The 71045-nt window shown below is 45.0% G+C and overlaps 2 protein-coding genes across 5 annotated transcripts; both read right to left on the bottom strand.

Moving 5' to 3' along the window:
* Nucleotides 1-17171: 17171 nt before the first annotated feature.
* LOC131193665 (zinc finger protein 721-like) lies at nucleotides 17172-58205 on the bottom strand. Its single transcript, XM_058174115.1, has 13 exons — nucleotides 58191-58205; nucleotides 57791-57925; nucleotides 56961-57524; nucleotides 56558-56687; nucleotides 54577-54650; nucleotides 47425-47551; nucleotides 44570-46479; nucleotides 40204-40262; nucleotides 22485-22950; nucleotides 22180-22294; nucleotides 21955-22037; nucleotides 20843-20969; nucleotides 17172-18404 (listed from the first exon to the last, which is right to left on the bottom strand). The coding sequence occupies exons 3-13, from the start codon at nucleotides 57357-57359 to the stop codon at nucleotides 17737-17739; spliced, it is 4158 nt and encodes a 1385-aa protein (XP_058030098.1). The 5' UTR covers nucleotides 57360-57524; nucleotides 57791-57925; nucleotides 58191-58205; the 3' UTR covers nucleotides 17172-17736.
* Nucleotides 58206-59587: 1382 nt separating this feature from the next.
* On the bottom strand, nucleotides 59588-68816 carry LOC131192730 (zinc finger protein 883-like). Of its 4 annotated transcripts, XM_058172179.1 has the most exons (6): nucleotides 68524-68816; nucleotides 68117-68225; nucleotides 67461-67544; nucleotides 66690-66772; nucleotides 65825-65951; nucleotides 59589-65214 (listed from the first exon to the last, which is right to left on the bottom strand). In XM_058172179.1, the coding sequence occupies exons 4-6, from the start codon at nucleotides 66762-66764 to the stop codon at nucleotides 63524-63526; spliced, it is 1893 nt and encodes a 630-aa protein (XP_058028162.1). In that variant the 5' UTR covers nucleotides 66765-66772; nucleotides 67461-67544; nucleotides 68117-68225; nucleotides 68524-68816; the 3' UTR covers nucleotides 59589-63523. The 4 variants fall into 4 exon arrangements, with proteins under 4 accessions (XP_058028165.1, XP_058028162.1, XP_058028163.1 ...); XM_058172180.1 differs by lacking the exon at nucleotides 68117-68225 and having other exon boundaries at nucleotides 68489-68816; XM_058172178.1 differs by lacking the exon at nucleotides 68117-68225.
* Between the last annotated feature and the right edge of the window lie 2229 nt (nucleotides 68817-71045).

Genomic DNA, 71045 nt, shown 5'->3' with positions numbered 1-71045 from the left:
TCATTAAAACAATTCCTGTCGTGGAAATTGGACGCTTCGTTTGTTCGCCATAAAGGCAAATGCCTCTCCTAGCCAGGAGCTTATCAGGTTATAGAAGGAGAACTTCCCACAAGCTTTAAAAGCTTATTAGGGCATCTCTACCTCAAACCTAATTGCTCAACTTTCCTCCTTTACCCGAAGGAAAGAATCCAGCTGTCGGACTCAGATTTACGATGTCCTGACAGCTTACAGACTAGGGAGTTAGCAGCTAAATCATAGCTGCTTCTTCTTTAAAATGGACTATAAGACTATAAGAAGAATGGACATTAAATGTTATGGCAATTAAAGAAATATATAAGTGATAAAAATTTGAGTTCGAGAAGATGGACTGTAATTTGAGAAATGGACTTATGAAATTTGAAGGAATATATAAGTGGGAAAAGAAAAAAATTGAATCTGAGAAGATGGATTAATTTTAAAAAATGGACTGTAAGAAGAAGCAATATGTGAAGTTGGTATTGTTTCTTTCCCCCTTTTTTTTTATTATTCTTTCCTATCTTTTTTATTTTTATTGTGAGGGGATCTATAGTTTTAAATTTTTTTTAAGGTGGGAGGTTATGTATATTTTGTATACTTTAGCTTGTGATTGTTGGTTATAATACCCGGTATTTGCTCTGGGAAGTCGGGGGGGGAGGAGGGGGGGAAGGGGGGGGGGAAATGAATCAACAAGTGATACATGGACTGATTATTAATGTACAGTAATTTTTGAAGACATGAAATTAAAAAATTTAAAATGATATTGGGGATGCTCGACTGCCATTTCAGGAAGAAAAGGAGAGAGGAGTAGAAGGAGGGAAGAAAGTAGGTAGGAAAGTGTAGAGAAGGAGAAGGGGAATAAGAGGTTAGATAGGGTGGAAGAAGGGAGGAGTGGAGAAGGAGGAGAGGAAGTAGTAAAGTGAAGGGGATGAAGGATGGGAAAGTAGTAGAGGGTAGAGAGGGAAGTTGTGTAGAAAGGAAGTGGCAGTCGGGCAGGCCTGAATTAGTAATAAATAAAAATGAATGATTAATGATGGATAATAGTTTGTACATAAATATGATGTTGAAAAATGGAAATAAAAAAAATTATTTATAAAAAAAAAGAATAGGTCTGGCAAGTGTTTTGTATGCTCTAGTTAGTAGTGTAGAGTTTTTGGAAAAGAAGCTGCGTAAAATTAGGTTTACTACTTTTAGTGCTTTTTTTGCTATGTAGTTGCAGTGGGCTTTGGCATTTAGGTCATTTTTCTAGCTCTCCCCGACCCCCTCTCCTTATCCCACTCCCTTCCTCAAGGAAAACTAGACCAATTCTTGAATACAGCTCGACTGTCTGGAACCCATACCACATTTCTGACATCAATACAATTCGAACGTGTCCAGAAATATTTTACAAGAAGAGTTCTCCACTCCTCTGAAGACAACAAAATACCTTATGCCACCAGACTTGAAATCCTGGGTTTAGAAAATTTAGAACTCCGCCGCCTTCGACATGACCTGAGTTGAACTCATAGAATCATCTGTTACAATGTCCTTCCTGTCGATGACTACTTCAGCTTCAATTGCAACAATACACAAGCACACAATAGATTTAAGCTTAATGTGAACCGCTCCAATCTTGATTGCAGAAAATATGACTTCAGTAACAGAGTTGTTAATGCTTGGAACACACTACCTGACTCCGTGGTCTCTTCCCAAAATCCCCAAAACTTTAACCAAAAACTATCTACCATTGACCTCACCCCATTCCTAAGAGGTCTGTAAGGGGCGTGCATAAGAGCACCAGCGTGCCTACCATTCCTGTCCTATTGATTTTATTTATTTATTTATTTATTAATCGTATTTATATACCGCCCTATCTCCCGAAGGACTCAGGGCAGTTCACAGGCAGATAAAAACACATAAATACAGATTAAAATAACAATTAAAAAACTTATTCTAAAAGGCCGAATGTTTAAAACAATATAAAAAAATAAAACCCATTTAAAACCAATAAATTTAAAATCTAATCCAGTCCTGCGCAGATGAATAAGTGTGTTTTAAGCTCACGACGGAAGGTTCGGAGGTCCGGAAGTTGACGAAGTCCTGGGGGTAGTTCGTTCCAGAGGGTGGGAGCCCCCACAGAGAAGGCCAGAATGATTCCTTTCATTATATCCAATTAATATAGTTATTACATACTCATAGTTCCGGGACCGGGATGCCTTATGCACGGTCACTCACGCCCTCGTGACGTCTCGCCTGGATTACTGCAATGCTCTCTACATGGGGCTCCCCTTGAGGGGCATCCGGAGGCTTCAGTTAGTCCAGAATGCGGCTGCGCGGGTGATAGAGGGAGCCCCTCGTGGCTCCCGTGTGACACCTATCCTGCGCAGACTGCACTGGCTACCTGTGGCCTTCCGGGTGCGCTTCAAGGTGCTGGTGACAATCTTTAAAGCGCTCCATGGCATAGGGCCGGGCTATTTACGGGACCGCCTACTGCTACCAAATACCTCTCACTGACCCGTGCGCTCTCACAGGGAGGGACTCCTCAGGGTGCCGTCAGCTAGGCAGTGCCGTCTGGCGACACCCAAGGGAAGGGCCTTCTCTGTGGGGGCTCCCACCCTCTGGAACGAACTCCCTCCAGGACTTCGTCAACTTCCGGACCTCCTAACCTTTCGTCGCGAGCTTAAAACACACCTATTCATCTGCGCGGGACTGGATTAGATTTTTAAAAATTGGTTTTAAGGGGGTTTTATTATTTATATTGTTTTAAAAATTAGGCTATAGAATAAGTTTTTTAATTGTTGTTTTTAATCTGTATTTATATGCGTTTTAACTGCCTGTGAACCACCCTGAGTCCTTAGGGAGATAGGGCGGTATATAAATATAAATAAATAAAAATAAATAAAATAAATAGTTATATATATGCTTATTTATTGTATAATTATTTCATGCTTATGCTTATATATATACTGTGTGACTAAATAAATAAATAAATAAATAAATAAATAAATAAATAAATAAATAAATAAATAATAAATATAGTAAGAAGACCTGGAATACATACCTGGAATACTACAACCGGGTCATCACATTACAAAAAAGATGTTGAGACTTTGGAAAAAGCGCAAAGAAAAGCAGCTAAGTTGATTAAAGGCCTGGAGTCATAAAACCTATGACGAACGGTTGCAGGATTTGGGTTTAGCTAGTCTAGTGAAAAGTGAAAAGTTGCAATGGATGGCTGTGAAGGTTGGACCATAAGAAAGGCTGAGCGCCAAAGAATTGAGGCCTTTGAACTCTGGTGCTGGAGAAGACTCCTGCGAGTCCCTTGGACTGCAAGGTGATCCAGCCAGTCAGTCCTAGAGGAGATCAACCCTGACTGCTCTTTAGAAGGCCGGATCCTGAAGATGAAACTCAAATACTTTGGCCACCTAATGAGAAAGAAGAACTCACTGGAGAAGAGCCTCATGCTGGGAAAGATTGAGGGCAAAAGAAGAAGGGGACGACAGAGAACAAGGTGGATGGATGGAGTCACTGAAGCAGTCAGCGTGAGCTTCAATGGACTCCAGAGGATGGTAGAGGACAGGAAGGCCTGGAGGAACGTTGTCCATGGGGTCGCGATGGGTCGGACACGACTTCGCAACTAACAACAACAACAAAGTGAAAAGGAGGAGTAGGGGTGACATGATAGCAGTATTTCAGTATTTAGGCTAGGCTAGGCTAGGCTAGAATAAATTTAGAAAGTAGAGTAGAATAGAATAGAGTAGAATAGAATAGTTGGAAGGGACGTTGGAGGTCTTCTAGTCCAACCCCCTGCCCAGGCAGGAAACCCTACACCATTTCAGACAAATGATTATCCAACATCTTCTTTAAAACTTCCAGCATTGGAGCATTCACAACTTCTGGAGGCAAGTTGTTCCACTGGTTAATCTCTTCTTTAAAACTTTACGCCGTGTTTTTAAAAGACAAGGCAACCGTTGCTGAACCGCTGCATAAATTGCTTGGAAAAACACTGTTTGGTCGTGGGGAAGTCAGAGAATAGGGCATTTGAGGCAGTAAAAGTTTGCTATCAAGCGATAGCCTGTTAATACAATACAACAACAGACTGCCGTTAGTATTGGTTTGTGATCGTCCCCTATGGAGTAGGAGCTGTACTTAGCCACAGACTCCCAAAGCGGCACTGAAGCCCCTATAGCGTTCTATTCACGAACGATGTCCCGGCTGAGAGGAATTACAGCCAGCTAGATAGGAGGCTCTACAATAGTGTCAGGGTGAAAAATTTCACGAATCGTTTTGGGAGACTTTGAAATTATCACTGACCACAGACCACTATTGGGCTTACTGGCTGGCGACCGCACGCCAGTGGCACTATCACCCGGCTGACCAGATGGACTATTTTTTGGCCGCCTACTCTTACAAACTAGCATCGACCTGGAAAGAGCTGGGGCATGCGGACGCACTGAGCAGATGCCCATTGCCGGAAATCGAGGACCCTACTCCGGGCACCCCGTTCTACTAATTGACTCTTGGGACTCTGGGCCAGTCACATCGCAGGAAGTGGCTCGGGCCTCCTACCGGGACGTTGTTTTAAGAACTGTAATCGGTTGGGTTCAAGGGATGGCCCCTGCGGGCGACCGTTTTAGAGAATTTGTAAAGAAAAGAAATTGTCTGTGCAAGGGGTGCCTGCTCTGGGGGATAGGGTGGTAGTTCCAGAGAAGCTGAGAAAAAGTCCTGGAACTCCTGCATGAGGGTCACCCAGGAATTGTAAGGATGAAGGGCTAGCCAGGAGCTATGTCTGGTGGCCCCTAATGGACAGGAAATCAGTGACAGGGTTGGCCGATGCCAGGTATGTCAGGAATCCAGACCACTACCACCTACGGCCCCAGTGTTGGAGTGGGAGAAACCCCAAGGCCCTTGGTCCCGCATTCACATTGATTTTGCCGGCCCTTTCCACGGCCAAACATTTCTAATTGTGGTGGATGCATTCTCCAAATGGCTGGAGATCATCCTAATGAAATCCACAACCGCGGGAGCCGTAATTTCAGCACTAAAACACCTATTCGCCACGACGGGCTACCGGACACCCTCGTGTCCGATAACGCCCACAGTTCACCGCAGCATTATTTGAAGGGTACCTGGCTGAAGAGGGCATCCGACATGCCCTCTCAGCGCCGTTCCACCCTGCGTCGAACGGCCTTGCTGAACGTTTTGTTCGGAGTGCAAAAGAAGCGCTATCACGAAGCAGCCCCGGAGACTGGCAGGCACAAATCGACGCATTCCTAACCGTCCAACACAGGACCCCCTGTGTGGCCACCGGCCGCAGCCCAGCCGAGCTATTAATGGGGCGGAAGCTAAGGTGCCCGCTAGACCGGCTACACCGAACTACGTGCAGGACGGGTTCAAAACAAAACCAGATAGACTCCGGGAATTAAACATAGGAGACTCAGTGTGGGCACATAATTACAGCGGCCCAAACTGGAAGAGGGGATAGTCATAGACAAAGCGGGCCCCAAATCTTATCTAGTGGAAATAGGCGATGGCAGAGTTTGGAGGCGCCACATAGATCAATTAAGAAACAGATTGAGCGATAAGGCAGAATTAGGCGAGACAGCCCTGACTATGATTTAATTAACCCCACAGCTGACTGGAGCCGAGAACAAACAGAAAGCATAGAACCAAACAGAGACTTATCTGAGCCAGGCGAGGTCCAGCGACACCCTCAGGTCCCTCTAGAGGACAGCAGGTCCGAGCCGGCGAATAATCCAGGGCGGATGGCGGGAGGAGGAGCTCAGAGGAACGAAAAGTCCCTCCGGCAAGCTCGACTCAACTCCAGAAAGTGAACTGCGCAGGTCCGGGAGAGTCAGGAGACGCCCCACGTACCTGCAGGACTACGTAGAGAAGTAATATGCAAATATTGGCAAAGTGCCTTCTGGGAGGGAAGGAGTGTAATGTATTACTGTAAGTTTTGGCGGGAGTTTTAGGCGGGAAATATCTCGTTCCTGATTGGTTGCAGCCTCAGGCTGAAGTGTATATAAGGAGAGGTTTTTCTCCAGAGTTTTGCTGGGTCACACTATATTAAAGAGCTGTTGTCACTAACCTGGTCTCCTGCCTCGTCAATACCCGAACTTAACACTTACTTTTACCAATTCTTATTTTTCCTCCACATACTTAAGTCACTACGGGCATTTTCTATCTCACTCAGTTGTCGATGTGGGCAGGCAATTTCAATTCAGCTAAATTGAAGCTTCTCATTGCACAATTAGTTGCACAGTTGTTGGGGTGTTTTTTTAACAACTCTGCCAGAAATCACTTCATGGTTTTCAAGATGTTTATTGCTCGATTTTTGCTCTTTATTTTTCCCAGACATCTTAAGGCGGATTTGTTTTTAGCTCCTGGAATCCTCTCCATCCTTCTTTGGAAAGCATAATAATAATAATAATATGCTTTGTCTTTTATCTGTTGGTCTTTTGTCATTTTTTTTCGACTGTTAATATACTCCTCCCTTATTTTCTCGTGAAAATGAGGACCCAGATTGTTGGGGGCAATAAAAGTTGACTTTGTATATAATATACAAACGGAGGAAGACTATTGCTTAACACAATGTAAGCCGCCCTGACTCTTCGGAGAAGGGCGGGATATAAATGCAAAAAAATAATAATATCGGATTCTAATTCCAATTCCCCCGTATTTAGCCTCTATTTCTGCAGCTGCTGGCAAGTTATTCAACACATGCAGGGTCTCCTTCGGAAGGCCGGGGTGTTGTTGTTGTCCGTTCTGTTTTTTTTGCGTGGGGGGGCTAGCAGCTATTTTCTGCAATCCCTGCCAGCCCATCCAGGGCCCTTTGGCGCCCCCCTCAGCCACCTGTTGGAAGTGCTGACAGTAGAGGGAAGGGGATGTGGGGGAGACGGTTATCCGGGCTGCCAAAAAACCTAGGCGAGCTCTAGAAAGGTGGCAAACGATGGCAAACTATTTGTGCTTTGCTCTCCCTCTGGATATTTGCCACCCGGAGACAGAGTGAGGGGAAGAGCTGCAGAAATAGATAGGCCGCCATCATCCCTGATGCTTGATGCAGGTGGGGAAAAAACAGGGCAAAGGACATCGTGGTTTATTAAAAGTCAAGCTCGGTTGCCAGGGAACCAACAGCCACACAGATGTGGTTTTCAGGATCTTCCCCAGTTAGTTGAGATTTGCTACCAACCTGCCTTCCATTGAGGACCTGTATACTGCACGAATCAAGAAGAGGGCCGTGAAAATATTTACAGACCCCTCGCATCCTGGACATAAACCGTTTCAACTCCTATCCTCAAAACGACGCTATAGAGCACTGCACACCAGAACAACTAGACACAAGAACAGTTTTTCCCCGAAGGCCATCACTCTGCTAAACAAATAATTCCCTCAACACTGTCAAACCATTTACTAAGTCTGCACTACCATTAAACTTCTCATCGTTCCCATCACCCATCTCCTTCCACTTATGACTGTATGACTGTAACTTTGTTGCTTGTATCCTTACGATTTATCTTGATATTGTTTCCTGATTATTTTTCCCTTATGAATATTAGATGTTGTACCTTATGATTCTTGACGAATGTATCTTTTCTTTTATGTACACTGAGAGAATATGCACCAAGACAATTTCCTTGTAGGTCCAATTACACTTGGCCAATAAAAAATTCAATTCAATTCTATTCTACTCTATTCTATTCTGGCTTTCCTGGTGGTCTCCCATCCAAAGGACTTTTTCCCAGTTCTGGTGGGCTCTGAAGTACAAAAAGCCAAGGGTTGGTGTTGAGGGAAGCAATCTTAACAATTTAGAACAGTTTTTCTCATTAATCTCATTGACCTTGATTTGCGAGGATTTCCAGTTCCTGGAATTCCGTGACCAGCATGCTGCAGTGCAGGGGTGTCAAACTCAATTTCATTGAGGGTCGCATCAGGGTTGTGATTGACAACAGGGGGCCAGAGTGGGCGTGGCCAGCTCGACATCACTTATGTCGGGGGCGCCTGTGGCGGCCCGAGTGCTCTGCCAGAGAAAACAGGCTCCCAAGCTCCGTTTTCAGCTGCGACCGCCTCCTGCAACCCTCTGCAAGTGAAAACAGAGCACCATGTTCGCTGGCAGAGGCACCATAGGCCAGTCCTTCACTATTTCCAGGGCAGCCCCACGAGCCAGATCTAAGCACCCAGTGTTGTGCCTCGCCTGCCCGTCCCCCTCTGCAGCTGGGCCCCTCCCATCTCCTGCTATCTCAGCCAGAGGCTGATAGTGAAGAAGAATGGCCTGGCATGCCTCCAGCCCCCAGCCCTGGCACCATGCCCGGACAGACTGAGCAAATAAACCTCCCTCCTATAGCATGTGCGCCTGAAGCCAGCCACGAGCTGGGATTGCCAGCAGCTGAGCAAGAAGATAAAAGGTGGGCTGATCCTCGCTTCCGGAGAATGGAGAGGCGACGTCAGCAAAAGGAAGGGAGGGGCAGGCCTGGATAAGTGCTGAGTCATGGAGCCACACCCCATGGCCTATATAAAGGATCTACTTTTTGGCATTCCTTGAGTCAAGCAAAGTCTCATCTGGTTGCTGAAGTCACACTTTGGATTCCTGCCTGCCCTGAGAACTCTGACAGGAATTTGGCAAAGCTGCAGAGGTTTCGTGGCCACGCTTGATACAGACTTCCCAGACCCGGCCGTCAGAGGAGGAGTGGGACATGACACACAGCAGGCCGGATCCAGCCCCCAGGCCTTGAGTTTGACACCCCTGCCGTAGTGCCTGCCTGCAGGACTACCTCCCTTTGGCACACACACCCCCCAAAATGACCCATGCCATCCTGCGATTCCAACAGCAGCCAGGATTACAGGCATTGCTACCGCTAAGGTATGCGGTCACGTGACATCATGCTTTACTCCCGCATTGCTTAGCGATGGAGATCCCAGTCCCCGTGGCCATCATAACTCAAGAATGACCTCTATTTCTTTTGGGAACCAATTTATTCCCTTCCGCATTTAGGAGGAGACGTCTCGTTAATTCTAACAGATAAATGGGGAAGCTACTGATTGTCTCAAAGATGCCTTTCCCTCCCCCAAAGACAAATTTTCAGGGGGGGGGGGAAAAATGGGCCTCTGGTGGCTCAGGCTGGTAAGACAGTCTGTTATTAGCAGCAGCTGCTCGCAATTACTGCAGGTTCAAGTCCCACCAGGCCCAAGGTTGATTCAGCCTTCCATCCTTTATAAAGGTAGGTAAAATGAGGACCCAGATTGTTGGGGGCAATAAGTTGACTTTGTATATAATATACAAATGGATGAAGACTATTGCTTGACATAGTGTAAGCCGCCCTGAGTCTTCGGAGAAGGGCGGGATATAAATGCAAATTAAAAAAAAAGATCAGAAAAAGCTATTTTTGGATTTGTTTAGCCTTTTTGACTAACTTTCAACCTTTAGTTAGTTATTTCCCTCTTCAACGTATTCTCTTTTTTGGATTGCTACCAAACGTTTCCTAGAATGGCTTCCTTCTTGCTTTGCTTGACTTTATTCCACGATTTTGGTTTTTATACATTCCCCCAAATCTTCACTGTTTTCCTTTGTATCCTTGATGGCCGTAGAAACCTAGTACAGGTAAGCCTCAACTTACAACCATAATGGAGGCCAAAATTTATCTTGCTAAATGAGACAGTTGTTAAGAGAGCTTTGATCACATGACCACGGGGATCCTGCAACAGTTATAAATGTGAAAAATGTGAAAACAGTCATAATTCACTTTTTTCAGTGCAACTATAACTTTGAATGAACTGTTGAAACTTGAGGAATATCTTTAATCTTTCTCTCCCGTTCTACTCCAAGAGTATCTCTGCAACTTCCAGGGTTTTAGTCTCTTGAACAGTCATAGTTGCAAGATCCCTCCAACAAGATATGAGATGTTACATGGCTTAGAAGTCATTTCTGGATGGGGAGAAACAGACTCAAGCTCAATCCCTCCAAGACGGAGTGGCTGTGGATGCCGGCACCCCGGTTCAGCCAGCTGCAGCCGCAGCTGGCTGTGGGGGGCGAGTTATTGGCCCCAACGGAGAGGGTGCGCAACTTGGGTGTCCTCTTGGATGAGCGGCTGTCGTTTGATGATCATTTGGCGGCCGTCTCCAAGAGGGCCTTCCACCACGCTTAGTGCGTTGCACCCTTCCTTGACGGGGATGCCTTATGCACGGTCACTCATGCCCTCGTAACTTCCCGCCTGGATTATTGCAATGCTCTCTACATGGGGCTGCCCTTGAAGTACACCCGGAGGCTGCAGTTAGTCCAGAATGCAGCTGCGCGGGTAATAGTGGGAGCAACTCATTGCTCCCATGTAACACCACTCCTGCGCAGTCTGCACTGGCTTCCTGTGGTCTTCCGGGTGCGCTTTAAGATCTTGGTCACCACCTTTAAAGCGCTCCATGGCTTAGGACCCGGGTACTTACGGGACCGCCTGCTGTTACCGTTTGCCTCCCACCGACCCGTATGCTCTCACAGAGAGGGCCTTCTCAGGGTGCTGTCTGCCAAACAATGTCGGCTGGCGGCCCCCAGGGGTAGGGCCTTCTCTGTGGGAGCTCCCACGCTCTGGAATGACCTTCCCCCTGGTTTACGTCAAGTACCTGATCTTCGGACCTTTCGCCGTGAGCTGAAAACGCACTTATTTATTCAAGCGGGACTGGCCTAAAATTTTATTGGGTTAAAATTTTATTGGGTTATTTATATTTTAATATTTTAATTTGTTTTAAATCTGGCCACTTTATAATATGTTTGTTTTAATTTCTTTTAATGTTGATATTGTGACTTTTTACTTGGCTGTACACCGCCCTGAGTCCTTCGGGAGAAGGGCGGTATAAAAATTGAATAAAATAAATAAATAAATAAATAAATTTCTTTTTGCCGTCACTCATGCCACCTGTCTCTATGGTCTGGAGGTCCAAAGAGCCATGACTGATCTGTGTAAAAAGCATTCAGAGCTATGGCACAAATCAAGGGTGTAGAGGTAGTCCTTGACTTATGACCATAATTGAGTCTGGCAATTACGGCCATAAACCACAAAAGCTCCTACAACACAACCAGATCCATTTTATAACATTTTTGCAGCAGTCGTTACGTGAACACAATGGCTGTAAGAGTCAACCAGTGTTTGCAATTGGCTGGGGATTTTTTTGCCCAAAACCAGAAGTAACCAGTTTAAATGCCAGCCCGTTGCCAAGTGCAAAGTAAAACGTAGTCATCTGACTCGAGGGGCTGAAGTTAAAACTTCAAGTGTCACAGATCCCATTTAGAGGGCTTGTTATAACTTTGAACAGTCACTAAGCAATTAGTCATAAGTCAAGGACTCCCTATATATTTATAAATTATTATAAATTATTCTAGAAGCACTAAACCTGAATGGCATCCTTGGCTGAAGTCTCAACCTCTGGGCCTCTGGTGGCTCATACTGGTAAGACAGTCTGTTATTAACAGCAGCTGCTTGCAATTACTGCAGGTTCTAGTCCCACCAAGCCCAAGGTTGACTCAGCCTTCCATCCTTTATAAGGTAGGTAAAATGAGGACCCAGATTGTTGGGGGCAATAAGTTGACTTTGTATATAATATATAAATGGATGAAGACTATTGCTTGACATAGTGTAAGCCGCCCTGAGTCTTCGGAGAAGGGCGGGATATAAATGCAAATAAAATAAAATAAAATAAACCCAGATAATGCACTAAAAATTAAAAGAAATTTTAAAAAAACTGCTCCCTTGAGTGGTTTTCTATGCCTTCAGTGATATTTTCAACTTTCTATATTGTTATATCTGAGTAAAGGACCTGAGTCCCAGGTCACATGGCCCACAAAATGCCCATCACCCCCAAATTTCCTCCAAATGTTGCCACCAGATTTTAATTTGGTGCGTCCAGAGAGGAAAATAGGTAAGTACGTGACTTGGGAGTAATCATATTAGCAATTTTAAAATTAATTTAACTAGATCTTAATTGAATTTAGCAAAAGAAATAATGTCACATTTATCCCAAAGGTACTTTTTCAAGAGGCAACTGGACTTTCTGGTTTTTCTTTTGAAGATGTTTCACTTCTCCTCCAAGAAGCTTCTTCAGCTCTGAATGGAAGGATTTATACTCCTTGCAGACAGCTGGTCATTTAGTCGTGAAGAACTCTCTGACAAATTGAAAGACAAAAAGGACAAGTATAAAAAGTGGAAAGAGGGGCACATAACTAAGGCAGAATATCAGCAAATAGCCCGAGCCTGCAAAGATGAAGCGAGGAAAGCTAAGGTTCACAATGAACAAAGGCTGGCGACAAAAGTCTGCAGCTGCGCGGGTGATAGAGGGAGCCCCTCGTGGCTCCCATGTTACACCACTCCTGCGCAGACTGCACTGGCTACCTGTGGCCTTTTGGGTGTGCTTCAAGGTCTTGGTTACCATCTTTAAAGTGCTCCATGGCATAGGGCCGGGTTATTTACGGGACCGCTTACTGCCACTGATCGCCTCCCACTGACCCGTACGCTCTCACAGAGAGGGACTCCTTAGGGTGCCGTCCGCCAGGCAGTGCCGACTGGCAACACCCAGAGGAAGGGCTTTCTCTGTGGGGGCTCCCACCCTCTGGAATGAGCTTCCCCCAGGGCTTCGTCAACTTCCTGACCTCCGAACCTTCTGCCGCAAGCTTAAGACACATCTATTTATTTGCGCAGGGCTAGCCTAGGGTTTTAGTTTTTAAATTTAGTTTTTAATGAGGTTTTATATTATTTTATTCTAGTGATATTTTTAATTCGGCCTAATTAATAAGTTTTTTAATTGTTGTTTTTACCTGTATTATTTGCATGTTTTTATCTGGCTGTGAACCACCCTGAGTCCTTCGGGAGATAGGGCGGTATAAAAATTCAAATAAATAAATAAATAAATAAATAAAAGTAAAAAATAACAAACAAAGCTTCTTCCAACATGCCAGTTACCTCCGGGATTACGCCAACTCCCCAACCTCTGAACCTTCAAGCGGGAACTGAAGACCTTATTATTTAATCGTGCGAGACTAGCCTGAGTGCATTTTAATGATAATTTTAAATTTTAAGGGTTTTTACGTCGGTCTATGACCGTTTTAGTTAAATTAGGCCTATTTAATATTTTGTTTTAAATTTGTTATTTATATTATGCATTATTAGTATTTTAAAAAGGCTGTAAACCGCCCTGAGTCCTTCGGGAGAAAGGCGGTATAGAAATTAAATTATAAATAAATAAATAAATAAATAAATAAACATCTTAAAAACAAGAAAAAAGTCAAGGAAACAATTGGTCCATTGCTGGGAGAAAGTGGCAAGAAGGTGACAAGCAATATTTATTTATTTATTTATTATTTTAACTTCTATACCGCCCTTCTCCTGAAGGACTCAGGGCGGTTTGCAGCAAGGTAAAAAGCAAGAATACAAAAATAGGGAGAAAGCACAACTACTTAACTCTTTTTTTTTTTTTTTTTGCATCTTTCTTTACACAAAGACAGATCTCAACCAGCAAATGCTCTGTCTTACACATTGGAAAAAAGAATCTAAACACTAAATACGACGGACATTATCTTACAGATGACCCCCACCCTGTCAAAGACCTTGGAGTCTTCATATCCAATGATCTAAGTGCCAAAGCCCACTGCAACTACATCGCAAAAAAGGCATTAAGAGTTCTAAACCTAATCTTAGGTAGCTTCTTCTCCAGAAACACTATACTACTAACCAGAGCTTACAAAACATTTGCTAGACCAATTCTTGAATACAGCTCGACTGTCTGGAACCCATACCACATTTCAGACATCAATACAATTGAACGTGTCCAGAAATATTTTACAAGAAGAGTTCTCCACTCCTCTGAATACAACAAAATACCTTATGCCATCAGATTTGAAATCTTGGGTTTAGAAAATTTAGAACTCCGCCGCCTTTGACATGACCTGAGTTTAACTCACAGGATCATCTATTACAATGTCCTTCCTGTCAAAGACTACTTCAGCTTCAATTGCAACAATACACGAGCACACAATAGATTTAAGTTTAATGTGAACCGCTCCAATCTTGATTGCAGAAAATATGAGTTCAGTAACAGAGTTGTTAATGCTTGGAATACACTACCTGACTCTGTGGTCTCTTCTCAAAGTCCCCAAAGCTTCAACCAAAAACTGTCTACCATTGACCTCACCCCTTTCCTAAGAGGTCTATAAGGGGCATGCATAAGAGTACAAACGTGCCTACCGTTCCTGTCCTACTGTTGCTTCATGCTTATGCTTATGTATGCTGTTGTGAAAAATAAAATAAAATAAAAATAAATAAAATAAAAATAACAAACAAAGCTTCTTCCAACATGCCAGTTACCTCCGGGATTACGCCAACTTTCCGACCTCTGAACCTTTAAGCGGGAACTGAAGATCTTCTTATTTAATCGTGCGAGACTAGCCTGAGTGCATTTTAATGATAATTTTAAATTTTAAGGGTTTTTACGTCGATCTATGACCGTTTTAGTTAAATTAGGCCTATTTAATATTTTGTTTTAAATTTGTTTTAAATTTGTTATTTATATTATGTATTATTTGTATTTTAAAAAGGCTGTAAACCGCCCTGAGTCCTTCGGGAGAAGGGCGGTATAGAAATTAAACTATAAATAAATAAATAAATAAATAAATAAATAAATAAACAAACATCTTAAAAACAAGAAAAAAGTCAAGGAAACAATTGGTCCATTGCTGGGAGAAAGTAGCAAGAAGATGACAAGCAATATTTATTTATTTATTTATTATTTTAACTTCTATACCGCCCTTCTCCTGAAGGACTCAGGGCGGTTTACAGCAAGGTAAAAAGCAAGAATACAAAAATAGGGAGAAAGCACAACTACTTAACTCTTTTTTTTTTTTTGCATCTTTCTTTACACAAAGACAGATCTCAACCAGCAAATGCTCTGTCTTACACATTGGAAAAAAGAATCTAAACACTAAATACGACGGACATTATCTTACAGATGACTCCCACCCTGTCAAAGACCTTGGAGTCTTCATATCAAATGATCTAAGTGCCAAAGCCCACTGCAACTACATCGCAAAAAAGGCATTAAGAGTTCTAAACCTAATCTTACATAGCTTCTTCTCCAGAAACACTATACTACTAACCAGAGCTTACAAAACATTTGCTAGACCAATTCTTGAATACAGCTCGCCTGTCTGGAACCCATACCACATTTCAGACATCAATACAATTGAACGTGTCCAGAAATATTTTACAAGAAGAGTTCTCCACTCCTCTAAATACAACAAAATATCTTATGCCACCAGACTTGAAATCTTGGGTTTAGAAAATTTAGAACTCCGCCGCCTTTGACATGACCTGAGTTTAACTCACAGAATCATCTATTACAATGTCCTTCCTGTCAAAGACTACTTCAGCTTCAATTGCAACAATACATGAACACACAATAGATTTAAGCTTAATGTGAACCGCTCCAATCTTGATTGCAGAAAATATGAGTTCAGTAACAGAGTTGTTAATGCTTGGAATACACTACCTGACTCTGTGGTCTCTTCTCAAAGTCCCCAAAGCTTCAACCAAAAACTGTCTACCATTGACCTCACCCCTTTCCTAAGAGGTCTATAAGGGGCGTGCATAAGAGCAGAAACGTGCCTACCGTTCCTGTCCTACTGTTGCTTCATGCTTATGCTTATGTATGCTGTTGTGACAAATAAAATAAAATAAAATAAAAAATAAAAATAAACAAAGGGAAAAAACAGTTCAACCTATCAAAAACAGCACCAAAAAAAAACAAAACCAGATTAGGAACACAAGTTAAAATAGGAAGGAAAATGGTAAGTGAACCCCTGTCTACCCTAGACGAGTTGAAATCACCAGGACCAGATGGATTACACCCCAGGGTTCTGAAGGAACTGGCAGACCAGATCTCAGAACCACTGAACTATATCTTTCAAAGATCCTGGAGCACAGGGGAACTGCCAGAGGACTGGAAAAGAGCTGATGTAGTTCCCATCTCCAAAAAAGGGAAAAAAAACAGATCCAGGAAACTACAGACCTATCAGCCTGACCTCAATTTTCCAGATTCTGGAAAAGATAATCAAGCAACGAATCATTGAACACCTAGAAGCAAACAAAGTAATAACCAAAAACCAACATGGGTTTGTCAAAAACTAATCAAAGAGAGAAGCAACTTAGAACTAAGGAGAAATTTTCTGACAGTTAGAACAATTAATCAGTGGAACAACTTGCCTCCAGAAGTTGTGGATGGTCGAAACACTGGAAGTTTTTAAGAAGATGCTGGACAACCATTTGTCTGAAGTGATGTAGGGTTTCCTGCCTGGGCAGGGGGTTGGACTAGAAGACCTCCAAGGTCCTTTCCGACTCTGTTATTCTATTCTATTCTATCTTTTTAGAAAGCCATTGAGGTCACTTGGAAGTTTATCTGTGTCATCTGAGTGGTGCAAATGGGTGTGGAGCCTTCTTGGAACTGTTGAAAAGACTGTGCTATAGACTGGAGATAGATGATGTTGTGCCCCTCCCCCTCTGTTGAGAGCGCTGTTCAATTTTCAATTTTTCATCTATCTCCTGTCTACAACACAGTACTTTCAACAGTACTAAGAAGGCTCTATGTCCATTTACACCACCCAGATGATCCTGAGGAGACAGGTGACTTCGACGACTCCCTAAAAGAATGCAAATGACTAGCTGTCTGCAAGGAGTATAAATCCTTCCATTCCCCATCAAGTCGGAGCTGAAGAAGCTTCTTCGATGAGAAGTGAAATGTCTTCAAAGAAAAACCAGAAAGTCCAGCTGCCTCTTGAAAAACCACCTTGGAAACAATCATAACCTGGATGACTGAGACTCTCCATAGACCAGGGGTGTCAAACTCATTGTCGTGTCCCACTCCTCCGCTGACGGCCGGGTCAGGGAAATCCGAATCAGGCGTGCCTTTGCAGCTCTGCCAAAGTCCTAGCAAAGTTCTCAAGGCAGGCAGGAGACCAGAAAGTGATTTCAGCAAGATAAGGTAGACTTTGCCTGACTCAGAGAATGCCAGAAAGCAGATCCTTTATATAGGCCATGGGGTGTGGCTCCATGACTCAGCACTTATCCCGCCCTGCCCCTCCCTTCCTTCTGTTGCCGCCGCTTATCTAATCTCCTGAAGCGAGGGTCACTCCAGTCTGCAGCTGTTGGTAATTGACCTTCCTCAGGCTCACATGCTGTGGGGGAGGGGGAGGGGTCTAGTTGTCCGTTTGCCTGGGCATGGAGCCAGGGCGCTTCTTCTTCCTCAGCCTGTCTGGGCATGGAGCCAGGGCTGGGGCCGGGAGGCATGCTAGGACATTCCTCAGCGTTCGGAAGCAGATAAGAAGGCCCCGGCTGCGGGGAAAGCGGACGAGGCACAACACTCATGATGATACATTGTCGTCACATGACGTATTGCAACTTTTTCCTCCTTTGCTAAAAGGGGGGGGGGGCGCACTGCGTGATGTTAAACAGACAGCGAGTTTAACACCCCTGCCACAGACAGAATGTCAAATTTAATTTATTTCACTTGATCCCGCTTATTTTTTATTTTTTTTTTGTTATTCGGCTTTACCACACCCCAATTATCGCTCTCCACCAGAAAAAAGTTACTGGGGTTATTTTTGAGGTTGGTAGGTGTTTCGCAAAAAGACGGATTTAGTTTTCCCAACTCCATGCATTCAAGCCATTTCTTCTCCTTTGTGGACCCTTTTACGGGAAAGAACGGGAACTTTTTTTTTCACCACTTGATGCATATATACGGCGTCTCTCCTTTATGCCTCTTTTTATGAAGCGTAAAGGAACTGCTCTGACTGAAGCACTTTCCACACTCCGTGCATTTGTACGGTTTCTCCCCCGTGTGGATCCTCTTGTGCGACGTCAGAGCTCCATTTTCACTGAAGCACTTCCCGCACTCCGTGCATTTGTAGGGTTTTTCTCCTGTGTGGATCCTTTTGTGAGACGTCAGGTGCGTACTGGTATTGAAGCTCTTCCCGCACTCCACGCATTTGTAGGGTTTCTCCCCTGTGTGGATCCTCCTATGTGCCGCGAAGCTGCTGCTCTGACTGAAGCTCTTCCCGCATTCGATGCACTCATATGGTTTTTCTCCCGTGTGGATCCTTTTGTGTGCGATGAGATGACTGCTCTCACTGAATCGCTTGCCGCACTCCGTGCACTCATAAGGTTTCTCTCCGGTGTGGATCCTTTTATGTGCCGAGAAGCTACTGCTCCGACTGAAGCGCTTCCCGCAGTCCAGGCATGTATATGGCTTCTCCCCCGTGTGGATTCTTTTGTGGGAAGTCAGATTGCTGCTCTTGCTGAAGATCTTCCCGCAGTCCAAGCATTTATATGGCTTGCCGCCTGTGGTTGTTCGTTTCCGTGGAGTATGGGGAAAAGTCCTCGGAGTTCCTTTGGGAAAAAAGAACAAGTGCACCAGTGAAATAAAGCAGCGAGAAAAAGACTTTTGCCAATGAGAAAAGAACAAAACTTAAAGGCAAAGGAAGAACATATCAAAATCAATACAGGCATGCTTTGTTTTCTTGCACTTGGCAGATATTGCGGGTTTTTTAACAAATTGAAGGCTTGTCGCAACCCTGCATCGAGCAAGTCATTTTTCTATCAGCATTTGTTCTCTTTGTGTCTCTGGGTCACATTTCTGGTACTTTGTGCAATATTTCAAACTTTTTCATTATTATTCATCAGATTCACCTTTTTAGAAATAAAAGATTTTTAATTAAGGCATGTATTGAGCAGTGCGGTGGCCTAGAGGTGGAGCTCTCACCTCACAATCAGGAGGCTATGAGTTCGATCCTAGGTAGAGGCTGATATTTCTCTCTCTGGGCACAATGATAATATATATCTGCTCCAAAACTCCGCATTAGCGACAGGAAGGACATCCGGCCAATAAACACTCAGCTCCATTCAGTTGCCCTGACTCCACCCCACAAGGGATTATTAAACGACAGGGGGGAAAAATTAAGGCATGTACTGTACATCTTTTGTTTAGACCAGGGGTCCTCAAACTTTTTAAACGGGGCCAATTCATGGTCCCTCAGACTGTTGGGTGGCCGGATCAGCTGAGTGGCCGTGGCTAGGTGGTCATGTGACTAGGTGGGTGTGGCCAATTTAACAGCCCATTGAACAATGCACACAAATTAAACTTTCATTTGTTTTGCTCCTAGCGGCTTTTTATCTGCTTTTGTTTGCATGTTGCTCTTTTGGTTGCCTTTTCTTTTTACTAGGTCGTTTTTTTCAGTTGTTTAGGAGTCTAGTGGTCCACTTCAGGAAACTCAGTTTTGCAGCAATTCTTCTCAGCCCCAAGGAGCTCTCTCTGTCTCTGTCTCTCGCTCTCTTTCTCTCTCCTTCTTTACTTCTCTCCCTCCCTCTTTCTGTCTCTCTCTCCCTCTCTTTCTCTCTCCCTCTTTCTGTCTCTCTCTCCCTCGCTCCCTCTTTCTTTCTCCCTCTCCCTCTCTTTCTCTATTTCTTTCTCCCTCTCTCTCTCTTTCTATCTCTTTCCTCCTCTCTCTCTCTCTCTCTCTCTCTCTCTCTGTCTCTCTCTCTATCTTGTGGAAGCGGGGGAAGTCGCTCCCATTCCCTGCTATGCTATGCAAAACGCTTTCCTCCCTAAATCTAAAAGCACGCCGTGTGTTGTGTCTTGCCCGCCCTCAGAGCAGCCGGGGCCTTCTTATCTGCTCCCGAACACGGAGGAATGTATGCCTCCCGGCCCCAGTCCTAGCTCCATGCCCAGGCAAACGGAGCAGCTAGACCCCTCCCCCTCCTCCACAGCATGTGAGCCTGAGGAGGGTTTATTACCAACAGCTGATTGGAGTGATCCTCGCATCAGAAGATTGGATAGGCGGAAGCAACAGAAGGAAGGGAGGGGCAGGCCTTAATGAGTGCTGAGTCATGGAGCCACACCCCATGGCCTATATAAAGGATCTGCTTTCTGGCAGTCTCTGAGTCAGGCAAAAGTCGAACTTATCTTGCTGAAGTCACTTACTGGTCTCCTGCCTGCTCTGAGGACTTTGCTAGAACATTGGGCAGAGCTGCAGAGGCAAGCCTGATTCGGATTTCCCTGACCCGGCCGTCAGCGGAGGAGTGGGACACGACACCGTGCAGCTGGCGCTGCCGCCTGAAAATGCTTTCCTCCCTGGTTCTCCGAAGCATATTGGAAGGAAACCGGCTGCCGCCTGAAACGCGGCTCTGTGACTTGCATTGGGCCAATGGGTGGCGGTGCTGGAAAGGAGGGACGTTTCGCTTTAGGGGCTCCCAGGCATGGAGAGGGCTTAGGCGGTGGCGGCGGCTCCTCACTTTGCCGTGGGACTTTGCCTTGTTTGCCGAAGCCACCGGGCAGATTCCTCTGTCCCCAGACCATCCCAAAGAACTTCGTTCCACAGGCTGTGCCCCGACCCTCCCCGCACAGCATGCGAGGGGTCTCTTCGGGGAAACCAAGTAGTCCCTGCGGATCGCAGGAGCGCCCCGATAAGTCTTCCGGAAAAGAACTTCTCAGTAATCGACACCTCTTTCCCAGCTGAGTCTCTGAGGCACCTCTCACTTGCAGCAGGAGGAGGAGGAGGGCCACATAAAGCAGCACCACCTTAAATGCTGGTAGGCAGAGATAGAATTCTTTTTTTCTTGTTTTCCTCCCCCAAAATTAAGGTGCGTCTTATACTCCGAAAAATATGGTAGGTGAAAACCACAGGAACTTTTAGAGTCGGCTTTCACCAGTCCGTGCAATATGATATACCCAATAAAACTGTTCTTTGAGGAATCTACCTGCCTCCGAGTTCTGTTTGCTATGGGTTTATTACTTGGAACCCTGACACATAGTGCACAACGGCTCTTACCCAGCGAGGCCACATTCCTGGAGTTTTCCAGCATGACTTCTCCATGAAGAGCCTTTTGGTGAGGATCCAGATGAGCCCACTCCTCCTCAGAGAAATCCACAGCTACCTCCTCGAAGGACACAAGACCCTGAAACAGGAAACCTATACTCCCAATTAACAGGAAAAGGTCTTTTTTGTTCACAAACCCTAAAACATGGGCCTTTGAAGTGAATTAAGCAAGGCAACATTTTTGCAATAATAATTAACAGCAGACTTATTATCAACTTGATTGTTTCCCGCAGGAATTGCAGGACTACATGGTGAAAGTAACCTGTGTGTTGTGACTCCAGCCCCCGAACCTGGCCCCATGCCCGAAAGTGACTCCAAAAGTGAGGGAGAAGGGCCGGTAAAGCTTACCTCGGGAGCACCAATTCCTTTGGCTCGGCTCCAGGAGCCGGAACCAGACCAGTCGGAGGCCGTCATCCCCTGATTCCTCCCTTCCCCAGGCTACGCCTTCAGACCCAGCTGATAATAATAATCAAACTTGGCTTGACCCCTGCTTCAGAAGATTAGAGAGGCAGCATCATCAAAAGGATCCTGCCCCACCCCACAGGATATATAAGGAGCTTTGGGACTGCTCTCACTCCACGGGAAGCAAAGTTTAGCTGATCCGTTTCAAAAAGAGCTGAAAGTCTTGCTACTTGAGTCATTTGTTTGAACTTTGGCAGGCAGCTGCGATTTCTCTGCCAGGACTGATAAGAGCCATGAATCCACTGGCTGAAGGCCAGCTCATGGTCTGAAGTGGGGAAGGAGACAGAACACTCAGTGTACTTCTAGATCCACTGGGAGATGCGTTCTGGACACTCAAATAGTCACTGGCTCCAGTTCCTCCTGGTGTTTGCAGGCAGGGGGTGGGGAGGTCCTTCCTGTCTGACATTTCAGCCCTCTGGCCTGTGGCGCCAGTCCCCAAGGTTAACACAACACCTTCATGAGAGTTTTAGAGAGCCCGTCCCAGGGTCTCTCTGGCTGCTATCAATAAGCGCACGAAACACAACCCACTTTCAGCTTCTCCCTGGTCTCCTGCTCTTAGTCAGAGCCACTGACAGGCTGGAAGAGAAGAATTAAGCTGCTACCTGAGCTGGAGATCCAGCTGCTCTCTCAGCGCCAGCAGAATAAGGAGATGCCCCTACAAAGACCAGCGACATCATTTTGTTCCCTACGAGGGAGAAAAAAAATGGCAGAAGCAAAACTAGTTAAAATGTGAGGAGATACCGCACCCAAGAGGATCCACCAAAGAAGTGAGAAACTATGGACTCCCTGGGAAACTTTATGTGGCTTGGAAGGAACCTGTCCCTTACCACGAGGGGTGTCCCAACTTTGGTCTTTCTGGAAGGTGACCGTGGGAAGGAGCTCCTGAGGGGGATCGGACAGGCCTTTCCTTCTCATGGGATGTTCAGTGATCATCTCCAGAATCTGTAACTCCAGGCAGAAAAAAAGGAGAGGAATGAAGGGAACGGCACACGCAGAAAGAGCGTTTTCCTCTCTGCCCACAATTTGCAGCCTTTAAGCCCAGGAAACTGTAGTTAAGAAATATTTAAGAAATTCAAACATTGTTTATCTTACCTAATATTCCCGTAGAAGACTTAGAATAAGTGTCTCTCACCTGCTGCTCTCCCTGCTCCTTCTGCTCCTCCGCCTGGCTCAGGAGGAAGCCTTCTGCCAGGGCCACCGCCTGGGAACTGGTCTCTGCTCCACACTCCCGCACCCAGCCCTCCATCTCTAAAGGCAGGAGAGCCAGGAACTGCTCCAGAAGTACCAGATCCAACATCTGGGCCTTGGTGTGTCTTTCTGGCTTCAGCCACCGATGGCAAAGGTGATGGAGATGGCTGCAAAGTTCTCGCGGCCCTTTGGCTTCCTGGTAGTGGACATTCCTGAAGTGCCAGCGCTGGATCTCTGAAGTGATGGCTTCCTCCTTCAGGGTCTTCTGCCCAGTTCGTGCCCAGGTCCCCCGATGGCTCCTTTTTCCAGTTTTCTCAGCTGCTCGGTGTTTTGACTCCATTTTTTGTTTTGTTTTGTTCTTCAACACAAGTCCAAATGGGGGCCAAGAGATCTCGTGGATCCATAAAATTCTTTTCAATCATAAAAGAGGATTCATGAGGAGGTCCTGGATAACCAAACTTTTGAGCCCTCTCTCTTTCTGAGAGTCCTTCTGATCGCCAGGCCAGATGACTCCACCTTAAATATCCAAGGAGGAAGAGAAAAAACACAGGCCAAGATATGAGTCAAGGTGGTGCAGTGGTTAGAGTATCCTATTAGCATCACTAAGTGTTGTATCTTATGATTCATGATGAATGTATTTATGATGACTGCGATCATGATTTATCACTTATATCTTTTATGTACACTGAGAGCTTATGCACCGGAGACAAATTCCTTGTGTCTCCAATTACACTTTGGCAAATAAAGAATTCTATTCTATAAAAGTCTGTAGAGATTCTCAGTCATCCAGGTCATGGGGATCCCAAAGGTTTTATTTTTTCCTGGAGACAACTGGACTTTCTGGTTTTTGCTTTTGAAGACGTTTCGCTTCTCATCCAAGAAGCTTCTTCAGCTCTGACAGGATTTTTGTTGTTGTTAGTTGCGAAGTCGTGTCCGACCCATCGCGACCCCATGGACAACGTTCCTCCAGGCCTTCCTGTCCTCTACCATCCTCTGGAGTCCATTTAAACTCATGCCTACTGCTTCAGTGACTCCATCCAGCCACCTCGTTCTCTGTCGTCCCCTTCTTCTTTTGCCCTCAATCTTTCCCAGCATTAGGCTCTTCTCCAGTGAGTCCTTCTTTCTCATTAGGTGGCCAAAGTATTTCAGTTTCATCTTCAGGATCTGGCCTTCTAAAGACAGGATAGTGGGGAATAAATAAATAAATCCTTCCATTCCCCACTATCCTGTCAGAACCGAAGAAGCTTCTTGGATGAGAAGCGAAACATCTTCAAAAGCAAAAACAAGAAAGTCCAGTTGCCTCCTGGAAAAGCACCTTTGCGACATATATTTTCACATTTCTCCAATAATACCCGTTTTGCACCATCTTCCCACCATCTCTGCCTTTCTCTTCCTTTTTTCTTGGATACTGATCGCTATAGCAAGCTGTAACATTATTTTTTCCCTCCTGGACGTTCCTGGTTCTTTTCCCTGGTTTTCTTTTCTTTTTTTTACTTTTTAAATAGAAATCTGCCTACAGTCATTTGCAGACAAGAGGCAGCCACATAAAATCACATTTCATAAATAGATGTCCACACCCTTTGATAGTTATGTTTCACACCAATCTTGGAAATCCTCCTGTTGCAATACTTTTCCATTCAACATTTTCATTTTCACGCTTTCTCCTCTATCCATTTCCCCTCAAGATTCCCTCTTGTTGCTTCCATCAAAATAACATTCCCTTCCATTTGTCTCTGGTTCTTCCATTTTCAACGTTCCCATACAACCCCTCGTCACCAGCTGTTTCTAATCCAAGTTGAACAATTCAAACTACAACTCAACCTACAACTCAACCACATGCCTCCCACCGACCCGTACGCTCTCACAGAGAGGGACTTCACAGGGTGCCGTCCACCAAGCAATGTCGGCTGGCGGCCCCCAGGGGAAGGTCCTTCTCTGTGGGGGCTCCCACACTCTGGAACGAGCTTCCCCCGGGTTTACACCAAATACCTGACCTTCGGACATTCCGTCGCAAACTGAAGACACATCTTTTCATTCGCGCGGGGCTGGCTTGAATTGAATTTTATTAATTTTAAATTTTTATTAATTAATTTTAAATGGGGTTTTTAGTGTATTGTATATTTTAACTGTTAGGTTCGGGAAGTAACGAGGCTGGCTGTTGGGGGTAGCGGTCTGGACTCTTGGCAAGCTTGGCATTTCCCTACCCTCTCAGCAATCTCTGCGTCCATGAGTGGCCACCATACATAGCTCCTAGCTAACCCCTTCATCCTCACGATGCCTGGGTGACCCTCGTGGAGGAGGTCCAATACCTTGCCCCTTAATTTAACAGGAATTATTACACGATCACCCCATAACAGGCACCCCCCTTGAGCCGAGAGCTCATCACGTTTCTTAACAAATTCTTTGAACCGTTCGCCCGGCGCATGACACCCTCTCTGTACCCAACCGGTACAGTCCTTAACACAATGTCGGTATGATGCCGAGCCACTTCCTTTGATGTGACTGGGCCAGAGTCCAACAGTCAATAAGGAGGATGGTGTCCCAGTGGGATCTTGGTCGCCCAGTGGGCATCGGCTCAAGCGTCTGCATGCCCCACTTCTTTCGGTCGATGCTGCAGCTTGTATGAGTAAGCTAAAAATATAGTCCATCGAGTCAAACGTGGCAAGTGCCACAGGTGTTGGCGATCGCCAGCCAGTAGTCCCAATAACGGTCTGTGGTCAGTCACAATTTCAAAATTCCCCAAAGACATACTCATGGAATTTTTGACCCCTGATACAATGGCCAATGCTTCTTTGTCTAATTGGCTGTAGTTCCTCTCTGGGGAGGACATCGTTCTAGAGTAGAACGCTATAGGGGCTTCTGTGCCGTTTGAAGTCTATGGCTGAGCAGCCCACCCCATAAGGTGACGATCGCAACCAGCACTAGGGGTAGTGAGTCGTGATATTGGATGAGCAGGCTATCACTTGAGAGCAGGTTCTTGACTGCTTCAAAGCCCTATTTTCTGACTTTCCCAAGACCAAACAGTATTTTTCCCTAAGAGCCTATGCAGCGGTTCCAACGGTTGCTTTGTTCTTTAAAAGACCGCGTAAAATTAACCAATCCCAGGAGGGCTTTGTGTTCCTCCACGAGGCCGCAGCCTCCGCAATTGTACTAATTTTTTCGTAATGCCCTCCCGGAAAATCATCAATCCTCTGGCATCAGCCATCTGAAGCCTACTCCTTCTGGTACAATTTGCTTGACAAAAGTAATATTTCTTTCTCATTTCACGCACCTGTCTGGGAATCTGCCTCAGAATGGCTATCTCCCTGCCCCTATAAGTCAGTGCCCCACTCCTATGTTTTCTAAGAATTTCATCTCTCGCCTCTCTTCTCACAAATTTGACATGAACCTCTCTAGGAACTGCATGCTATGCGTATATTTTGAATTAACTCTATAAGCTCGATCCACATCCCAATTCATAAAGTCAACACCTCTCCCAAGAAATTCTCCCAACAGTTTAGTCACAACATCTCTCAAGTCTTCTTGGTCCACTTCTTCCAGATTTTGAAACCTAAGGAAATAAGACATTTTATCCATCTGTAGTCCAAGCACAGCATTGCCTGTCGCTCTCTCTCTTTTCTGCACTGCCCGCATCTCTCCCTCCAGACCTTCCACTTTCTGCTTGTTTTCTGCTGAGACTTGTTGAGTGTCCTTTAAATCCTTTTGATAGTCACAATTTCTGCTCTTATTTCATCCAGTTTCTTGTCCATATTAGATAACTTTTCCAAAATTCTCCATTTCTCCAGCAGTTGGTCTCTGACCTTTGCCATTTAAAAATTTTTAAAATCCTCAGGCAAGCACAGTATCCTTGTAATTTCCTCCGATCCACCAGGGGCACTCACAGGAGCAACGAGTCCAGAGTACAGTTAGTCAACCAGGAAGTCAAGGGAAGTGATGTCATCAAGATTCTCATAGTGAAGGCGGAAGCTGGACGCCACCATTGTTCTCAGAGGAGGGGGGCCTCAAACCTCCCTCCTAAATTTCTCCATCACCTCTCTCCAGAGCTCCACAAAACCGTAATCTTGTTATTTTAAGTTCTCCTCTCTCAGTGATTCTGTTCTTCCAGTCGCAGGGAGAGAAACCCCCGCACCCGGAGCACTCCACCACATTTGCCGATATCTCCTTCCCTTCTCCTCAATCTTCTCCGCTCCTGTTCGCCACCAGGCTGCTGCAATTATAAATCCAAAGCCCCGTGTCACACAGCGCCCAGGCGACGACCAAAATAATGGTCATGCCTGAGGCCTCCGAACCCTCCGAGCCTAGGACGCGCCAGCATCGGGTCCCCCAGTCCTGTATCCCAATAACGGTCTGTGGTCAGTCACGATTTCAAAATTCCGCCCAAAGACATACTCATGGAATTTTTGACCCCTGATACAATGGCTGCTTCTTTGTCTAATTGGCTGTAGTTCCTCTCTGGGGAGGACATCGTTCTAGAGTAGAACGCTATAGGGGCTTCTGTGCCGTTTGAAGTCTATGGCTGAGTACAGCCCCACCCCATAAGGGGCGCCATAAACCAGCACTAGGGGTAGTGAGTCGTGATATTGGATGAGCAGGCTATCACTTGAGAGCAGGTTCTTTACTGCTTCAAAAGCCCTATTTTCTGACTTTCCCAAGACCAAACAGTATTTTTCCCTAAGAGCCTATGCAGCGGTTCCATAGCAGTTGCTTTGTTCTTTAAAAGACCGCGTAAAATTAACCAATCCCAGGAATGCCTGCAGCTCTGCTTTGTTTTTGGGCGCTGGAGCCTTCCTAATTGCCTTAACCTTGCTCTCAGTAGGGTGAATTCCTTTCTTGTCTATCCGGTAGCCCAAGAAATCGACCGATTCGACCCCTATCTGACATTTATTTGTCTTGACTTTTAATCCGGCTGTCCGGAAAATGCTCAAGACCTTTCTTAACCGCTCCCCCAATTCCTCCATGTTTTCCCCTGAAATTAGGACATCATCAGTAGGGAACTACCCTGGGAGCCCTTGCAGTAGTCGTTCCATCAGGTTTTGGAACAGCCCTGGTGCCACACTAACCCCAAATTGCAATCGGTGCACTTGAATGCCCCCTGTGCGTCACAATCGTTTGGGCTTGTGTCTACTGGCAGTTGTTGGTAGGCTTGGGCCAAGTCTAACTTTGCAAAGACTTGCCCTTGCCCCAAGGAGTGCAATAAATGTTGCACCACGGGCAGTAGCGCTTTTCTGTAAGGCTTTGTTAAGCGTCGCCTTGTAGTCAGCGCAAATTCTAATTGACCCGTCCGATTTGATGGGGTGACGATTGGCGTCTCCCACTTTGCGTGATCGACTGGCACCAAAACCCCTGATTTATGAGCTTGTCCAGCTCCTTATCAATTTTGGTTTTAGGGCAAAAGGACTCTCCTCGCCTTAAGCCTAATGGGGGCTACCTGGGGTCTAAGTTGAAGGAAATAGGGGTCCCCTTGTACTTGCCCAGGCAGTCCTTGAAGACATCTTGAACTCGTTAAAGAGAATGTCTTTCAAATTGCAGTCACTTCTGTAGATGCCAGTCACTCCCATGCCCAGGGCACGAAACCAGTCTAGTCCCAACAGACTGGGCAGAGTTCCTTCGACGATCGTGATGGGCAGGGTCTTTTGTGAGGCCGTGCCGACTCGGACGGAGGTGGTCCCTCGAACAGGGATGCGATTCCCTGGTAGTCGTGCACTCGTAGCCGCTGTGCTTGCAGGTGGCGCTCGCGACGGACGGCAGCGACCGCCAGTGTCCCAGGACATGATGGTGATCGCTGATCCGTGTCTACTTCAAGCCTGCACCGTACTCCCTCGATCTTGGGCTTTGTAAAAATCTTCTTTTCCACTTTGGTTGAGGCGCGCCTATAATGACAGTCGTTTGGTTAGACTTCGCCTTTCTTGTTTGAACCAATCGCGGGCCGCCTTCCGGTTCCGCTGCTTTGATTGGCCGATTTGAATTTTCGGCGGAAGGTTGGGCCGCCTGCAAACCTGAGCTAAGTGTCCTTTCTTCCCACACCGCCGCATGTTGCGTCTTTAAACCTGCAGCGTTGGCGCTGATGCTGCCCTCCGCAGCTTCCGCACTCGCCACGGTCCTCAGTGTCGCGCTCGGTCCGCAGACCTCTTCCTCATCCTCGCCTCACCTTCGGATTCGGACTGAATCTCCTCCTGGTGTACTGGCGTTGGCTTTGGCGCCGCCTTGGATTGAAGAGGCTTTGCAGAGTCTCTGCTGCTTTAGTAGACATTTCGTGTGCTCTGGCCTCGCCCAGAGCGGTGGCTAGTGTCAGGTTGCTCCTGGCTAGCAGTCGCCGCCGAGGCGGATGTCCTTGACCCTCGGATGAGTTGCTCGAGTAGCACTGCCTAAGTCTCGGTATCCGCAGTCCTTGGACGCCTTCTTAAAGCGCCATGTAGTCACCGATGGACTCGCCTCCATCTGTCTACGTTCTCCGAATTCAAACCGCTGCACGATTTGGACGCGCGTCGGTGCGAAATGGTTCTTCAGCAAAGTCTGCAGAGTCGGCCACGATACCGATTGTATCGGCGTTGGCTCTGCCAGGGCTTCCGCAATCTCGATGACCTCGGCCCGCAATGGCTTAGGAAGTAAGCCCGTTTGCGGTTATCAGGATCCTGTAGTTCGTTGGCTTTAGAAAGCTTTCAAACGGGTCATATATGTTCCCCATTTCTCCTTGCCCGGGTTGTACGGTGCGGGTGGCGTGTTTGCCATTTCCGCGTTTCTGCCCTGAGTTTGCTGGGTTCGGAACTAGCGTGCTTCAGCTCGGTTCTGGTTCTCCTTAGCCTCGAGATCCCACCCTCGTCGCCAATGTTAGGTTCGGGAAGTAACGAGGCTGGAGACCAGGGTAGTGACAACAGCTCTTTAATATATGGTGAACCCAGCAACAGGCTGGGGGAAAAACCTCTCCTTTTATACAGTTCTGCTGGAGGCTTCGTCCAATCAGCAATGTGCTGATTTCCCGCTCAAATATTTAAAGGCACAACTGTTAATACATAACACTAACTTCTCAGGCTAATTTTTAAAATAAGTTTTTTAATTGCATTTTAAATTGTACATTGTATTATCTGTTTTATTTTTGCCTGTACACCGCCCTGAGTCCTTCGGGAGAAGGGCGGTATAAAAATCAAATAAATAAATAAAAATAAATAAATAAACCTAGACAACAAATAAATACAACACAACCTAAACAACAAATAACTACTAACCAACTAATCAGAGATGCCATGGAGAGAGGACAAAAAATAAATAATAAATAAATAATCTTCACTTCCTGATCAACTCCAGCCATTCTTCCAACAGATCCATCCCATTTTTGATTTCCCTGTTTCATTGACACACAACCCAACTGTTCCCTTTCTCTAATACCGTACCATTAATTCTGGCTTTTTCCTATATATTCCTCTCCGTTCCATGTTGCCACGTCGCTGCTACCATCTCGCTTTCCAAAAGAAAGACAATGTCAGACGGCTGGCAACATGGCAGTGTTGTCTCCCGAGCAGCCTCACGGTCACTCTAGGACAGGGGTCTGCAAACTTGGCTCTTTTAAAGACTTGTGGACCCCTGCTCTAGGACTAGCCCTGATGATGTTACCTAGTTTGGGTAACAAAACGTCGGCAAGAAAACAAGCAAGCTCAGAGAGCAGCAAGGACCTCTTAGCTACAAATATGCTCCTTTATTGATCCCATTTTTTTAAAAAAATTATTTGCATTTATATCCCACCCTTCTCCGAAGACTCAGGGTGGCTCACACTATGTCAAGCAATAGTCTTCATCCATTTGTATATTATATACAAAGTCAACTTATTGCCCCCAACAATCTGGGTCCTCATTTTACCTACCTTATAAAGGATGGAAGGCTGAGTCAACCTTGGGCCTGGTGGGACTTGAACCTGCAGTAATTGCAAGCAGCTGTGTTAATAACAGACTGTCTTAGCAGTCTGAGCCACCAGGTAGCCATTTTTATTTATTTATCCTCTAACTCTCCAAACCACATACAAGCCAACATATCGGTTCCACATCCACCAAATCAGGGGTCTCCAACCTTGGCAACTTTAAGACTTTGTGGACTTCAACTCCCAGAATTCCTCAGCCAGAAAAGAAATTCTGGGAGTTGAAGTCCACAAGTCTTAAAGTTGCCAAGGTGGGAGGCTCCTGCACCAAATCACAAGTCGCACCCTGTGTTATCTCGCACACTTGGGCAGCGCACACATCAGTGCAAAATAACAGTGTGGTTTCAGAACCCTCTTTCCCTCCCGTCATCTTTTGCCCTCCCTCATTTGGGAGGGAAGGGTCTTCTGCAGATTTGCAGCTCAGTTCCAGGGCCAGCAGAAAAATTCTCAGAGGGGGGATTTCTTACCAGCCCTGCCAACATTTGAGGCTCAGAATTGGACCCTTCCCAGAAGCTTAAAATGACACCATTAGCAGGGGGCAGATTTTGAGGGTAGAAATGCTGGGAAGCGATTTTGGTTTACGCAAAACGTGAGCACGGTTCTTTTGGCTTCGTCCCAGAGTCCTCTCTCCCAACTCTTTTCCACTTGAAGTTTGAAAAGCAAAGGAGCCACTCGCCTTCCCCACCCTCTTCCTGCCGTGTCTACGGAGATTCTCAGTCATCCAGGTCATGGTTGTCCCAAAGGTGTTTTGTTTTTTCTTTCTTTCCAAGAGGCAACTGGACTTTCTGGTTTTTGCTTTTCAAGACGGTTCGCTTCTCATCCAAGAAGCTTCATCGGCTCCCCCAGCGCCATCCAGTCGGAGCTGAAGAAGCCTCTCGGACGGGAAGCGAAACGTCTTCAGAGAAAAAGTCCAGTTGCCTCTTGGGGAAAAAAAAAAGCACCTCTTCCTGCAGTTTTTTCCCCGAAGGCCATCACTCTGCTAAACAAATAATTCCCTCAACACTGTCAGACTATTTACTGAATCTGCACTACTATTAATCGTCTCATAGTTCCCATCACCAATCTCTTTCCACTTATGACTGTATGACTGTAACTTTGTTGCTGGCAATCCTTATGATTTATATTGATATATTGACCATCAATTGTGTTGTAAATGTTGTACCTTGATGAAGGTATCTTTTCTTTTATGTACACTGAGAGCATATGCACCATGACAAATTCCTTGTGTGTCCAATCACACTTGGCCAATAAAATTCTATTCTATTCTAGTCTTAATAGCTATGGAAGGGAAGGGGAGGGAGCACCACGAGGTGATCCTCCCCGTGGGAACAAAGGCAGGGAGCAGCCCATCCATCTTCCTCCTTCCCACCCACCCCCAAAGCATGCACAGCCACGAGCAGGATTAGGGGCGGGGGGGGGCTCTCCCCTTCCTTCCCAGCCTCGGGATTCCGAGTCCGGCAATTGCTTTTGGGGGACACCCCCCCCCCCGGTCTTTCCCGCTTGCCACCGGCTCTGGAGTGTTTGCAGGGGGGAAGGAAGGACCCGCAATTTCCCCCATTCTTTTTTTTGCAAGGATCGGCCGGGGAGGCTCTGCCAAGGGCTGGAAGGGGGAGGGGTCCCCACCACCACCACCGGGGAGGCTCTAGGTCGCGGGATCCCCTCCTGCCAACCTCCCCCGCCCCATCCCGAGTCCCAGGGCGCAACTCACAGCCGGTCCTCCCCCCTCCAGCTGGATGCGGGACGGAGCATGCGCAGTGGCGCTCGGCGGCGAGAGAGCGCTCCCTGGTGGGGCCTGAGGGCAACGGCCGCATCTCTTGAGAGCGCGATCGCGGCGGGGAACCGTGGGAACCATCCAGATCAGGGGTCTCCAACCCTGGTCCCTTGAAGACTTGTGGACTTCAACTCCCAGAGTCCCTCAGCCAGCAAAGCTGGCTGAGGAACTCTGGGAGTTGAAGTCCACAAGTCTTCAAGGGACAAAGGTTGGAGACCCCTGATCCAGACCGATCTCTATTTAGGGCAGGGGTCTCCAACCTTAGTCCCTTGTAGACTTGTGGACTTCAACAGACTTTTATTTTTTATTTTTATTTTATTTATTTTGTCACAACATCATACAAAAAGATTATATAGTATATAAATATATATATGAGTAAATATTAGGAGGTATAAGCATATATATATATATATAGGAAGAAGAAAAGAAAAACAATAGGGCAGGAACGGTAGGTATGTTTGTGCGCTTATGCACGCCCCTTATGGTCTTCTTAGGAATGGGGTGAGGTCAATAGTAGAAAGTTTTTGGTTAAAGCTTTTGGGATTATGGGAAGAGACCACAGAGTCAGGTAAAGTATTCCAAGCACTGATGATTCTGTTACAGAAGTCATATTTTCTGCAATCTCGATTAAAGCGGTTGACATTAAGTTTAAATCTATTAGTTGCTCTAGTATTATTGCAATTAAAGCTGAAGTAGTCTTTAACAGGAAGGACATTACAATAGATGATTCTGTGAGTTAAACTTAGGTCTTGTCGAAGGCGACGGAGTTCCACGTTTTCTAAGCCTAGGATTTCGAGTCTGGTGGGATAAGGTATTTTGTTGTTTTCAGAGGATGGAGAACTCTTCTTGTAAAATATTTCTGGACACGTTCAATTGTATTGATGTCAGAGATGTGGTGAGGGTTCCAAACAGGCGAGCTGTATTCTAGAATTGGTCTAGCAATTGTTTTATATGCTCTGGTTAGTAGTGTAGTGTTTTTTGAAAAGAAGCTATGCAAGATTAGGTAGCTGAGGAACTCTGGGAGTTGAAGTCCACAAGTCTTCAAGGGACCAAGGTTGGAGATCCCTAATCCAGACCGACCTCTATTTAGGGCAGGGGTCTCCAATCTTGGTCCCTTGTAGACTTGTGGACTTGAACAGACTCTGGGAGTTGAAGTCCACAAGTCTTAAAGGGACCAAGGTTGGAGACCCCTGATTTAAGGCACGATGTCAGTTGGGAGCCCACCGGTTGGATCACTGGGACAAACTTCCTTGCCTCCCATCCGTCGGCTTTTCAAGTCTTGGTGAATCCCTTCTCATGACTGTATGGCTGTAACTTTGTTGCTTGTATCCTTATGATTTATATTGATATTGTTTCCTGATTGCTTATTTGTACCCTATGACTATCATTGAGTGTTGTACCTTATGATTCTTGATAAACATATCTTTTCTTTTATGTACACTGAGAGCGTATGCACCAAAGACAAATTCCTTGGGTGTCCAATCACACTTGGCCAATAAAAAAAAATTCTATTCTATTCTAGTAATGTGCAGCAGCTGCCAAAAAAGCTAACACGGTTCTGGGCTCATAAACAGAGGGATAGAATCAAGACCATGTGAAGTGTTAATACCACTTTATAATGCCTTGGTAAGGCCACACTTGGAATATTGCATTCAGTTTTGGTCGCCACGATGTGAAAAAGATGTTGAGACTAGAAAGAGTGCAGAGAAGAGCAATAAAGATAATATTTATTTATTTATTTATTTATTTATTATTTAGATTTTTATACCGCCCTTCTCCCGAAGGACTCAGGGCGGTGTACAGCCAGATTAAAACAGTACAATATACAAATTAAAACCACAGTTAAAATAACCTATTCTATAAATGGCCAAAAATTAAAACCGTCAAATTTGACCCATAAATAAAATACCCCAGTTAAAATTATTAAAATTCAAAATTTTTAAAAAATTTAAAAAATTAAGCCAGTCCCGCTTGGATAAACAGGTACGTTTTCAATTCACGGCGAAAGCTCTGAAGATCAGGTAATTGACGCAAACCAGGGGGAAGTTCGTTCCAGAGGGTAGGTGCTCCAACAGAGAAGGCCCTTCCCCTGGGGGCCGCCAGCCGACATTGCTTGGCGGACGGCACCCTAAGAAGACCTTCTCTGTGAGAGCGTACGGGTCGGTGGGAGGCATGTGGTTGAGTTGTAGGTTGAGTTGTAGGCATAAGGTAACAGCAGGTGGTCCCGTAAGTACCCGGGCCCTAAGCCATAGAGCGCTTTAAAGGTGGTAACCAATACCTTGAAGCACACCCGAAAGACCACAGGTAGCCAGTGCAGACTGCGCAGGAGCGGTGTTACCCAGGAGCAACGTGTGGCTCCCTCAATCACCTGCGCAGCTGCATTCTGGACTAACTGAAGCCTCCAAGTGCACTTCACGGGTAGCCCCATGTAGAGAGCATTGCAATAATCCAGAAAAGAAGTGACAAGAGCGTTTTTAATTTTTTTAATTTTTTTAATTTTAATAATTTTAACTGGGGTATTTTATTTATGGGTCAAATTTGACGGTTTTAATTTTCGGTAGCTTCCAGTTCGGATATAGCACAGAGGCAGCTTTGGTCACGTTGGTGGATGACCTCTGGAGGGCCAGGGATAGGGGTTTTTCCTCTGCCCTGGTCCTGTTAGATCTCTCAGCAGCTTTTGATACCATCAACCATGGTATCCTGCTGCACCGGTTGGAGAGTTTGGGAGTGGGAGGCACCGTTTATCGGTGGTTCTCCTCCTATCTCTCTGACCGGTCGCAGACGGTGTTGACAGGAGGGCAGAGATCGACCGCGAGGCGCCTTACTTGTGGGGTGCCTCAGGGGTCGATTCTCTCGCCTCTCCTGTTCAACATCAATATGAAGCCGTTGGGTGAGGTCATCAGTGGCTTTGGGGTGACTTACCAGCTGTACGCTAATGATACTCAGCTGTACTTTTCCACCCCGGGCCACCCCAACGAAGCCGTCGAAGTGCTGTCCCGGTGCCTGGAAGCCGTACGGGTCTGGATGGGGAGAAACAGACTCAGGCTCAATCCATCCAAGACGGAGTGGCTGTGGATGCCAGCACCCCGGTACAGTCAGCTGCAACCGCGGCTGACTGTTGGGGGCGAGTCATTGGCCCCCACAGAAAGGGTGCGCAACTTGGGCGTTCTCCTGGATGGACGGCTGTCGTTTGAAGACCAGTTGGCGGCCGTCTCCAGGAGAGCTTTTTACCAGGTTCGCCTGGTTCGCCAGTTGCGCCCCTTCCTTGACCGGGAACTGAACCCGGGGATCCTGCCATGTGCATCCCCAGATGTGCCATTTGCTACCCCTCAAATGTTCCTCCAGATGTGGCCACCAGATATTAATTTGGGATAAGTCAAAAGAGGAAAATGTCTATGGAGATTCTCTGTCATGGTTGTTCCAAATGTGCTTTTTTTCCCCAAGAGGTAACTGGACTTTCTGGTTTCTTTCTTTGAAGACATTTCCCTTCTCATCCGAGAAGTTTCTTCCACTGACCTTCCCCACCATCCAGTCAGAACGGAAAAAGCTTCTGGGATGAGAAGTGAAATGTCTTCAAAGAAAAAAACCAGAAAGTCCACATAATTTGTTCCATAACTTCCTGACCCTAATTTTGGAAATTTGGTGCTTACAAAAAAAAATGGCGCGGAAGGAAAAATCGGCTGCAAAAATAACAAAAAATGTGATTTGGTTGTGATTAGAAGCATTCGTGACCAGAGATACCTTTGGATCAAAAGAGAAAATTGATAAATGCATGCTGGCAAATCTTCATTAAACTTATCCAAACTGAATGTAAAGATAAAAAAAGAAGTAGAGATATTCATCCTGAAATCAGTTCGTTTTTCTTTTTTGCAGTCCTGGTTTATTTCTGCGCTGGAAGAAGCTGCACTTGGAGGTGTCTTAAGGGCGCTGCTGGTTCACCCTCCCCCAAATTTGAATCTTTGATTAAAACAATTGCAACTTTTCCCCAATTCTCTGCATTCATATTGTTGCACAAATTTTACACATGAAGCTGCTTTCAGTCTCAGCATCTTCCCACAACCTTCCCAGCTCTCTTTCCTTTGGATTCTTGGGATTTCAACATATAGAATGAGTAGAGTAGAGTAGAGCAGAGCAGAGCATAGAACCATGATGGTGAACCTATGGCACGCGTGCCAGAGGTGGCACACAGAGCAGTCTCAGTAGGCATGCGTGCCTTCATCAGCTGCTCATCTGGTTTCTGGCGCAAGCATATGTGTTGGCCAGCTGGTCCTCACATGTGCTGGAGCACCGGAAACCTGAAGACCAGCTGGCTGGTGCGCATGTGTGCCAGCCAGCTGGTCTCCGGATTTCCAGTGCTCCAGCGTGCACACACGCGCATTCTGGTTTGGGCACTTGGTGCTGAAAAGGTTCACCATCACTGATATAGAATAGAGATAATAGAGAATAGAGCAGTGGTAGTCAACCTAGTCCTTACCGCCCACTAGTGGGCATTCCAGGTTTCATGGTGGGCGGTAGGGGTTTTGTCCGATACTGAAGCACTTTCCTTTTTAAAAAAAAAAATTTAAAAAAATTTCATTGCATTATTTAAAAACATTTTCATTAGGTTTTCATAAAATTCCCCGTGCAATTTAAATTTCTGAAAATATACTATTTGTATCGCCCGCACATAAGTTAAGGTCACGTTACCTAAGTGAAACTAAATGGTGCTATAGTGCAACCGCAAACAGAAGCGCCTCGCCCCCGAATAGCTCACGCATCTCCCCCCACACCACCCAGCTATAACAGACAAGCAGAGCTGGTAGCCGGCGCCCTCCCCCCAAACCCAATCCACGATGCGCAAGAGGCATGCGCAGATGACGATACATGGCGCATTACTGTGGAACCAGTGGGCGGTTAGAAAATTTTACTACTAACAGAGATACAAAAGTGGGCGGTAGGTATAAAAAGGTTGACTACCCCTGGAATAGAGATTAGAGTAGAGAGTAGAGTAGAACAGAACAGAAATTCTTTATTGGTGAAGTGTGATTAGACACACGAGGAAGTTGTCTCCGGTGAATAAGCTCTCAGTGTACATACAACAATAGCGACAGATCATTTTCATTTTCAATAGAACAGGAGTTGAAACATGAAAATGTTTCAACTCCTACCCTCAAAATGACGCTATAGAGCACTGCACACCAGAACAACTAGACACAAGAACAGTTTTTTCCCGAAGGCCATCACTCTGCTAAACAAATAATTCCCTCAACACTTTCAGACTATTTACTGAATCTGCACTACTATTAATCGTTTCATAGTTCCCATCACCAATCTCTTTCCACTTATGACTGTATGACTATAACTTGTTGCTGGCAATCTTATGATTTATATTGATATATTGACCATCATTTGTGTTGTAAATGTTGTACCTTGATGAACGTATCTTTTCTTTTATGTACACTGAGAGCATATGCACCAAGACAAATTCCTTGTGTGTCCAATCACACTTGGCCAATAAAAAATTCTATTCTATTCTATTCTATTCTATTCTATTCTATTCTATTCATGGCCCATGGATTCTAATGATACTCTCTTTTAGACGTGATAGCCTCACAATGACCCATTGAAATGGAAGTTAAATTGGATGAATTTATCAGACAGTTTAATAGTTTCCAGGATATATGAGTATGTGTGAAGTACCCATGAGACTGTAGTGAAATGAGTAGTGTTTCCACATCAGGTGAAAGCTTCACATGAAAATTTCTTAATTCTTATTTTTTTTTCATTCCTCTGAACACACTGATAGACATGTTCTTTTCTCATTGCTATACCTCAAGCATTGTTCAGATGTGGCTTTTATAGGAATAAGCTTCCTTATTCCTTATATTTATAGGAATAAGCTTCATCCCCATCCTTTTGTTTCATGAATTGGAAATGTAAAAAAGATTAACCAGATTTTTCACCTAAGTATAATTGAAACAACCCACCATTCCCCACAATATTCCTTCAACACTGTAAAACTATTGACTAAATCTGCACTACTATTAATCTTCTCATCGTTCCCATCACCCATCTCCTTCCACTTATGAGTGTATGACTGTAACTTTGTTGCTTGTATCCTTACTATTGATATTGTTTCCTGATTGCTTATTTGTATCCTATGACTATCATTAATTGTTGTAAGTGTTGTACCTTGATGAACGTATCTTTTCTTTTATGTACACTGAGAGCATATGCACCAAAGACAAATTCCTTGTGTGTCCAATCACACTTGGCCAATAAAAATTCTATTCTATTCTATTGAAAATTTTCATAGCCATTGTAAAACTACATTCATCATAAAACATGATGGAGAAGATGATAGGGAGAAGATCAAGGGGGTTCTTCTCCCTTCTCTGGTTTCCATCCTGCCTTTTTTTTTAAAAATCCCGACCGATTCCAGGTTGTCTCCCCTCTGCCACTTCATGGTTGGTTGGGGGTCGGCTTTTTCAGCTGTTGAAAAGCCTCCATCCTTTGGGAGAGGAAGGGGGTTAAATCCCCCCATTTGGGAGCACAAGTGATACACCCCAATTTCTGCACAACGTTCAATGTTCCTGCTTGAGTTTGTAATGCGAAACAACAGCCGGTCCCTGTCTCCTCTCAAGGCTTTATTCAGGAAATTGGGGAGGGGGGTATTAAATATACCCCCAGATCCCCCTCCCTTCCGGGGAGCTTCGACTTTTCCTTCCGGGCCGAGTTTGGGATCTTCGTTTCTCCCCCCTGCATGCAAAGGGAATCCGGACTGACTCGGATTTTATGTCCTCCAGCCCTCATTTTGCCTCCATTCCCACGACGTGGTTCTGCACCTGGTCTGGGGGCTCCGTAAATGCCGGACGTCTCGTGCGGGAAAAAAAAAACCGTTACAGCGAGCGAGCGCGGAGTCCTAGAGAGGCCAGGCGTTCGGCGAGGTACGTTGGGAGGCGCGCATGCTCAATCCGCCCTCCATGCGAGCGGGGCTGCCCCTCCCGTTGTAGTTACTGTGGAAGGAAACCCGCGAGGAGGGGAGAAAGGGTGGGTGGGTGGGGAAGCCTTCGGGTCACGTGGCCTGGGCGAGCCAATGGCGGGAGAGAAGCGCCTGTCAGGTTTGGGCGGGAAAAGAGAATCGCTGGGTCGCCTCAGCTACGTCTCTGCTGGGGGCGACTCTACCGTCTTCTCTCCCTGAGGGGCTTTGGCGGGTCTTTATTATTAAACCCGCTGGGGGAGCAGGATCACGTGAGCCTGGTGAGCCAATGGCAGGAGAGAAGTGCCTGTCAGGTTTGGGCGGGAAAACGCAGTCGCAGGTTCTCCTCAGCTGGGGTGTGACTCTTCTTCCTGAGGGCTTTGGCTAGTCTAGAGAAAAGAAGAATTCGGGGTGACATGATAGCAGAGTTCCAGTATTTCTTCCCCCAAGAAGAAGGCCTCAATTTATTTTCCAAAGCATCAGAAGGCAAGACAAGAAACAATGGATGGGAACTAATGAAGGAGAGAAGCAACCTGGAATTAAGGAGAAATTTCTTAATAGTGATGACAATTAACCAGTGGAACAGTTTATCTTCAGAAGCTGTAAGTGCTTCATCACTGGAGGTTTTTAAGAAAAGACTGGACAGCCTAAAAGGTTAATAGGAACTTGTGCCTCAGCAGGGGGTTGGACTAGAAGACCTTGAAGGTCCCTTCCAGTTCTATTGTGATTGCCTATCTTTATTATTTTTTAGATTCCTTATCATGCTTTGTGGTATTAGGGGAGTCTCCTGGTGGAGCATCATTGGAAAAGGACCCCATTAAGGAAAGATTGTCTTGGACAAAATCTGCATCTGGTTGCTCAGGGCACTTGATGTCACAGCATGAAAATCAAATGTCAAACCATCCTTAGATTTCTGTTCTGCATCCCAACAGTGACACACAGCTTTAGAAAACAGCCTCACTTTTAGTTCTGGGTGAAAAGAAAATGACCTGCAGAACTTGTGAACTGCAAAAGGACTCACCAGTTACCCTTCCCAACGTTTCTCTATCTGGCTGAGCGTGAAGCCAGCTTCCAGCAGCACCAGAAACTGCAATCGAAAAATCCACAATCAATAGAACAGCTTGCCTTTGGAAGCTGTGATAGCTTCAGCAGTTGATACTTTCAAGAAAAGATTGGACTGCCATTTGTCAAATGGTGTAGGGTCTCCTGCTTAGGGAGGGGTTGAACTAGATGACCTATAAGGTCCCTTTTAACTCTGGACTTCCTTGGTTTTTATATGAAGATGTTCCTAGATTAGACCCTCTAAAAGGATGCCAATGACTAGCTGTCTGCAAAGAATATAAATCCTTCCATTCCCTACTATCCTGTCAAAGCTGAAGAAGCTTCTCTGATGAGTAGCCAAACATCTTCAAAGAAAAAACAAGAAAGTCCAGTTGTCTTCTGAAAAAGCACCTTTGGAACAATATTAAAACATTTTTTCTTTTAGCTTCGTTCGGTTTAGTGAGACCCCTCCTCAAGAAGCCCTCCCTGGACCCAGCTATTTTGGGTAACTGTCGTCCAGTCTCCAACCTTCGCTTTGTTGCGAAGGTTGTAGAGAGTGCTGTGGTGCGACAGCTACCCCAATATCTGGATGAAGCCGTCTATCTAGACCCGTTCCAGTCCGGCTTTCGAACCGGATACAGCACGGAGACAGCTTTGGTCGCATTGGTGGATGATCTCTGGCGGGCCAGGGACAGGGGGTACTCCTCTGCCCTGGTCCTATTAGACCTCTCAGCGGCTTTTGATACCATCGACCATGGTATCTTGCTGCGCCGGTTGGGGGGATTGGGAGTGGGAGGCACCGTGCATCGGTGGTTCTCCTCCTATCTCTCCGACCGGTTGCAGACGGTGTTGACGGGGGCAGAGGTCGGCCGCGAGGTGCCTCACTTGTGGGGTCCCGCAGGGGTCGATTCTCTCGCCCCTGCTGTTCAACATCTACATGAAGCCGTTGGGTGAGATCATCAGTGGCTTCGGGGTGAGATACCAACAGTACGCTGATGACACCCAGCTGTACTTTTCCACCCCGGGCCACCCCAATGAAGTTGTTGAAGTGCTGTCCCGGTGTTTGGAAGCTGTACGGGTCTGGATGGGGAGAAACAGGCTCAAGCTTAATCCCTCCAAGACGGAGTGGCTGTGGATGCCGGCATCCCGATTCAGTCAACTGCAGCTGCGGTTGACTGTTGGAGGCGAGTTACTGGCCCCAAAGGACAGGGTGCGCAACTTAGGTGTCCTCCTGGATGATCGGCTGTCGTTTGAAGATCATTTGACGGCCGTCTCCAGGAGGGCCTTCCACCAGGTCCGCCTGGTTTGGCAGTTGCGCCCCTTCCTTGATCGGGATGCCTTGTGCACAGTCACTCATGCGCTCGTTACCTCTCGCTTGGATTATTGTAATGCTCTCTACATGGGGCTCCCCCTGAAGTGCACTCGGAGGCTTCAGTTAGTCCAGAATGCAGCTGCGCGGGTGATAGAGGGAGCTACGCGTAGCTCCCATGTAACACCGCTCCTGCGCAGACTGCACTGGCTACCTGTGGCCTTTCGAGTGCACTTTAAGGTGTTGGTTACGACCTTTAAAGCGCTCCATGGCTTAGGGCCTGGGTACTTACGGGACCGCCTGCTGTTACCACATGCCTCCCACCGACCCGTACGCTCTCACAGAGAGGGACTTCTCAGGGTGCCGTCCGCCAAACAATGTCGGCTGGCGGCCCCCAGGGGAAGGGCCTTCTCTGTGGGGGCTCCCACACTCTGGAACGAGCTTCCCCCAGGTTTACGCCAAATACCTGACCTTCGGACTTTCCGCCGCGAACTGAAGACACACCTTTTTATCCGCGCGGGGCTGGCTTGAATTAAATTTTAAATGTCAAATTTTATTAATTTTAAATGGGGTTTTTTAGTGTATGGTAAATTTTTAAATTTTCAGGCTAATTTAAATAAGTTTTTTAAATTGCATTTTAATTTAATTTTGTATTGTTTGTTTTATTCTGCCTGTACACCACCCTGAGTCCTTCGGGAGAAGGGCGGTATAAAAATCAAATAAATAAAAATAAAAAAATAAAATAAAAATATTACATTTACAACATTTACACTGCACAACTGTTCCAAATAATTTACTATATTAACCCTTCAAAAGAGGAATATAATTAATACTCAGGATATACGGAAACATTTTTTTAAAAAGCTGCATTAAGATTAAAAGTACAGAGTCAAAATCATGTCAGACAAGGCTTCTCAAATTAGTAATGGCCTGGCCCTCAAACTTCAAATAGGATTGACCTTTCTGATCATCTTGATATCACAAATTCAGGAGTCCACCTTAACTAATATAGAGGCACTAAAGTGACATCAAAACCCTTGAGAAACAGTGGTTCTGGAATATAACACCACATAAATCCACAAAGAATTCCCTTTCAGCTGAATGTTATTTGTTCATGATAGAAGACTAGAAAGTTCTGGTTGCCTTGCTCAGAACTGAAGACAGAAACAGTTCAGTTGAACTTGCTCCTTTATTTAAAAATATTGCTCATACAGTACACTGTGGAATCAATAAACCATTTTCAAGTAAAGAGGCCACAGCTGCAATTATAAACTGCTCATCTGTTTTCAGCAGGATTAATGTGATTTTGCACCCAGAAATCTACAAAGCTAACCAATCATAAATATTTGGCAGAGATTTTCACTGATTTTAAAACCAAACTTTAATACGTTTGTTATGTGTTTAAGGAAAGCAAGTATTTTCAGTAGTTACAGCTAAAACGCACAAAAGTTTTCCCCTGCTTTGCTTGCATAGCTCTCCACAAAGTCTGAAGCCTGATCCCAGACTTGGTTCAGATGTTGCTTCTGCCTAGATAAACCCATACGACCAGGCAGAGATTTTGGTGTAATGAATGGGATATTTTAATAACAGATTCTCATGAGCTGGACCTAACTAGGAGGTAATACCTCTGGAATTAAGACAGATATCCTGACAGCTGTTTCCATAATCCATACATTTATTCAGTTTTTCCTGTGGCGAACCTCCAAATAAAGAAAGACTACCTCAATCTCTTTTCACAGGATCCTTATACTCCTGAATCCTTAAAGTGGATCCTTTTCTGGGAAATAAGACGGATCAACAGAGGCATGCGCAGACGACGATACATGGCGCATTACTGTGGAACCGGTGGGCGGTTAGAAAATTTTACTACTAACAGAGATACAAAAGTGGGCGGTAGGTATAAAAAGGTTGACTACCCCTGGAATAGAGATTAGAGTAGAGAGTAGAGTAGAACAGAACAGAAATTCTTTATTGGTGAAGTGTGATTAGACACACGAGGAAGTTGTCTCCGGTGAATAAGCTCTCAGTGTACATACAACAATAGCGACAGATCATTTTCATTTTCAATAGAACAGGAGTTGAAACATTTTCATGTTTCAACTCCTACCCTCAAAACGACGCTATAGAGCACTGCACACCAGAACAACTAGACACAAGAACAGTTTTTTCCCGAAGGCCATCACTCTGCTAAACAAATAATTCCCTCAACACTGTCAGACTATTTACTGAATCTGCACTACTATTAATCATTTCATAGTTCCCATCACCAATCTCTTTCCACTTATGACTGTATGACTATAACTTGTTGCTGGCAATCTTATGATTTATATTGATATATTGATCATCAATTGTGTTGTAAATGTTGTACCTTGATGAACGTATCTTTTCTTTTATGTACACTGAGAGCATATGCACCAAGACAAATTCCTTGTGTGTCCAATCACACTTGGCCAATAAAAAATTCTATTCTATTCTATTCTATTCTATTCATTCATACTGTATTGTCTCTCCTGCATGAAACTTTTTCTGGGAAATAAGAGCATGCCTTGTACTGACATTCTTACTAAATTTCTTACATTTATATAGCTTCTCCTTTCATGGAAAGTAAGGCTACTACTCTACAATCTCTCTTCCACACACATTTCTGGATTTCTTCTGTGTGGATCCTTTCACAAAAACTAAGAGAATTCTCATCTTAGGCACAAAGCCAGCTGGGGGACCTTATGCCAGTCACCCTCTTAGCCCTATGATGATAACAATGGCAAACCACTTCCAAAAACTTTGCCAAAAATCCTGCAAAAGAACTATCTCAAAGGAACAATTAAAAAAACCTTTGAAGCACTTCACACACTACTTGGCTTACATCATATTTCCCTAAAATGATGCCTTTTAAGAGAAATCAGTTCAAAAATCTTGATTGAAGTTCTCTGCATTCCATGCCTTTACTGTCCAGTACGTTTGGTATCACAATGGATTATTTCACAGGAATTAAGGACACTTCAGTTGCTAAAGGCATCTTCCCCATATGGGTCATTTTATGGGAAATAAGTTGATTGTTCCACATTAAGTTCTTTCCACACATCATTAATGTATATTTTTTTCTCTCCTGTATGGATCCTTTTATGAGAAGTAAGAGAACTGTTCAAACTGAAGCTTTTTCCACACTCTGTACACTGATAGGGTTTCTCTCCTGTGTGGATCCTTATATGGGAAGTAAGGTTACAGCTTTTGCTGAAGCTCTTCCCACACTCTATGCATTTATATGGTTTCTCTCCCGTATGGATCCTTTTATGAGAAGTAAGGGAACTGTTCAGACTGAAACTTTTCCCACAATCCATGCACTGATAGGGTTTTTCCCCTGTATGTATTCTCTTATGGGAAATAAGTTGACTTTTCCACCTGAAGCTTTTCACACACTCTGTACATTGATACAGTTTCTCAGCTATGTGGATGCTAATGTGATTAGTAAGGGAGCTGCTTGAAATAAAACTCTTCCCACATTCCTTGCATATATAAGGTTTCAACCCTGAATGGATTCTTTTATGGCAAATAAGGGAACTGCTGCTGCTGAAGCTCCTTCCACACTCCATGCATTTATATGGTTTCTCCCCGGTGTGCATTCTGTTATGGGAAGTAAGGTGACTGCTCTGAATAAAGGACTTTCCACACTCCATGCACTTGTAGGGTTTCTCTCCTGTATGGATCCTTTTATGAGAAGTAAGGGAATCACTATAACTGAAGCTCTTTCCGCACTCTGTGCACTTAAAGGGTTTCTCTCCTGTATGGACCCTTTTATGAGAGGTGAGGTGATTCCTGTTGTTAAAGCTCTTTCCACAATCCAGGCATTTATAAGGTTTTTCTCCTGTGTGGATCCTTTTATGGGAATTAAGAATACTGCTTTTGCTGAAGCTCTTCCCACATTCCAAGCATTGGTAAGGTTTCTCTCCTGTATGGATCCTTTTATGAGAAGTAAGAGAACTACTCATACTGAAGCTCTTTCCACAGTCCATGCACTGATATGGTTTTTCTCCTGTGTGCATCCTTTTATGGGAAGTAAGATGACCTTTCAACCTGAAGCTCTTCCCGCATAATATGCATTGATAGGGCTTCTCTCCCGTATGGATCTTTTTATGAGAAGTTAGAGAACTGTTCATACTGAAGCTTTTTCCACAGTCCTTGCATTCATATGGTTTTTCCCCTGTATGCATCCTTTCATGGGAAGTGAGGTGACTTTTCCACCTGAAGCTTTTCCCACAGTCAGTACAGTGATATAGTTTCTCTCTGGTATGGGTACCAATGTGATTAGTAAGGGAACTGCTTAAAATAAAACTTTTCCCACATTGATTGCATATATAAAGTCTCAATCCTAAATGGGTCCTTTTATGAGAAACAAGGCACCTGTTCAAACTGAAGCTCTTTCCACAAACTGTGCATTGAAACGGTTTCTCCCCTGTATGGATCCTTTTATGAGAAGTAAGGGAACTGTTCATGGTGAAGTTTTTCCCACACTCTGTGCATTTATAGGGTTTTTCCCGTGAATGGATCTTCATATGGGTAGTTAGATTACCTCTCCACCTAAAACTCTTTCCACAGTCCACACACTTATAGGGCTTCTCCCTTGTATGGATCATTTTATGGGGAATAATGTTACTGTTATTGCGGAAACTCTTTCCAGTTTTGCACTGGTTACTGAAGTTGGGTTTTGCTTGAAGTATTTCATCATTTCTTTGACACTTTCCCATTCTGCTTTCTTTACAATCCTGTTGGGTCAGGAAATTATCCATTTCTGTGCATTCAAGAATGGATTTTTCTCTCAAATTGTAAGACTGGTTTTCCTCATATCTTCCTTTTTCACACTTATCTGCAGATGTGTCTCCTTGTATTTCAATTTTGATTATTTGTGATGGCAGTACTCCTGGCTCTTGGTAATTTTCACTATCCGGATCACCAACTGCTTGAGGGGGAAAAAGAAGAAATCAGAAAAGTCTTCAACATACCACTTGCTTCCCCATGAAAGTCGCTAGGCCAGGGGTGTCAAACTGGCGGCCTGCAGGCCAGATGCGTCACGCCCAGCCCAGCTCCGCGAAGTGGGAAAACATAATGAAACGTCGTGACGTGGTGAGTTTGACACCCGTGATCTAGCCTGTATGTATTCTTCGGCAATTGCAGGGGAGCCGCAGGGTAAACGACAACATGAATATTATTTATTAATTCAAAAGGTTGACCTGAATGCTTATCTCATGTAATTCTGGATGGTTTACAACAATTTAAAACAACATGATAACAACAACCAATGCAATGCTCTGCAGCTCAGATCTTAACACCATCATGTGGTACACACACCTTTGTCAGGTGTGATGTGCCTCAGTTGCATCCAATGCCGCAATATACACCTTATTGCAAAATCATTGTAAGTGGAAATGTGGTGTTGATTAGGGCAGGGGTCTCCAACCTTGGCAACTTTTAAGACTTGTGGACTTCAACTTTTAAGACTTGTGGACTTCAACTCCCAGAATAGCTTTGCTGGCTGAGGAATTCTGGGAGTTGAAGTCCACAAGTCTTAAAGTTGCCAAGGTTGGAGACCCCTGGATTAGGGCATGTGAAATAAGCAAAAACATTCCCTCCATGATGATGATGATGATGATGATTAAGCATCTCTGCAGTACTGACACAACCCAAGGAACATCCCAAGACTGCATATCAATCCTTTCTAGACAGACTGGTCATCAGACTAATCCCTTTCTTGTAACTGAAACTGTGGTCCTTAAAAGACCGTGGAGGTGGAGAAATTAGTATAAAATAAAAAAAGAACTCATTTTAACATTATCTCCTAATATGTAAATAAGCCATCTAGTGACTCTTCAATGTGACTTACATTTTCCTCCCGAGGAACTCTTACCTAAAGAGGCCACGATCCTTGACGTTTCCAACATGACTTCTTGATGCAGGGCTTTCTGCCTGGGATCAAGCAGCAACCACTCTTCACTGGTGAAATTAACAGCCACCTTCTCAAAGGACGCAGGAACCTAAATGAGGAAGGAACAGAATCAGAACCAAGATTAGTTATGCTTCTGGATGATCTCTGGCAGGAGCAGGATGGAGACAGTGCAACCATCATGGCTCATCTTGACCTCTCAGCAGCTATAGATACCATCAACCACAGTACCCTTTTGAGTGGACTTCCGGAGCTGGGAATGAGTGGCACAGTTTTGTGCTGCTTTACCTTCTTCCTGTCGTGTCCCACTCCTCCGCTGATGGCCAGGTCAGGGAAATCCGAATCAGGCGTGCCTCTGCAGCTCTGCCAAAGTCCTAGCAAAGTCCTCAGGGCAGGCAGGAGACCAGAAAGTGACTTCAGCAAGATATGTTTAGACTTTGCCTGACTCAGAGAATGCCAGAAAGCAGGTCCTTTATATAGGCCATGGGGTGTGGCTCCATGACTCAGCACTTATCCAGGCCTGCCCCTCCCTTCTTTCTGTTGCCTCCGTCTATCAAGTCTTCTGACGCGAGGGTCACTCCAGTCTGCAGCTGTTGGCAATTGACCTCCCTCAGGCTCACATGCTGTGGAGGAGGGGGAGGGGTCTAGTTGCTCCGTTTGCCTGGGCATGGAGCCAGAGCTGGGGGCTGGAGATACTTCCTCCTCTTCAGCCTGTCTGGGCATTGAGCCAGGGCTGGGGCCGGGAGGCATACTAGGACATTCCTCCGTATTCGGAAGCAGATAAGAAGGCCCCGGCTGTGGTGAGATCGGACGAGACACAACACTTCCTCTGGGATCGATCCCAATCAATAGAAAGGTCCAGCCTATGATCCTGCTTTGTAAGGTGCTGCAGGACTCAGTGCTCCCTCTGTATATATATATGAAGCTGCTAGGTGAGATCATCTGTAGCTATGGGATGAGGTATCATCAGTGTCAGCGTTCCAGAAAACCCCATCCCCAAGTAAAAACTGCGAAGCAGGCATCTTTCAAAGTTCTTTTACTAGGATAGGTAAACTGGCACATCTGGGAAAATCCGAATCTGAGAGAGAGTTTTCCCTCAGTAAATCAAAACTCCAAGACCACCCCCTAATTCCTCTGCCGATCACATGCTCCAATCGCCAACCATCCCATCTCGATACATCACTCCGACCACTCCTTCTCCAGCTGCAGGACCGGCCTGACCTTGACCGGCAGGAAGAATGTTATTGTGTCTAATGGGCCCCTCTACTAAATCTCCCCTCTCCCATTTTCCCACACATGAGAAAGTGTTAGCAGGGAAGCTTCCAACCTAGTATGGCTTCCAAAGCTGACAATCAGTATGCAGATGATACCCAAGTGTTCCATCTCTGTCCTGGGTGAAGTAAGTGATGCTGTGAATGTGCTCTCATGACACTTGGAGGCTGTGGGAGTCTGGATGAGGGACAACAGGCTACAAGTGAACTTGTTAAGATGAGTGACTGTGGATAGGAGGGTCCTATACATATGGGGGTTTAACATCTTTGCACTGCCCAAGAAGGACCTAGTGTGGAATCTGGGGATCCTCCTGATTCATGCAGGTGGTGGTCATGGCTAGGAGGGTGTTTTCTCAACTTCGGATGTGCACCAGTTACACCCCTTCCTGGACCAAGAAGCCCTCTTTTCAGTCACTCATGCCCTGATCTTTTCCTAGATGGACTACTGCAATATGCTCTATTTCAGGGGTAGTCAACCTTTTTATACCTACCGCCCACTTTTGTATCTCTGTTAGTAGTAAAATTTTCTAACTGTCCACCAGTTCCACAGTAATGTGCCGTGTATTGTTGCCTGCGCATGCCTCTCACGCATTGTGGATTGGGTTTTGGGGGTGTGTGCGGCTACCAGCTCTGCTTGTCTGTTACATCTGGGTGGTGTGGGGGGAGATGCGTGAGTTATTCTGGGACGAAGCTCTTTTGTTTGCGGTCGCACTATAGCGGCATTTAGTTTTACGTGAACTAAACTGATGTGCGAGTTTAGAAAATATACAAATAGTATATTTTCAGAAATTTAAATTGTCACGGGGGATTTTATGAAAACCTAATGAAAATGTTTTTAAATAATGCTACGAAATTTTTTTAAAAGTCAATTAAATTTAAAAAAAGGAAAGTGCTTCAGTATTGGACAAAACCCCTACCGCCCACCATGAAAGCTGGAACGCCCACTAGTGGGCAGTAGGGGCCAGGTTGACTACCACTGCTCTATTTGAAGGTACCCTTGAAGAGTATTCAGAAGCTGCAAGTGGTGCAGAATGCAGTGGCACAACCAGTTCTGGATGTCTCTAGGGTTAGACATGTAACATCTTTGCTGCACAAGCTGAAATGAGAGTTACTTTGCTTCTGGTTCCAGTGTTGGTGTTGGTTGTTACTTTTAAAGCCCTTCGTGGCACCAGGTTATGTGAGGAACTGTTTCTCAATTACATTGACCCATACCACCTAATCAGGCCGGGCGGACATATTGCAGATCTTATTAGTTAAAGAATTTTGACAGGTATGAACTAGGGCAGGGGTCTCCTATAGTGGTGGAATTCAATTTTTTTTACTACCGGTTCTGTGAGTGTGGCTTGGTGGGCGTGGCAGGGGAAGGATACTACAAAATCCCCATTCCCTCCCCACTCCTGGCAGAAGGATATTGCAAAATCTCCATTCCCACCCGACTCTGGGGCCAACCAGAGGTGGTATTTGCCGGTTCTTTGAACTACTCAAAATTTCTGCTACCGGTTCTCCAGAACCTGTCAGAACCTGCTGAATAGCAACCCTGGTCTCCTACCTTGGCAACTCCCTGGGAATTGAAGTCCACAAGTCTTAAAGTTGTCAAGGTTGGAGACCCCTGATCTAGGGGAGAGGGCCTTCTCTGCTGTTGTCTCCACCTTTTGGAACATCTTACCTACCTAGGTGAAGTGACTGGCCACTCTTCTGACCTTCTTGAGGAGTGTTAAGACCTGATTCTGCCAGTCAGCATGGGAGTGGGGGCTGACAGTGATGCACAACTGCGGGAATGACTGGTGGCTTGAGGGTGCTCCCTCCACCATAAAAATTACCAAAGCTAAAAGGTTAATAACTCTTAACTTTTAAAGTGTAAATCTTAACCCTGTTTTTAACTGTTTTAATGGTGTTTTAATGGTGTTTTAATGGTGTAGGGACACGGTGGCTCAGGGGCTAGGACGTTGAGCTTGTCGATCGAAAGGTCGGCAGCTCAGCGGTTCGAATCCTAGTGCTGCTGTGTAACGGGGTGAGCTCCTGTTACTTGTCCCAGCTTCTGCCAAGACGTTGAGCTTGTCGATCGAAAGGTTGGCAGCTCAGCAGTTTGAATCCCTAGTGCTGCTGTGTAACAGGGTGAGCTCCTGTTACTTGTCCCAGCTTCTGCCAACCTAGCAGTTTCGAAAGCACGTAAAAATGCAAGTAGAAAAAATAGGGACCACCTTTGGTGGGAAGGTAACAGCGTTCCGTGCGCCTTTGGTGTTGAGTCATGCCGGCCACATGACCACGGAGACGTCTTTGGACAGCGCTGGCTCTTCAGCTTTGAAACGGAGATGAGCACCGCCCCCTAGAGTCGGCAATGACTAGCATGTATGTGCGAGGGGAACCTTTACCTTTTTAATGGTTTTTTTTAATCATGTTTTTATCCTGTTTTATGAGCTACCCAGAGTCATTTAGCTGAGATGGACAGTGCAGAAATTTGATAAATAAATAAAGCTACCCCCTTACCTCTTAAGGGGAGGGTACACACAACACTATCTCCATCTAGGCCAGAGGCGGAGAATTATGGCCCTTTTATGGCTTGTCTGGGAGTTCAATGTTCCTCACTCGAGATCTAGGTGATTTAGAGCAAAAGGCTCTCCCTGAAATGATCAAAATGGTTATGTGTGTAGTAATTGCCTTCCTAATTACATGTTATGATTTCATGTTATGATTAATTGGGTGTCCACAGCTGATCTTCTCAGCTAAGCAGGTTCAGTCCTGGTTAATCACAGGATGAGGGACCATTAGCCCTCTTCTCTCTTTCCTAAACAAAACAATTGAAAACCCCAAGAAGAGCCAATGTACAACTTCTGTAATGCACTACAAAACTGGCATGGATGCAATTTTTACAAGCCAAGCTGGAGCCAGGGGGTGCTTTGTTCTTCATCCATTTTGGTGAACCTCCTTAAATCCCAGAAAAGCTAGCTTAACTTCTTCAAAAGAAGGAATAACGCCCAGTGTAAATCTTTTATTCCACCGTATTTTTGCAAATTACATTCGCAACCTCCTTACTGGCCTTCCCAAAATGAAGGCTGTCCCAGAGGTTCCTATTGTTTTGCCCGTTTTAAAGTGTGAACTACCTGGACACGTTATTGAGCCCAGCACTATATAACTACTAAAGAATTAAATCGAATCCAAAATAGCCTTGAGAGGCGGGCCGAAGTGACTGACCATTAATTTGAATCCTAATTTCCCCATCCCACAATGCTTTGGAATAGGAGTATATCAGTAATCATCAGAATGGAACTGGAAGAAACCTTATAATCCAACCAGAAGACCGTATACCATTTCAGAAGGTGTCTGTCCGACCTTTTCTTAAAAACCTCCGGTGATGAAGCACCTACAACTTCTGAAGATAAAACTGTTCCACTGGTTAATTGCTCTCACAGAATGGAATGGAATGGAATAGTTGGAAAGGACCTTGAAGGTTTTCTAGTCCAGCCACCTGCTTAGGCAGGAAACCCTATACCCGTGATGGCGAACCTATGGCACGCACACGGAGCCATGTTGCCTGGCACGCATGGTGTCACCCGTTCCTTTTCCAGGTTTCTGGGCATGCGCACGCAACGATCAGCTGCCATTTGAGCATGCGGCAGTGCCAGAAACCGGAAGAGCTGGTCTTCCGTTTTCCAGTGTGAGCATGCATACCAGCCAGCTGATCGGCGCATGCACATTCGTAGCAGTAACCGGAAGACTTGCTTACTGGCGCGCATGTCTGAGCTGGAAACCAGAAGTACCCTATCTGATGCGCATGCCCCCTGGGCAGCTCCTCTTCCTGGTTACAGCCCTGAGGAGCGCATGCGCAAAGTGCTCCCTTTTCAGCACTTAGTGCCGAAAAAGTTCACCATCACTGCCCTATACCGTTTCAGACAAATGGTTATCCAATCTCTTCTTAAAACGTTCCAATGTTGGAGCATTCATAATTTCTGGAGCCAAGCTGTTCCACTGATTAATTGTTCTGTCAGAAAATTTCTCCTTACTTCTAGCGACCTTTAAGCGCGAGGTTAAGACTCTTTTATTCCAACGGGCAGGGTTGGCCTAATTTTAACAGGGGTGGTTTTATAATATAATATAATATAATATAATATAATATAATATAATATAATATAATATAATATAATATAATATAATATAATATAACAACAGAGTTGGAAGGGACCTTGGAGGCCTTCTAGTCCAACCCCCTGCCCAGGCAGGAAACCCTACACCATCTCAGTCAGATGGTTATCCAACATTTTCTTAAAAATTTCCAGTGTTGGAGCATTCACAACTTCTGCAGGCAAGTCGTTCCACTTATTAATTGTTCTAACTGTCAGGAAATTTCTCCTTAGTTCTAAGTTGCTTCTTTCCTTGATCAGTTTCCACCCATTGCTTCTTGTTCTACCCTCAGGTGCTTTGGAGAACAGCCCGACTCCCTCTTCTTTGTGGCAACCCCTGAGATATTGGAACACAGCTATCATGTCTCCCCTAGTCCTTCTTTTTATTAAACTAGACATACCCAGTTCCTGCAACCGTTCTTCATATGTTTTAGCCTCCAGTCCCCTAATCATCTTTGTTGCTCTTCTCTGCACTCTTTCTAGAGTCTCAACATCTTTTTACATCGTATGCACCAAAACTGAATGCAGTATTCCAAGTGTGGCCTTACCAAGGCATTATAAAGTGGTATTAACACTTCACGTGATCTTGATTCTATCCCTCTGTTTATGCAGCCCAGAACTGTGTTGGCTTTTTTAGCAGCTGCTGCACACTGCTGGCTCATATCTAAATGGTTGTCCACTAGGACTCCAAGATCCCTCTCACAGGTACTACTATTGAGCAAGGTACCACATATACGGTACCTGTGGATTTTGTTTTTTTGGCCTAAATGTAGAACCTTACTTTTTTTACTGTTGATTTTCATTTTGTTAGATAACATAACATAACTGTCAAGATCTTTCTGTAACTTGAGCCTATCTTCTGGAGTGTTGGCTATTCCTGCCAGCTTGATGTCATCTGCAAATTTGATGAGTTCCCCATCTATCCCCTTGTCCAAGTCATTGATGAAGATGTTGAAGAGTACTGGGCCTAAAACAGAGCCTTGGGGTACTCCACTGCATACTTCCCTCCATGTGGATGTAGTTCCGTTGAGGACTACACGTTGAGTTAGGGACTACACGTTATTAGGGTCTATTTTATATTTATATAAATATTATATTTATATATATTAGTTTTAAATTATGGGGCCAATTTTTGGAATCAGATTTTTAAATAATGTTCTTAATTTGTTTCTTTTTGTACAATTTTTTACCTTGGCTGTAAACCGCCCTGAGTCTTCAGAGAAGGGCGGTATAAAAGTATGATAAATAAATAAATAAATAGGTTGCTTTGCTCCTTGATTAGTTTCCATCCATTTACAACTGAATTAAGGAAGTTTCTCCTTAATTCCAGGTTGCTTCTCTCCTTGATTCATTTCCATCTGTTGTTTCTTGTCTTGCCTTCTGGTTCTTTGGAGAATAGCTCAACTCCGTCTTTGTGGCAGCCCCTCAAACATTGGAATGCTGCTATCAAGTCACCCCTAGTCCTTGTTTTCTCTAGACTGGCCATAACCCAGGGGTCTCCAACCTTGGTCCCTTTAAGACTTGCGGACTTCAACTCCCAGAGTCCCTCAGTCAGCAAAGCTGACTGAGGAACTCTGGGAGTTGAAGTCCGCAAGTCTTAAAGGGACCAAGGTTGGAGACCCCTGCCATAACCAATTCCTGCATCTATGTGATAAGCAGTATCACACACTGGGACCTCAAATGACCCCAAAGCAATCTCTAATAGTTCCAGATCTTTTCTTTCCTACCTGAGCTGGAGATCCATCAGCTCCACCAGTACAAGGAGAGGAACCGACGAACAACAGTGACTCCACTTTGTTCCCTGGGAAGGAGAAAGATAGGATGGAAGCAAGAAAGGGATTAATTCCACATTTTGTAGTCTGAAGGCATGACTTCTTCCTGTCTTGTGGAGGACAGCCCCATTTCTCTATCCTCACCCCAGTCTTCAGTGGCCTTTCATGGGCTCCTTCTTTGGACCCAAGAATGAAAGAAGAGAAGAATAAGTAAGTAAGTAAGTAAGTAAGGAAGGAAGGAAGGAAGGAAGGAAGGAGTAATGAATAGAAGGAACAGAAAGCCAGAAAGGAGAGGTGGTGTTGGAGATAATCCAGTAGGGATATGTGTGAAAATTTACTCAAAATCACCTATCGAAAAGACCAAAGGTTGTTATTATCTCTGAGAATAAAGAAAAGAATCTCAGGATAGATGAGCCAGACTGAAACCTAGGAAATCCCTAGAAGGGTCAGTTTTCTGCAAACGGGGATCAAGGGAAGGTAGTACAGTGTTTTCCTGAAAATAACATCCTGTCTTACATTTTTTTTTGAACCCTGAAATAAACGCTTGGCCTTATTTTATTTTATTTTTTATTTGCATTTATATCCCGCCCTTCTCCGAAGACTCAGGGCGGCTTACACTATGTCAAGCAATAGTCTTCATCCATTTGTATATTATATACAAAGTCAACTTATTGCCCCCAACAATCTGGGTCCTCATTTTACCTACCTTATAAAGGATGGAAGGCTGAGCCAACCTTGGGCCTGGTGGGACTTGAACCTGCAGTAATTGCAAGCAGCTGCTGTTAATAACAGACTGCATTAATCTGTTGAGCCACCAGAGGCTTTTAAGTGCCATGTGCTTAAAAGTCCAATAGGGCTTATTATCAAGGGATGTCTTATTCTGGAGGAAACAAGGTATGTGGAGTGAAGGGACAGATTTCCTTTGTTATTCTGTTATTCTAAAGTCCCACAACGTTGAAAGGAACCTTGGAGGTCTTCTAGTTCACATTCCTATTCAAGGGGGAAGACTCTCTACCATTTCAGATGAATGGTTGTCCAATCTTTTTTTGAAAGCCTCCAGTTATGGAGCACCCACAATTTCTGGAGATAAGCCATTCCACCGGTTAATTGTTCTAACTGTCAGGAGATTCCTCCTTATTTCTAGGATGGTTCTCTCCTTGATCAGTTTCCATCCATTGCTTTTTATCCTGCCTTCAGGTGCTTTGGAAAGTAGGTTGACCCCCTCGTGGCAGTCCCTTAAAAATTGGAACGCTGCTATCATGTCACCACTAGCTCTGAGCCAAGTATGAAGAAGAAAAGTTAAGTATTTGTTGCTGGGTCACCCTCTAGAACAGCGGTTCTCAACCTGTGGGTCGCGACCCCTTTGGGGGTCGAATGACGATTTGCCAGGGGTCGCCTAAGACCACCGGAAATATGGGAAGTATACTTGCGAGTCGAAGAATCGCGCTCCAAAGGTTGACTCCACAAGCCAGCTGCAGGCTCTTCAAATCGCTAGCCAAATTTGGCTTCAGGCGCGATGAATTAAAAAAGAGAGAAATCTTTGCTCTGATGTCTCCCTCTCAAGCCAGCTGCAATCACTCCCAATCGCTAGCCTAATCTGGCTTCAGGCGTGATAAACTTATTAAGGGAGGAGTCTCCGCTTTAATGCCTCCATCCTCAAGGCAATCGCAAGCAGTTCAGATTGCTAGCCAATATGGCTTCAGGCGCGATAAATTCAAAAAAACAGTTTGCCGCTTTTTTCCCCCTTCTGCAGCTGCTGAGGCGCATTTTACGGTTGGGGTCGCCACATCGTGGGGAATTGTATTAAACGGGTCGCAGCACTATAAAGGTTGAGAACCACTGTTCTAGAAAGTCCAATGGCCACGCATGGAAAAAATGGAGAATAAACAGAATCTCCGCGGAAAACTTCCAATTACACTGAATGATCTTTCCTTACCTATTGAGGTGTCCTGGAATTGACCTTCCTCCTTGGAAATCCTTCTGAGACATGGACTGTGAGAAGGATTTGCAGGATCCCCCTTTTCTTCAGGACAGTTGATGCCAATCTCCAGGAAAGGCCTTGGAACCTAAAGTATAGACAAAGAAGCAAAAGAGAAGAAGAGCTGGAATTTCATTTTCTGCCCACAATGTTGCTAGACGTTTTGTGTCCATAATTTGAAATGGAAGAGGACAGTGGAAGACTTTCTCCAAACATGTTTGGAAGGACGCATAAACAATGTCACTTATAACGTTCTCTAACAGTCTCGCTGCATTATTAATCCCCAAAATTCTTAGGGAGACATTTAAGATTTCAATTACATTAAGATCCCTTCATATTTCTCAAGAGGGGTATCTCCCACCTGATACCCTTCCTGCTCCTCCCCCTCTTCCGCTTGGCTTAGCAGGAAACCTTCGGCCAGGGCCACCGCCTGGCAGCTGGTCTCCGCTCGGCACTCCCACACCCAGCGTTGTATCTCCCTGGGCAGGACGGCCAGAAACTGCTCCAAGATCACCCGGTCCAATATCTGAGCCTTGCTGTGCTTCTCTGGCTGCAACCATCCCCAGCAAAGGCGGTGAAGGCGGCTGCAAAGCTCTCGTGGTCCTTCGGCCTCCTGAAAGGGGCTGTTCCTGAAGCGCCAATGTTGCATCTCAGAACTGAGGGCTTCCTCCAGGATCTTCTGCCCTGGTCCTGCCCAGACCTCCCCACAGTTCCCAAGCTGAGCAGCAACTCCTTCCCAGGCTGGGTAGGTGGCATCCATTTCCGGCTTCTTCACTGACAGGGATCCCTGTGGAGCTCTTGAGTCTCCAAAGGTTGTTTTTTGTTTCAATCTGTTTTCAGTCTTGGGATCCGATGGAGTTGCACAGAGAATCCCAGAGATGATTTTCAAGCCATTCAGCTCTCAAGGAGCCTCCAGCATTTACATCTGAGGTAAAAAAGAAAAAGAAACATCAGACATTACGGATGGTTCGCATTCGGAAACTGTGATTATTGTTTCATCAAATTCAGGATAAAGTAACAGTCTGGAGGGGGACCTTTCAGGCTCAGTGTGACGTCTGTTCCTGGGTCTTATTCCCTCCTCCCCATGGAGACCAACCAACCCTCATTTTGGGATGTCTTCTCCAGAGCTGCAGCTGATCTCCACTAACAGCAGGAAAAATAACGGGGAGGGGGGGTGGTTTACATCCTCACCAGCCATTTGAGGCACAGAATTGGTCCTTTCCAATCTCCCTCCTCAAAAAAGCTTTAAATGGGCCCGTTTGCAGAGGGGGGAGAGCACCAGGCAGAAAAGTCCATTTCCCGGATCCGTTCTTGCTTGTTAGAAACCTTGAAAGGCAAACCTGGTTTATGCACAATAAACCCCCACCCCTCTTTCTCCCCACCCCAGTGTCACATCTCTTGCATGCACAGATGGGAGCAAGATGGGGGAGGGTCTCCCTTCTCCGCCCTCGGGATTTGGAGCCCAGCAAGCCCTTTTGGGGGGGGGGATAAGATCCAGGGTTCCCTCCCTCTCAATATTTGGGGGAACCGCACTTTCTCTTCTTCCCAGACAGAATTCGCCCCCTATTGGAACAAGGGGGCAATTTCTCACCCTTCGGGTCGCGGGGCGGGGGGGTATCCTCCTCCTCCTCCTCGCCCCGATCTCCCCTACCCCGAAATTCCCACGACAAAACTCACAGCCGCTCCTGCCCAGCCAAGCAGACAGGGGCGAAGCTGGGCGCAGTAAAGTGAGTGAGTGAGCGCCCCCTACCGGCACCTCCGGGCACAACCTGAGCTTTTAAAGGCGGGGCCTTGGGTGACTTTGAAAAGGCCGTCCCGGCCAATCCCTGCGCAGGGCTGGATCGGCGGACAGATGCCCTTCCCCCGTTGTTTGAGACCGGCATTTCTGACGGCGCCAAATTCTCGGTGGGAGGGAAGCCTTTGAGGAGAGGAGAGGAGAGACGTTGCACAAAAGGGTTGGATAATACTAGGGTATTGCTCATACCCTAGTAAATACTAATTGATAATATTAGTCTGAAACTTACCGTTTTGATAAGACAAAAGTTACCATTTGTCTGAAATGGTATAGGGCAGGGGTAGTCAACCTTTTTATACCTACCGCCCACTTTTGTATCTCTGTTAGTAGTAAAATTTTCTAACCGCCCACCGGTTCCACAGTAATGCGCCGTGTATCGTTGTCTGCGCATGCCTCTCACGCATCGTGGATTGGTTTGGGAGGGGGCACCGGCTACCAGCTCTGCTTGTCTGTTACAGCTGGGTGGTGTGGGGGGAGATGCGTGAGCTATTCGGGGACGAGGCTCTTCTGTTTGCGGTCACACTATAGCGCCATTTAGTTTCACTTATGTAACGTGAACTAAACTTATGCATGGGCGATACAAATAGTATATTTTCAGAAATTTAAATTGTCACAGGGAATTTTATGAAAACCTAATGAAAATGTCTTTAAATAATGCTATGAATTTTTTTTTAAGTCAATTAAATTAAAAAAAAGGAAAGTGCTTCAGCATCGGACAAAACTCCTACCGCCCACCATGAAAGCTGGAACGTCCACTAATAATAATAATAATAATAATAATAATATGTAGTAGTAAAAATTCTGACTGGCCTTGCCCCCATGTATTCTCTGCCTCCCAAATCCCAGCTGATCGGGAGGAAATGGGGATTTTATTTTATTTTTATTTATTTATTTTATTTTATTATTTTGATTTATATACCGCCCTTCTCCCAAAAGACTCAGGGCAGTTTACAGCCAAGTAAAAAACAAAAATACAAACATTAAAAACATTTTAAAAAACTAAATTCAATTTGGCTAAGAGAGACTAAAACTCTAATAAAAAACCCCATTAAAACTATTAGGCCAGCCCTGCACAATGAAACAAAAATGTCTTCAGCTTGCGGCGAAAGGTCCGGAGGTCAGGGAGTTGACATAAACCTGGAGTATAATCACTCAGTTTAGAACATAGAATATCAGAGTTAAATAGAATAGAATTCTTTATTGGCCAAGTGTGATTGGACACACAAGGAATTTGTCTTGGTGCATATGCTCTCAGTGTACATAAAAGAAAAGATACGTTCATCAAGGTACAACATTTACAACACAATTGATGGTCAATATATCAATATAAATCATAAGGATTGCCAGCAACAAGTTATAGTCATACAGTCATAAGTGGAAAGAGATTGGTGATGGGAACTATGAGACGATTAATAGTAGTGCAGATTCAGTAAATAATTTGACAGTGTTGATGGAATTATTTGTTTAGCAGAGTGATGGCCTTTGGGAAAAAACTGTTCTTGTGTCTAGTTGTTCTGGTGTGCAGTCCTCTATAGCGTCGCTTTGAGGGTAGGAGTTGAAACAGTTTATGTCCAGGATGCGAGGGGTCTGTAAATATTTTCACGGCCCTCTTCTTGATTCGTGCAGTATACAGGTCCTCAATGGAAGGCAGGTTGGTAGCAATTATTTTTTCTGCAGTTCTAATTATTCTCTGAAGTCTGTGTTTTTCTTGTTGGGTTGCAGAACCGAACCAGACAGTTATAGAGGTGCAAATGACAGACTCAATAATTCCTCTGTAGAACTGAATCAGCAGCTCCTTGGGCACTTTGAGCTTACTGAGTTGGCGCAGAAAGAACATTCTTTATTGTCCTTTTTTAATGATGTTTTTGATGTTAGCTGTCCATTTTAGATCTTGCGATATGATAGAACCTAGAAATTTGAAGGTTTCTACTGTTGATACTATGTTGTCAAGTATTGTGAGAGGTGGAAGTATGGAAGGGTTTTTCCTAAAGTCTACCACCATTTCTACGGTTTTGAGTGTGTTCAGTTCCAGATTGTTTTGGTTGCACCACAAGGCTAGTCGTTCGACCTCTCGTCTATATGTGGATTCGTCATTGTCTCGAATGAGACCAATCACTGTTGTGTCATCTGCGAACTTCAGTAGCTTAACAGATGGATCATTGGAGATGCAGTCATTGGTATACAGAGAGAAGTGGGGAGAGCACACAGCCTTGGGGGCCCCCTGTGCTAATTGTACAGGTATTTGATGTGATCTTGCTTAGCTTCACCTGCTGCTTCCTGTTTGTTAGGAAGCTTGTGATCCACTTACAAGTCTGTTCCGGTACCTGTAGCTGGTTTAGCTTAGTTAGAAGAATGTCTGGAATGATGGTATTGAATGCTGAACTAAAGTCTACAAAAAGGACCCTTGCATAGGTCTTTGGAGACTCAAGATGTTGTAGGATGTAGTGCAGAGCCATATTAACAGCATCATCTGTTGATCTATTTGCTCGGTATGCAAATTGCAAGGGGTCTAACAGCGGATCCGTGATGGTTTTCAAGTAGGAAAGCACTAGCCTTTCAAAGGTTTTCATGACTACAGATGTTAAAGCAACTGGTCTGTAGTCATTCAGTTCCTTGATGGTGGGCTTCTTCGGCACTGGGATGATGGTAGAGCGTTTGAAGCAAGAAGGAACATAACACATCTCTAGTGATTTATTGAAAATATGGGTGAAGATGGGGGCCAATTGGTCAGCACAGACTTTTAAGCAAGAAGGAGTTATCTTGTCTGGGCCTGGAGAAATATATATATATTTCTATTTCTAAATATATATATATATATTAATATATATATATATATACTGTTCTGTTCTCCTTCGCCTCCATCCAAGTGACGGCTTAATTAGCCAGCACTATCAGCTCTGGCAGCAGAATAGCGAACGTCTGCCAAGTTCTCTGATATCTCCCTCGACGCTGGTGAGTCACTTCAGCTCTTAGTTAATCAGTTGATTTGCCGGCTACGAAGAGACACAGCAGTGCTCACTGCCTTTATATCCTGTGGGGTGTGGCTCCATGACTCAGCACTTCCTAGGCCTGCCCCACCCCTGCTTCTGTTGTTCTCTCCTCTCCTGCCTACGAAACCTAGGGTTCAACCATGCCTGATTGCCATCAGCTGGGTCTGAAGGCATGGCCTGGGGGGGGAAAGAGTCAGGGGACGGAGGCCTCGTTATCTCTTCCACCTGGCCTGCTTCTGGCTCCTGGAGCTGAGCCAGAGAAGCCGGTGCTCCTGAGGTAAGTCCTGACGGCCCTTCCCCCTCACTTTCCAAGTCACTTTCTGGCAGAAGGCCTGGCTCCAAGTCACTTTCTGGCAGCAGGCCCGGCTCGGTAGACACAACATATACATTGCTCACTAGGAACACTGTTGGATCAGTAAAACCATTATTAAAGAGGCAACAGTTGCAATCATAAACTCACTGACTGCTCTTTTGCTTTCAGCGGGATGATATTTTGTACCAGAGAAATAGTCAGCTAAGCAGCCATGTACATGTAATCATTGGAAGATTGTCTCAGATAAACAAGTTATGCAAATCAGATTATGTATTTAAAAAAGCAACCAATAGCTTAAATACAAGTGTTTAAATCCTGATATTTTCAATACAATTAGAGCTAAAATATGTTTTCCCAGATTAATTTACATATACCACTTTCTCCACAAAACTTGGAGTCTGATCCCAGATTCACTTCACATGTTACTTCTACCTAAAGTTGTTTGACCAGATTTTGAGATTTGAGATTTTTTGGAGTAAAGAGCAGGATAATTTAATAACAGATTTTCTAGAATCAGACCTAACTAAATAATACTTCTGGAATTAAGAAATCTATCCTGGGAGCTCTTCCCAAAATGATTACATTTATTCAGTTTCTCCTACGGCAATCTTCTGAAAAAAGGAAGACTGTTCACCTCAATCTCTTTTCAGAGTCCTTACTGAACTTATTTTTGCATTCCATATATTTATATCATTTCAAAGGTCACAGTAGATCCTTTTACAGAAATTAAGGACACTTTGGTCCCTAAAGGCATTTCTCTGATGTGGGTCGTATTATGGGAAATCAGTTGATTGCTTTCCAAATACCATGCATGGATATTTTCCCCCCTCTGGATTCTTTCATGAGAAGGGTCCACATTTCACAAAAAGTCTTTCCACATTGCAAGCTAACTCTGCGCAGAGTCTGCAGTTCAATCCTGATCGGCTCAAGGTTTACTCAAGACCAAGATTGTCAGGGCAATATGCTAACACTGTAAACCACCCAGAAAGTGCTATAAAGCAGCGGTCACCAATTGGTGGTCCATGAGAAAATTTTGCTGGTCCACAGAAAAGTTATTTGCATTTTTTATATTGCACTAAATCAGGGGTCCTCAAACTACGGCCCCTGGGACAGATACGTTCAATGAATGTTTGTGTTGCTGCAAAGAGTCTCCTCCTTTGGGGTCTTTTTGTGCAGGTCGGAGGGGGATGGAAATTCCAATTTGGGGTCTGCTTCAGCCTCCTGTTGTGGGGCTTTGGGCGAAGGCTGGAGGGAAGTGCCACTGGTGGCGAAGAGCTGGAGGGCCTTGTTCCAGTGGGACTGCCTCATGGCCTGGAACTGGTTGACCATCTCAGCTCGCTGAGCCTCCAGATGCCGGTACCTGGCCTTCCACTCCTGCAGGTCTTCCCTCTGCTTGGAAAGCCTATGCTCATAGTCCTCAGTGAGGTGCTTCTGCTGAGCCTCCTTCTGTCAGATCCAATTTGAACTGAACCAGCTGTTTTGCCAACTCTTTCTCATGGTGGCTGCTTAGCTCCAACAATTGCTTCCTGTTGGGGCCCTAAGGAGCCCGAGCAGGGAGGCGAGGAGTGGCTGGGAGGGGAGGGGTGATAGAAGTTTGCGAGATGCCCTTCAACATGAGTGACATCGAGTTGGCCACACCCACTCAGCCACATGATTACCTAACCATGCCCAATCAGCCGGTCATTAGGCAGATCATATTAGTGGTCCGTGGGATTTAAAATTATGAATTTAGTGGTCCCTGAGGTCCGAAAGGTTGGTGACCCCTGCTATAAAGCACTATATGCCACTATACACAAGTCCAAGTGCTATTACTATTCCATACATTCCTAAGATTTCTTCTCCGTGTGGATCCTCTTATGGGATGTAAAGTGAGTTTTCAACCTGAAATTCTTCCCACATTCCATGCACTGATACAATTTCTTCCGTGTGTGCGTACTAATGTGGTAAGTAAGGGAGCTGCTTGTACTCAAACACTTTCCACATTCATTACATACATATGATTTCTCACCGGTGTGGACCCTCTTATGAGAAATAAGGGAACGGCTGTAACAGAAGCCCTTTCCACATTCCAGGCATTTATAGGGTTTCTCTCCTGTGTGGGACCTTTTATGATAAGTCAATTGGCCACAAACAATAAAGGTCTTTCCACAGTCTGTGCATTTATAAGGTTTTTCCCCTGTATGGATCCTGTTATGGGAAATAAGCTGACTGCTTTGGTTGAAGCTCTTCCCACATTCTAGGCATTTATAGGGTTTCTCACCTGTGTGGATCCTTTTATGGGAGTTCAGGTAACTGCTGTTCCTGAAGCTCTTTCCACACTCTGTGCATTCATAGGGTTTCTCTCCTGTATGAACCCGCTTATGGGAAGCAAGCGTACTGCTCTGACAAAAGCCCTTCCCACAGTCTATGCATTTAAATGGTTTCTCGTTTGTATGGATCCTTTTATGAGACGTAAGATAACTTTTTATACTGAAACTCTTTCCACATTCCGGGCATTTATAGGGTTTCTCTCCTGTGTGAATTCTTTTATGAGAGTTCAGATAACTGCTGTTCCTGAAGCACTTTCCACACTCCATGCATGTATAGGGTTTTTCCCCTGTGTGGAGCCTTTTATGGGAAGCCAGCGTACTGCTTTGACAAAAGCTCTTCCCACATTCTATGCACTTAAAGGGTTTCTCTCCTGTATGGATCCGTTTATGAGAAGTAAGCGAACAATTCATACTGAAGCTCTTTCCACACTCAAGGCATTTATACGGTTTCTCTCCTGTATGGATCCTTTTATGGGATGCAAGGTCACCACTTTGTCTGAAGCTCTTTCCACACTCCAGGCATTTAAAGGGTTTTTCTCCAGTATGGATCCTTTTATGAGAAGTAAGGGAACACTTTACACTGAATTTTTTCCCACAGACTACACATTTATAAGGTTTTTCCTGGGGACGGATCATTTTATGGGATTTCAGCCACTCTCTGTTCCTGAACCTCTTTCTACATTCCATGTATTTGTAGGATTTTTCTCCTGCGTGAATCCTTTTATGAGCAGTAAAGGAACTCTTTACATTGAATCGTTCTTCACAGAGCATGCACTTATAGGGCTTTTCCCCTGTATGAATCCTTTTATTGGAAGTTAGATTACCTTTCCACCCAATCCTCTTTCCACGGTCCACATCTTTGTAGGGCTTCTCCTTTGTCTGGATAATTTTATGTGAAACAACATTATTACTGCTGAAGCTCTTTTCAATTTTGCAGTGGTTACTAAAGTTGCAATTTGCCTTGAATCTTGTTCTGCTTCCTCGACAATTTGCTGTACTGTTTTCTTTGGAATCATGCTGGGTCAGGAAGCTATCCATTTCTGCACTTTCAAGAATAGATTTTTCTTTGCAATGGTAAGATTGTTTTTTTTCATGTTTCCTCCTTTCCCACTTATTTGCAGATGTCTCTTCTGGTATTTCACTTTTGATTACTTCCAATGGAACTGCACTTGGCTCTTGGTAATTGTCATTCTTCTGCACATGAAATGCTTGAGGGGGAAGAAAAAGAAATTAGAAAAATCTAGAATGTACAATTTGCAGTCCCTCAAATCTAGATTTATCTATTACTGGGCATCTGCAGAGAAAGCAATACGGGAAATAACATCATTAATATTGGCTATTAACTTAAAAGTCTGCCTGCACGCTCAACATGTCGCTATTGGCAGTTAATTTTAAAGCAAAACCCGAGGTTGACATCATGATGTGACACATATATTGGTACTTTTTTTTAACATATCATGCACCTAAGTGGCAACAACATACAACGCAATATTGTTGCAAGAGAAAATATGGTTTTGATTAAGACAAGTGATATAAGCAAAAACATTCCCCCGTAATTATCTGCCCAGTACCTCTACAATATTAATATAGTTCCCTAAGAAAATACCATGTCAACCCTTGCCAGAATGACTGGTTACGAAACTAATTTCTTTCATCTAATTGAAACTGTGGTACTTCGCGCAACATGCAGATGAACTGGAATTAATATGAGTCAAAAAATCTTAAGAGATAAAATATTAAAACAAAAACTGCACAGATCTCTAAGCTGTAAATAAATTTTCTTTGCTCTGGCTTAATTTTTCTCCAAGGATCCTTTACCTAAAAAGGCCACAATTCTAGACATTTCCATCATGACTTCTTGATGCAGGGATTTCTGATTGGGATCAAGCAGCAACCACTCTTCGCTGGTGAAATGAACGGCCACCTCCTCAAAGGACACAGGATCCTAAACAAGGAAGAATTACTCTGAACAGACTCAGGAAGAATTTGCAAGACGTCCTTTAATCTGCTTACAGTAAAAAATGACACTAAAGGTTAGCTTATCAGCTTGACTGATTGTGATGACTTTCAATGCCATCAACCTGCCTTGATCACAATCTACCAATGGCACCAACATTTCACCTTGGCAAGAGATAATCTCTTGAGAGGCAGGACTAGTATGACTGATTGAATTCTAATGTCCATATGCTTCACTTGGGAACAGCAATATCATATCTTTAGCCTAAAGTGACCAGATTTCAGCGATGGCAGAGCGGGACACTATTGATGGGGCGGGGGGCTGCGCATGCGCGCTGAGTCTTGCCACCTGCCTGAAGGAGGAGGAGCAGCTGCTGCTTCTCCGCTCTTCCAGGTAGGCTCTGCTATCCTCTCGGCTCTTCCAGGCAGGCTCTGCTCTCCTCTCGGCTCTTCTCTTCCTCTCAGGTGAAGTCAAGCGGCATCTCTCCTCCCTCTTGCACCCCCTTCTCCGCCACTCCCCCTTCTCCGCCTCCTCCTCTTGCGTTGCCACCTCCCATTTTCAGAATGGGAGTGAAACAAAAAAAAAATCGGGACTTTTTGGAATTTTGGGACGTGGGATAAATTATTAAAAAGCGGGACTGTCCCGCCAAAAGCGGGACGTCTGGTCACTATACTTTAGCCCCAAATGACATTGGAGGGCTCCCATTATCATCTTTTTCTTTCTTACCTGAGTTGAGGAATCAGGGACTCTTTCAACTCCACTAGTACAAGGAGATGATTTGATGAATAGCAGTGACTCCATTTTGTTCACTGGGAGGGAGGAGATATGATAGAAACAGGAAAGGGATCAACTTCATCTTTTCTAGTTTGAACACACAACTTAAGATTTCTTCTTGTTCTGCGGAGGAAACCTCCATCCGATGATACTACACTATGCTTTCAGAAAAAGAGCACAATCCCACCTCACACAAAGGAACAAACTCAGTTGGACTGCTCTCCTACCTTTTGGGCAGTAACAAGTCAAGCAAGTATACACTTGGCAACCAAAGAATTCACTCTTACCATTGAAGGTTCTCCCCCCTCCCCCTGCAGCTTGAAACCAACGTGGTCTATGTAACAGAGCAATTCATGATGATCCAGTAGGGATCTATGTCAGAATTTATTCAAAATTATTTAACAAGAAAGGACAAAGACATGTTGCTTCCCTCCCCAGCAGTGAGAACAACATCTCTCATGATGGTGGATCAGGAATGCAACCCAGGGCAGTCTCCATAGGTCTTTGGTAAAAGAAGATTCATTGGAAGGTGGTGGATGGACCGAAGGAAGGAATTTCCTTCATGGGATTTAAGTCTTCTAGCTTGAAGGGGGAGTGCTATATCTCTTTTCTTGCTTGGCCACTTATTAAGTTCTATAATTACACATGAGAAGACACAGAGAATTAAGGGTAACTAAAAGCTTTCTGGAAAATCTCCAATCAGGTGAAAGGATTTTCCCTTACCTAGTGAGGCAAGCTGTTGTTAACTTTTATTCTTATGGATCTTGAAAGAGATTTGCCCGATCCACACAATTAAGTACTCAGAACCTGAAATATAAGCAAAGGAAAGGAGTTAAGAAGACAGGACATAAGAGGATCTGGATGTTCATTTTCTGCCCACAATGTGGCAAAACACTTGTGTCCATCAGTGGGGATGGTTGAGACCAATGGGAGAATTGCTCCAAATGAGATATCCTCTAAGACAGGGGTCTCCAACCTTGGTCCCTTTAAGACTTGTGGACTTCAACTCCCAGAGTCCCTCAGCCAGCAAACCTGGCTGAGGAACTCTGGGAGTTGAAGTCCACAAGTCTTAAAGGGACCAAGGTTGGAGACCCCTGCTCTAAGAGTCTAAGAAAACACAGGAACAATTTTGCTAATGAGGTTCTCTAAACATCTGCTTGATCCAGGCCTTGATCCACACCTTAGATCCAGGCCGGCCTCTGGCAATGGAGCTCCCGATCCACAGGGCTCCCTGTGCAGAAGATCACCCGTAGGAGGGGACGCCGGTTATTATTAATCTTCCAAACTCTGGGAAATATTTAAGAATTCAAGACATTAAGGATTTAAGAATCCAAGCACATGAAGGTCCCTTAGTATTTCCCATGTGGACCATCTCTGACCTTCCTTCGTCTCCTTTGCCAGGATCCGCAGGAATCTTTCGGCCAATGGCACCACCGGGCAAATTAGTCTCTGTTGGGACTCCAAAGATCCTTGTCTCAGAATCTGAATCTGAAGATGTTATTGAGTGGTTCCTTTAGGTTTCCTCTCCCCTGCCTCCCTCAAGGTTCTCCTCCTCCCCCACTGTTGCATCTCCTGCATTCACAGCCAAGAGCAGTTATGAGGGGGGGGGGGTCTCCTGCGCCTACACAGCCTCGGGATGCACCATCCAGTTGTTTCCCTCCCTGGGGAGGATCTGGGTGACGGGACTACCACCCCTCCTTGCCCGCCCCCACAGATTCCCAGGGAGCAACTCGCTGGCTGTCCCAACCCACCAGGCATGCAGGCTGGAGCATGCGCAGTAGCTTACAGTCATTCGACAGCGAAGAGAGCGCCCTCTGCTGGGAACCAGATGGCAGCGTCTGGACTTGGGAAATCGCCACCATGGGGGAGGCGGGGACGGGGACCTTAGATCCAGGCCGGCCTCTGGCAATGGAGCTCCCCATCCACAGGGCTCCCTGTGCAGAAAATCACCCGTAGGAGGGGACGCCGGTTCTGCCCTTCAGGGAGCCCATCGCGAGCAAATGATTCCCCTCCCCGGCCTCCCCCCGCTTCCGTTTTGCCTAGGCGGAGCGTGGATGACAGGAGAGGGAGCGGAATGGGAGCGAAGGAGGGGGGGGGAAAGCCCTCCAGGTCACGTGAGAGTGACGAGCCAATGGCAGGCGAGAAGCGCCTGACAGGTTTGGGCGGGAAAAGGGAGTCGCCGTTTTACCTCAGCCACTTTTTTTGCTGGACGCGAATTTCCCTCCTGGCTGAGGACAGACGGACAGGACAGGACAGACACACACACACCCCTCGGCTCCACGCGTGCCTCCCGCCGGCCAACTGGTCTTTGGGGCTCTGCCAGTCATGCATGGGGCGCGCGGCTCTATTTAGAATAGAATAGAATAGAATAGAATAGAATTTTTTATTGGCCAAGTGTGATTGGACACACAAGGAATTTGTCTTGGTGCATATGCTCTCAGTGTACATAAAAGAAAAGATACCTTCATCAAGGTACAACATTTACAACACAATTGATGATCAATATATCAATATAAATCATAAGGATTGCCAGCAACAAGTTATAGTCATACAGTCATAAGTGGAAAGAGATTGGCGATGGGAACTATGAAACGATTAATAGTAGTGCAGATTCAGTAAATAGTTTGACAGCGTTGAGGGAATTATTTGTTTAGCAGAGTGATGGCCTTCGGGAAAAAACTGTTCTTGTGTCTAGTTGTTCTGGTGTGCAGTGCTCTATAGCGTCGTTTTGAGGGTAGGAGTTGAAACAGTTTATGTCCAGGATGCGAGGGATCTGCAAATATTTTCACGGCCCTCTTCTTGATTCGTGCAGTATACAGGTCCTCAATGGAAGGCAGGTTGGTAGCAATTATTTTTTCTGCAGTTCTAATTATCCTCTGAAGTCTGTGTTTTTCTTGTTGGGTTGCAGAACCGAACCAGACAGTTATAGAGGTGCAAATGACAGACTCAATAATTCCTCTGTAGAACTGAATCAGCAGCTCCTTGGGCAGTTTGAGCTTACTGAGTTGGCGCAGAAAGAACATTCTTTGTAAAGTATTCCAAGCACTGATGATTCTGTTACAGAAGTCATATTTTCTGCAATCTAGATTAAAGTGGTTAACATTAAGTTTAAATCTGTTAGTTGCTCTTGTATTATTGCAATTAAAGCTGAAGTAGTCTTTAACAGGAAGGACATTACAATAGATGATTCTATGAGTTAAACTTAGGTCTTGTCGAAGGCGACATTTCTAGGTTGATAGTCATACCCAAACCCTGCAATTGTTCATGTTTTAAGTCTTCAGGCGTTTGATCACCTTAGTTGCTCTTCTCCAAACTTTTTCTAAAGTCTCAACATCTTTTTTGTAGTGTGACCAAAATTAGTTGCAATATTCCAGGTGTGGATTTGTTAAAGCTTTATAAAGCAGTACTAATACTTTATGAGATTTTGATTCTATGCCTCTGCCTGTATATATAAATTTTTTGGCAGAGATTCTCACTTGCAAACAGACATACGGTATATGAAAAAAATAGCTTAAATACCTTGCCACGTGTTTAAAGACGACCAGTATTTTCAATACAATTAAAGCTAAAATGAATATACATACATACACACATACATTTTCCCTTGCTTTGTTTGCATACACCAACTCTTCACAAAGCCTGAAAGCTGATCCCAGACTCACTTCAAATGTTGTTTCTGCCTAAATATAGATAGTCCTCGGGTTACGAATGTAATGGAGCCTGCCCATTCATGGGAGTCAATCTCGTATCTTGAACGTGATCACTCCCTGCTTTCCCCCACGCATTCAATAATCAAATACATTAAGTGTACATGAGACTTACATAATACAGATATCGCAGGGTGGGGAAGGCTGGGGGGGTGAGGGCTAGTGATGGAACAGGCCACCTACTTCAGACCATCCAAGACCTCCTCCAACCCACAGATACTTTATTTTTCCTCCCCTGGGGTCACCACAAATGCTTCCCCGCCTATCCTGCCACGCCAGATGTCTTACATTATGAATATCTGTCTCCTCTCCAGCCTGTTTCTTTGCCTGCTTGCTCCTTTCTCATCAGCAAATGGCTTGAAAAACTTTATCCTCACTGGAGGCCTCATCAAGCAGATCTTGGGCAAGAAAGGAGGTCCAGAAGGCCACACTGCTTTCACATCAGCAAAGTGCTTGAGGATTGCATCCCTTCAGGCTTTGGCAGCCCTTTTAAAGTTTGTCGACTTTAACAACAAAATAATCAGAGAAGCCATCAAGATAGAAAAACGCCCACACAGCATGAATAAATGAGATGATACCTCCCGCCTACCAGCCATTTGGA

This window comes from Ahaetulla prasina, chromosome 2 (assembly GCF_028640845.1).
Source record: "Ahaetulla prasina isolate Xishuangbanna chromosome 2, ASM2864084v1, whole genome shotgun sequence".
Classification (NCBI taxonomy): Eukaryota; Metazoa; Chordata; class Lepidosauria; order Squamata; family Colubridae; genus Ahaetulla; species Ahaetulla prasina.
The sequence above is the reverse complement of the archived record's forward strand: the minus strand, read 5'-3'. Positions and strand labels throughout refer to the sequence as shown.

What these genes read in the sequence shown, in the direction of transcription:
- LOC131193665 (XM_058174115.1), bottom strand. Translation starts at nt 57,359, where the DNA reads ATGGATGCCACCTACCCAGCCTGGGAAGGAGTTGCTGCTCAGCTTGGG. An exon ending in AGGAGCAGGAAGGGTATCAG is followed by an intron (nt 56,688 to 56,960) that starts GTGGGAGATACC and finishes TCTATACTTTAG; the next exon opens with GTTCCAAGGCCTTTCCTGGA. An exon ending in AAGTTGGGACACCCCTCGTG is followed by an intron (nt 22,038 to 22,179) that starts GTAAGGGACAGG and finishes TCTCCCTCGTAG; the next exon opens with GGAACAAAATGATGTCGCTG.
- LOC131192730 (XM_058172180.1), bottom strand. Translation starts at nt 66,764, where the DNA reads ATGGAGTCACTGCTATTCATCAAATCATCTCCTTGTACTAGTGGAGTT. An exon ending in TCCCTGATTCCTCAACTCAG is followed by an intron (nt 65,952 to 66,689) that starts GTAAGAAAGAAA and finishes TTCCTTGTTTAG; the next exon opens with GATCCTGTGTCCTTTGAGGA. An exon ending in TAGAATTGTGGCCTTTTTAG is followed by an intron (nt 65,215 to 65,824) that starts GTAAAGGATCCT and finishes TTCCCCCTCAAG; the next exon opens with CATTTCATGTGCAGAAGAAT.